Consider the following 72,089-nt stretch of genomic DNA (forward strand, 5'->3'; position numbering starts at 1 on the left):
TTCCTTCGGAGACTAAGGTAGCCCATATTCAAGGTCAGTAGGATTATATGCTGTGTGGATTCAATGATGAGGTACCATAATGGAGGATCTGCAATGCAAAGAGAGGGCTAAAGAAACTGTTCTGATGGAGCCCATTCCGGGAAATGATTTAGACTCTAACCTTCTTCCTAGTTTTTACCTGTTTGATCTGTCATTTTGTTGTTATTTCAGTGCTTGCATTACTGCCAAGGTTTAAATAACCACTTTTTGAATAAAACAACTTGAAATTACCTGTGTGAGCAACATTTTCTTTTCTATTTCTTCGCAAAATGTAATCAATTATCAGTGCCATTATTAGCGTTGACAGTGGGGTAAACATGTTTCCAGAGTATGACTGTGAAAGTGTTGTTCACTTACATGCCAACCCCACAAGATTAGCCAAACACAGCTCCACTTTAATTACCAGGTCAAAGGTTCCAGTACTGTAATTTCTGCAAGTTTCTCCACCACTGATATCAGCAGATTTCTGCAGTGCGGATCAGTCATACTTGAGATTGGTTAGCAGTGTTAGTCAGGACAGCTACATTTACATATGAATACATATCCACAGGAAATGCCCCAAGATTTAAGATATTTAAGTGAAAATACCTCTAACAGGAAATTAACATGTTTTAAGACAATAAGTCTGCCTTGCAATTACATAGTAGTTATCTGAGTTACATAGAACGATTGGTTAGGCAAGTTCACATAGAAACCTTGTCTTTGTTAGATATTCAGCTATTGTTTGGTATGCTAATAGTTTGGTGTGAAGTGATGACGAGTGATGACAATCATCTATTCTCAATTCTGACTGCTTTCTTTACTGTCTATCCAGACAGACTCACTAAATCTACAAATTATTGATTTGATTGATTTGTTAAGGATATCAATATACTTTCTTTACACCTACTCTGCATTCCATTCAGTTTCCTGGTAGTAAATCTTGCCTTGCATCAAAACAACCGTAGCACACCAAATACATTTAAAACACTTAATGACTCTATGCATGATGTAACGGTTAATTCCCGAGCGAACTATCACTGAGTTAAGAGTCTGCTGACCAAGGGTGTAGACTACTAGCCTAGGCTGTGAAATGTTTCTCATTCCAGCCGAGGGTTTGCATCTTTTCCAACATACACAATATCTTAGTCATTATTTCCTTCCATTGTTCTCTTGCCTTGTGTGCTTCAAATCCCTGAGCTAATTTGTATGTGCCAGTTCCTCTTATACTTATGCAGAAGTGTATGTGGGTGTATGTGTGTGGTGGAGGTGTGGGGGTGAAGGGATTCCCATAATGCTGGTGTCTATGTTTGGTGTCTTTGTGTTTGCACACTCCCAGCAAGTAGACAGACTCATCGCAGTGATAGGACTTAAGAAAGGCCACATTCCAGGGTGACACAGTGGACTTTCACTGCAACCACTGATATAAAAAATGTATTCATAGTGACAAGTCAGATATTACAAAATGAAAGAAAATGGAAAGTGCTGAACGGAGTTTAATAAACAAAGTCACACTGCGGAGGTGAAGGGAGTGTGTGTGTGTGTGTGTGGGGGGGGGGGTTAGATGTTAGACTGCCTGACATACTAATAACCTACTAAACCTAAAGGCAGCAGTGGAACCTTATCCAAGCCAAAATTTGCTGACTAATTCTCCATCTTACTTTCAGTGTTACTCCTGAGTAAGGACATTTAGTTGACTAGCAGAGACCCATGGGTGGTCCTTCTCTGGACGTCTATATTGGTGTGAGCTTGTAAATCAAGGGGTTCTAGGAACACTTCCTGTAAAAGCAAGACTATATTGTTGATGTCAGGAGTTGGAGGGTAGATGCACCAAGGCAATAAAACAATGTGTCAAACTGCCGAGATGGGGATAAGTAGATTTAGAGCAGAGGCATTTGAGAAGCTTATGCTGTGCCTTGTTTGTGCAAAGAGTATACTAGATAAGGATTGGTGCACAATAAATATGTCACCAAATAAAAAATAAAATAACTTGACTGCCCTGTATTTCAACCAGACCCAGCTCTCCTACAAAGCTGAACATATGTGTGTCATACCTCTGTGTGTTATAAAAGTACTATTTGAACTTCATAAACACTGCACAAACTGTAAGATTTGCACTTTTTGATCTTTTTTTAAAGTGGGTTTATTAAAAAAAAACAGTGTTATTACATGACTCGACTGCATTATTTAGTTTAGCCCTAAATTATCTTTTTTTTTTACAACAAGTACAAGTCTATACATCTGACCCAACTGACTGAAACTTTATTTTCCATGTGGGTCTTGAATAATTACAAAAGGTGTTCAAAAATAAAAAGTAGACAGTGATGATTAAACGTTAAATATATAAATACATAACCGATATGAAACAAAGAAAAGGCAATGCAGCCAATAAATAAATACAATAATAAATAACATTCAAAATATCTTTGGCCAAACTAGGGCCACTTAGCGTAACTGTACTCATAAAGTTGGGAGGGACGTGCCTCTGAGGTTCCGTGCACTCCATGGTCAGGTGACCACCTTTGTTTTTAAGTGTTCTGAGAGAGAGATTGTAAATTGGAATAGACTGGATATGTGCAGTGAAAAAAAAACAACTAAACAAATCTATTGAGGCACTTTTAAGGATGTTGAAGAAAACACTAGCATTTTCTTTGTTTCTGTCTTAATCCCCCAATCAGTAAAAAAAAAATCATAAAAAAATAAGACAAAGCAACATTCACTATAAAAAGGTACTATAATTGAAAGCCTGTCATTTATCAAACTACTCCCCTTTTGTACAATCTTGGGATAGCAAACAACAATATGGAAAATAAAATGAACAGCTACAAATCTTTTTTATAAACAATAAAAAAAAATAAAAAAAAGTTCTAAGCCAAAACAATGCCATTTCATGTCCATTTTGGAGTCTACCAGTAACAACATCAATGTGTGTTCTCTGTCATTACTGTCTCTGACTGTTCTCCAAATATCCCTGCCAGGGTTTTAAAGCGCGGCCCCCATTCATTGAGGTAATCATAGTCCTCGTCAACATCCGCGACCAAAGACTCAATGGAGCTCAGCGATTCGGCCACCGAGCCTTCACCCTCATAAGCGTACGTGGCCAGGGAGTCATAGGGAGGGGCTGAATTATCCACATCATTTTCTTTCAGACGCTGGGTGATGAAGTCGCGGATGTCAGCACTGTCCTGGGACACGGGGGCTTTAGCCCCAGGTTTGGCCTCGGGCTTCACGTCCCGCCGGCACAGGTTCTCCTTGATGACCTTGGGGTTACGGAGGGTGCCCATATCGAAGGCGTGTGTGTCCTCCTCGCCGCCACCCTCGTCGTCGTAGTGGATCACGTTGTCACGGATGTCCTCCTTGGAAGTCATCAAGGTCTCCTTCTTCTTCTGGCGCCTCAAGCCCACGTAGAGGACCACAATAACTGCAGATGGAATTTGGAGATTAGCCCCACATTAGAATCTGAAATCAGTGACACTTGCAACTGCCTATATTTCAGTCAAAAGTGATGGGATCTCAAAGAATGGCTCATTAGTCGCAAACTTACCGCATAATATTTACAGACTCACAGCCATATCAAATATGCTATTAGTTAGTGGCAGTGCAAATGCACACTCATGTTGGTCTATAAATCAGGGGTTACCCCTATTGAACACACTAGTCTAATACTATAATTGGAAAGGGAAAGTAAGATCCTTCTACATAGTTACATTTCTTTCATCCAATCAATATAGTGCAGGAAACAATGCCCACAAGAGTCTTTAGAGTAATATCCAGAAGGGAGAGCCATTTTTATACTGAAATGAGTAAATAAATATATTCTGAGTGTAAACAAAATCGACTTTATTATAACTGGCATACCATTTCCTCTCCATCGTCTATTCCAATCATCTTCTGGTTTGACAGACTTGATGCAGTGTGCTAGTGCCTCCCAGTGGTACCCGTCTGTATTTTACGCAAGTCAATATTATCTAAGTGCCTTCCTTCAGTGATGCTGCTACAGTTGTGCGGGTGTGGTTGGTGAGGAGAGAACAGCTTGTTCTTGTTGATGTAAGGCCCTTGTAGTCGACAGTTTGGTTCCCCCACCCCACCCCAAGAAAAACTGGGTCATCTTGAACAATCCACCGCAATAACGGGAATGATGTCCAGAAAGTATTCTTCCTGTGTTCTGATTATCTTTGGGTACAGTTTCTATCTTTAGGACAGCATGACATTATTGAAAATCAGTGGTGCCAGCCAGCCTAACCCTGAGGGCATGTTGGCCTGCACTAATCAATCAACCTTTTCTACATATTTCACCTTCACAAATCCACACGTGTACTGTATGCCTACTTTATTAACCTCCAGATCTCCTTTTTAGGAGTCTAAAGGCATTAACTGTCATTTAGATTCAGATCTTCGTGTCTTAACCAGTATACTGTGAGCAAACTCTCTTTTCGGAAAAGAAATGCTGGAGAGTTTAACGGCCACAGATTTAGCTTCTTTGTCCCCTCATCATGGTCAAGGCCACACTTCACCGAGACTATAAAAAATATATTGTTTTAACAACCTACCACCCCACACATAATACGGTGAAAACGAGGCCATAAAGACTTATTTACATCGTCTGTGCTATGCAGATGAGTTCCTCTATTTAAGTGCTGGAGTCCATTTTAAAACTCTGACCTTGGGCAGTAGGGTAAGTGTGTGTGTGTGTGTTTGGGAGGAGGTAGTGTTGGATCTGGCTGACATTTGAATGTACTTTCCATGATCAGATCAACCATGTTCACTTCAGGTAAAATGCAAAGTAATCTTTAAAAAAACACAGCCTAAAAAAATTACAAAAGGTAAATCAAAGGTAATTAATTCACCCAGTAGAATCACGATGCACAGAAGGATTGCGATCAGAGCTCCTGTACTGAGTCCCACAGGTAGAAAGATGGCCTCTGCACTGCAGGTGAGGAGGGAGCCATCCAAGTCACAGCCACACACACGGATGGTCAGTGTGCTCGTGCTGACCTGGACCGGGTAGCCTCGGTCCTCAATCTCCACCAGCAGGAAGTAGATTTCTTGAGAACGTCGCCTGAATCCACTCCTCCAGGTCACAACTCCAGCTGTATTGTCTGTAACACAAAAATATTATGCATGCATGCACACACGCACACACATACACACACACTTTAGAACTATGGATATGGCGTGATGGTATGATCCTTCTTTATACCGAATATACCCTTTACTAAGAACAACAAAAAATCACACATTGACAACATAAAGGCATGTGAAACTATCTACTTTTCTGAAGAGCAAAAGCCTGGAATAACTTCACATGGTGAAGTGCCTGCAGAAAACGTATTTTACCCCCACAGGACCAGGTTTATCCTGTCGCTGAGAGCCCAGGGGAGTGCTTGTGATTTTATGTGTTCATTCGTCCGACATAAACTCCGGAGAAACAGCGAGTCAAGCACTGCTAAATAATAAACAAACAATCCACCGAGGGGGTGTGTGGTGGGGAGTGCGGCTCTGGGTGTGATGTTGGTCTGAGGAATAGAACAGGACAGTGGACACGAGCCAGGGGAGAAGTTTCAGGCTGGACCTGCTCAGGCCGGTCCACCGGAGCTCCACTGTCTGACCCCTGCCAGGGCTGGTTCCACTGACGAGCCTTTGGACTCTCTGACATACAGGGGTCCGGCGCTTTTTAACACAACTAGCATGTTACGCTCAACCTCTTTTTTCCCCCCCTTCTTTTTCACCTGCCTTTGCCAGACCAGCCCCCGGAGCTTGCCTGTCCCTGCGTATCAGATCTTGTCCCTCTCTCTAGAGATTGCGTCTGGCAGCACCCTGGCATGCCCAGAGCCGTGAAGAGCCAGAGACGGTGTGTCCATGAGGGGAAAACTGGATCAGAGGGTCAACCCAGGACTCGTGGAGGTGGAAGAATGCATTTGTCTCTCCAACTCCTCCATGCCACGTCCTACTTTTTTTTTATGAGCCTCCCTGCCTGCAAGACTTCAAAGGGCCATATTTTATACCCACTGGAAGGTGTCATTAAGCTCTTCTCGAAGAATACATTTGACTTTCATACATTCTAGAGCTGTATCTCTGTTTATAAAAGATCCAAGCAACTTGTTCACAAATATTGGAGTCAGTAAGACTGAATAATTTCTTACAGTAATGATCATAGCCACATATCATATGATTTGTTTTTCATAGAAACCTGGGATTGATTTATGGGTTTGTCATACAAGCTAAAAGTGAAAACATTGAGTATGAGTAAGACTTACTTCCAAAGTCACGGATGGAAAAATTCTTGTTTTCATCTTCTGGTGATTTGAACGAGAACTTCTGACCAATGGGAGACAGATCTTGGTCCTTTGCACTAATTGTTTGAATAACCTGTGAAAATGCAAACATTTATAATTACAAAAAATACAAAGAATAGAAAGGAAATGTGTGGTCAACAAAAGATTGACTACATTTCCATAGATAAAACAACTGTAGAATACTGTATGACTATTTAATTTAAGTATTTCATTCTTTCCAAACTCCTGTTTACCATTTAATCACTTAAATTAAAAGCTTAGTTGCTTTGTATAACCCTTAAATGTGTTTCTGGTATTTTAAGAAAATATTGAATTTCCCTCAGCAAGAAAGAAACAGATGGTTCTCTGTCTGTTAATTAAATAATGCTGAGATAAATAAAGTTCTCTCTCTTTTGGGAAACCCTCTTTTTAGTAAATATATATATTTTTTTTTTGGACTCACTAAATTTTTCAAAAACATATTGAAATCTAGCTTCTTTAAACATTTTCTCCAAACTTATTCCAAGTGAATACATTCCCAGACCGACTCCTCTAAATACATAATCAAACTCTACCAAGCTTGCTTACAACTAATGCTTGCTCTCCTTCCTGCCTCACAATAAACTACAATAACTATCAGAGAAAGATTATCTATGGACCAATGACCATCCAAAATACCGTGCAAATATGGTACATATTGAAATATCAATAATAACAATTCAAGATCTTCTACAAGCATGGTTCTCAATACAATGATCCCCAAAGCAAAATGCTGGGTAGATTTAAAACACAGTCTGTATTTTGATAGCCATGGCAAACAATCATTTTCCTTGATGCTGTGGTGCTGATTCAGTAGGTGCTGTTCCATTCCAAGTAACTTAGAAACAAACTTTTCTCTCAGCAAACCCCTGGCATACTTCAGTTGAACATCTCAGTTTGAGGCCTCGCTTGTTTTTTTTCATGTATTTGTTCACTCCGCTTTCACATGGACATTTGAGTTGTTTCTCTCGCTTGGAACCATGCTGGTCATAGATTACTTTTCATGGGAAGTTGCGGCACAGCAAGACGTGCTTTTTACGTGTGGTTTTAAGCGTAGACCAGCAATTCTCCCAGCTGTGTGAAAAAAGTGCTGGATCCCACGCTGTGAAAACTACCAGTATGGAAGAAAATTGAAGTCAAAGACAGCCCCCTCCACGAAAGCATGGGTAAAGTGAGGGCTAAACAACAGCTATGATTGATGCCTGTATGGTAAGACAACAGTCCAGTTCAAAATTGAAAGTGGTCATACCATTGGGTCTCATATGAAGACAGGAAAACCACATCCGAGGATGAGCAGAGAATCCTCCATTTGTGATGGGAGAGTCTCTAGCTGTTTGATCAAGCGCCAACCTTGCTCTTGCTCCGAACGCTAACTGCATGTAGATATCGGCTAATGGGCTCATTTGTAGGCACAGGTGGTTTACAATGCGCACAAGCAATACTCTGCTGCATCCCAAATATAGTGTCCTCTGAACTCGCCCGCTCGTGTTTAAAGCACATCCTGCCTGGCATAAGCCACAAATGCAGATGTTTTGAGATATGTACTGACCTGGCCCACAGTGGCACATACGCATTGTGGTTGAAAATGGGTATTCCTTTCCTTTGTCAAATTTCTATCTTGTCTATTTGTTCACAATCAGAGCTATGTCAAAATCATCCCGCCGACAGCAACACGTGTTTGGACACACGTGCACTGCACACACACACACATCCAGCTATGCACATGTGCACACATAAACAAGTTCACACACAGAAACATATTGCCCCCCACATGCACACACTCCCTTCATTTTAGTCTTTCGTCTTTTGTTTTAGCTGACGCTCTTATCTAGAGCGACTTATAGTAAGTACAGGGACATTACCCCCAAGGCAAGTAGGGTGAAGTGCCTTGCCCAAGGACACAACGTCATTTTGTACAGCAAGGAATCAAACCAGCAACGTTTGGATTACTAGCCCAATTCCATAACCGCTCAGCCACCTGATTCCCTCAGTCTGTAAAAAAAAGTCCCCCAAAAAAGTCCCCCCTCCCAAAAAAAATAAAATAAATATTGGCCCCCACATGCACACACTCCCTTCATGACAACATACCTGGCCTACTTTGGCATTTTCACACACATAGGTGTCGTAGGGTGTGGACAGCTCAGGAGGAAACTCGTTAATGTCTAGGACATGCACAGTGACAGCCACTTTGCTTGTTAGAACAGGACTATCTGAGGAGCAAAACCAAAAATACAACACATTAGTATGTATATATATATATATACGTAAATACAGAAGTAAAACATGATAAAACAACAACAGCATAATTACACTGATGAATTGGATGAGTAATCTACAGTACAGAGTGGATTTACACTTTGTATCACCAAATAAAAAGAAGAGAGTGAAGAGAGAGAGAAAGAAATTGAAATAATTTGGAAATTGATGACACAGCCCTGACATCCGGTGGTTCTATTCTGTAACTGCAACCCTGGAATTTGAATACCGTTTAAGATTCAGTTAGCTGGCACATGCTTCAAACGTTTTAACAAAAAACTATAATTTTTTAATGGTCAGAAAACACTAACCAAAGACTGAATGTTCCAGCTATACAGCCAGCTGTATAGCCAGCTGTATACCTGTCCTTGGTTGTATCCATTTTACTGGTGGATATCCTTTTAAAAGCCAGCACAAGCTGGTTTTCATTTGGCTTTGCAACATATTTTTATCTTGGGAGTGCTGCAGAGATGCAAGGAACATATTAATTACTGAGGGAACGGTCTCTGGGGAAGGGCCAATAAGAACCTGTCTTACTTCTATGAGATTACAATATTGTTCGAGCTCTGGGGAAATATTCATTTAAATGCGAAAGTCAAAGTAAAGTAAACTTCATGGATTTAGTGTGAAAATGGGCTTTGCTCTCTAGTTGGGGCTTAGAGTCTGTGTGTGTGTGTGTGTGTGTGTGTGTGTGTGTGTGTGAGTGTACTTTGCATCTGTATCTATGATTGCACATGTGCTGGCTGTGTGTGGGTGTGTACATGTGTGTGTATGTGCGCGCAGTAAGAATATCTCCCCAACGGAAGGGCAGATACAGCTATGGCTCAGTTAGTAACCTGTCTGTGACCTTGATGGAAAAGCAATCTTCCCACCCAGGTAAAAATGACAGAGTATGGGATTTGCTGTGTGGCAGTGACCGAACCACAAACATTGATGCTCTGCCAGAAGAAACCCTGTGATCTCTTTCTATCAAGGTCCCCTACGGTTTCCTTTGGCCTCGAAAAAGTTTTGTGCAACAACTGCAAATTTGTGATGACAGAAGGAGGAAAAGTAGACCTTGATGAAAGGGTCAAAGTTGTACTGTAGGACTGTGCGATTGCTTACGACTCCATTCAGAAAAAAAGGTTGAATGGTACATTATCCCAGGGTCTATATAGAGTTGAAGGATAAAGGCATTAAAGTAACTGATTTACTGATTGTGTCAATGTTTGTATTCACCCACTAGATGGAGCAATGGTATAGTTGGATTACTTAAATCTATTAAACATCAGCATTTTACTTGGGTGTACATAATCTTGGAATAAACTTGTAATTGTAAGACATACTTGAATAGAATTAGCTATCACACATGTTGTCATCAAACAGCCTTTCTATATGTAAATTAGTCTATATCTAATTTCCACATATATTTGATGGATTAACTGATTACAAATGCAACACAAAAACATGATTGCCTGACTCATGAGTTTGTGCATGTTTACCAAGATGCACTTCAACACCTAGAAGGTATAAGAAAATAAATAACCAAACTGCAAACACGTAGACAAGTAGACAAAGACGACAAACATGCAAAGAAACATTGTCCCAGCAAATACAAGTGTCAAAGTGTGGATGAAAAGGTTTTTGTCTACTACTTTAGGAATGGTCAATGGATGTAAACTCCCACAGTGGCTTCTACCTTTGCAGCCCACACATTTACAACAACACCTTCTGCGTCAGTACTGTGAAATGTGTGCCTCATAGGAGCTGCAGACAGTGGTCTCATTTTGCTGCATGACTGCAGTGTCTGGCAGCAGTTATAAAGATCTGAGAGACTTCAGCCACTGCCGGCACCTTCTTTAAAAGAAGGTTAGATGTCCATGCAGGTAAAATACCTCACACAAGCATGGTAAATGTCACACAATTAACCCTAACCCTAAATATGTGGGATCCTTTAATCACCAAATTGTAAACGGACAAACAATAACAGATGGTGTGATAACTGAGAGTGAGAAGTGGACAGGGATCGACCGTGATGAATCACAGAGGATGTGGTAAAGGTTCACACAGAAATGCTGGGAAGATTTAGACTTAGATAATAATACACATTTTGAAAGCAGTGTAGTCTGGGGACAAACAGTGACATCTAATAGAGAGCTCTTGCTGTGTTGTGTGAGATTAATGTGAATGCCAGCAACTGTTTTTCCATAATTTCCTTCCCACATAGATTGAAATCAATGTCCCTACTGTATATCACGCAAGTTTTATTACATATTCTGCATCCTTATTTTCTGTCTTCACAGTAGCAATAATTGTATTCCATTTGTATTCCTTGGGGCAGTTAGGAGGCCTTGGCTGAATTGTCTTTTCTTTGTTGGCCCTTAGCGTGAGGAAATGTCAGTTCACACAGATATGATGGCAGCGAGATGTATCACTGATAACAGCCATCAAGGATCCATAATGTGCTGCTTTGCCAAGCTGCAAGGTCACAGAAAACTGATCTGAAGTTTCGGCTACGAAACTCTGATCCCAGAGGGAGTCCCAGATTTATGTATAATGGATGGCTTTCATTAAAGCTTTACTGTACTGTACCATCCAGGGGCTGTCAGCATCCGCATGCAGGCACCAGCCTGGACCTGAATGCAGTCCTCTCAGTGGGAAAGAGGACTTTCCAGGAAGATGGTCAGTGTGGGTGTGTGTGTGTGTATGTGGGGGGGTGGGAGGGGTGGGTGGGCGGGGTGGGGGGGCAGGGGGGGCAGGGGTGGGGTGGGGTGGGTTTGGCGGCTAGCAGAAGCCTGGACAGGTGCATGATGGGGAGCTGGTGCATGATGGGGAGCTGATGAGGTGGGGTACGGTCCCACGGGCCTCTACTAGTGCAGATCCACATGCCATGTCTGAAACGCACGCGCTGCCCCCCACCCCCCTTCCCTGACCCAGAGCCTTCACCACTGAGGGCCTTCACCAACCACCGACCCACATCTGAACTATATTAGCATTTTTTCCATGGTGACCTTGGGGGGGGGGGGTAGGGTTGCTAAGGGCAGGGGTGGTCGGCGGGGTGGAGGGAAGTGACTAATACCAGTTTCCAAAGCATAAAACACCCAACTTTTAACGGCCCTTATTTCACAGTCCATCCTAATGAATATACAGCGAGGGTAATTTTGATTGAGCACCAGCCTGCCTCAGAGATAATGACTTTGACGGCTCTTAGCCGATTTGATGACTTGATGACGATGGATTTGCTTATTTATCAAGAAAATTGCTCCACTTCCTTCATAAAAACATAATTAGCTTGATGACACGTTTTAAAGTCACAATTTACATCATCTTTTCCACACATGCCATGAGCTGTCCAGCTTTCACCAGGCCATTTGCATGCAAGTTCAAATCCATAAAAAAATGTAACGTTTTTCTTTATTGTTTTTTATACCACACTATACTCACTTTGAAGTCAGGGAGGGCACTAACATATTGTTGAAGAAACTAAGAAGAAGTGAGCTCAGCTAGAGGAGACAATGTCCTGACAGTACACGCTCTAGGGAAGTCATCGTGCTTTATGGTCGCCCGTAAACCAACAGAAATGGGATTGACTATTGGCTTGAGTAAAGCCGTGTTAAATCATTCACACTGATTACGACGGAAAGAAGAACAGTGGCACCTGCATGAATCACCATCACTATGGCACTTACTAAGTTTGGTGGCCACAATGAAGATGTTGTGCTGGGCGATGCTCTCTCTGTCCAGGAGTTCGTTGGTGGATAAAGTCCCTTCTACTGGATCGATGTCAAAGTAACTGTCCAGGTCACTCTTCCAATCAATGGAATACCTGAATACAAAGTAAAACATTGCCATATTCTCACCATGAATAACCTGGATGGATCCACACAGATTTTGCAAGTTGCCATTTGAAAAGGGTGATGTGTGACTAGACGGTGTTTAATAGTGATCCATTTCCCCAATAAGATAGCTGACACACAGCAGGTGGATAATGAAGAGACAGTTATGTTATGCTGACCAAATGTCTTTCAGAGCACCATAAATAGTTTAAAACATCCATTTACATATTCTTAAGAAAAGATATATCCAGGGCTAGTAAGTGTTTATTAAATAGTTGCAGGGATCCAAGAAGTTGGCACATTGTCCTGTTGGTGTGCCCTTACCCTGCTTCATCACTGTAAGCTGGCTCTGTGCACTTGCCCCATTTGAATGTGAAATGCTCTCATGGTGGTTCTGAATTTGAATGGCATGTAATGGGGCGTCATGAATATTCATAATATCTGTCTCTCCTAGTACTGTCTGATGTGTGTAGAGCTTGTGTCACTCATTTGTAGACAGAGGCGTAGCCACATCCTCCTGCTCTATCGTATTCATGATCATGTATACAAGAAACTTGTGGATGAGCTATGTACTTCATGTGTTTTGTCAGTATTTTTCTGTGAAATTAGCAATTATCCTGGACCTCTCTTTAACCCTGTTTTGTGAGGAGCCTTGATGTAGACCTGATCTTGCCAAAAACATTCAGCCTCATTCTTTTTGATGAATATTACACAAGAACTCTGATCACTTGTTCAAAGACTTCAAGGCTTCTAATCTATCCTTGGGGTACAGCTCCTAAGGTGTTTTTTACAGGTAAATCTCAACTACCATCAGTCAGCTTTGTGTTCAATGAGGCTTCCAATTTGAAAGTTGTCTGTTTGAATCTTGTAAAAATTGTGTCTTGAAGTCCTATGAGAATTCATCGTACCATTGATGTTTTTTGTTGTCTATACTCTTTCAGTGAGAAGATTTTTTTTTAAATAAAATGTATTATTGGACAGTGAAATTTGTACAGTGCTCTTTAAAGGACATCTTAAACCAACAGTTAAAACATGAATACTTCATGCATATTTGAATACATATATAGCATGACTCCATCTCAAATATTGTTTTTTTTTTTTCTCCATCATTGCATATCTCTTTTAAAAGTATGACAAAGTGGTAAAGCTTACGACCACATATATAAATCTCCCACATCTTCATGACCTTTCACGATGTCAGAAAGATATGAGCGAAATGCCTCAGAGTAATATAGACTTGAGGTCTCGTTCGTGAACATTTGAGTATAGGAGTGGCTGCAATATTTATGCCTTTTGTTTTTTTCCATGGAGAATGATTCAATGATCCGCACTCCAGAATCATGAAGAGTAGGTTGAGTCAAACTTTAAAAGCGCAATCTCCTATGCATGGAGTGGCATTGGACTGTTTTGAAGTAGAGTGTATGAATCACTTCCCTGATAGGATAAAACATGAACAATGTCAACCGATGAGCTGGTGAATAATTAAATCCCTCCAGATAAAGTAAAGTACTAAAACAAAGAGAGCCATCGCTTTTTGTACCATAAACTCTGCCTGGGCTTTTCCATTGTCTTTTATGGAATTAAATATTTATATTAAAACAAATATACCTCTTGATGTAACCGGAAGTTCTTTGCCATTTGTGGCCCACCCCTTGTTGTACATCTTGGAAGATCATGAGTAGAACAACTCAAAAGCAATCTGAGCAGAAAATAACTGATGAGACTAGAGGACAAAACATTTTTCATAAATGTTTTAACAAAGCACACTGCACGGGACACAGGTCCACCATGCAGTCCTCTGGTTGTATTTAACATACAAGTCTGTCTGTGTGCGCAGTATGCATTTGCATGTAGATGAAAAAGAAAAAGACAACATTAAATGGGTTGCATTGGTACTGTACAAGAACCCCACATTCAAGCCACCTACAATTTGTCTGTGGATCTTTTCCTAACACTTGAACTGTACCTTACAGGACTGCTGCTGGCGTCTAAGTCTTGAGCAGTCACAGCTCCGATGATGGTGCCCACTGGCGTGTCCTCATACACATCCATCATGTAGGAGGGCTTATTGAACACTGGGGGCTCATCCACATCTAGAACGTTAATCTTGACTGTAGCTGTATCCTTAAAGGCCCCAAAGCTGTGGAACCGTGGGTCCACATGGGCGTTGGAAGCGTCCACCTTGAAGGTGTAGGACTTCTTAGTCTCGTAGTCCAAAGGCTGGAAAAGAAGGAAACAGACGGGGAAGATTATATTTTCCACAAAGAACTTTTGAAGTTAAACAACTTTTGATGTTTTTGTTCTGGTGCAGATTTGTGTGCTTACACACTAAAAAGGTACACCAAATCCAGATTATGTTATCTTATTTTGAGAACCACAGCACACGACATAAATAGACATCAAGGCAGTGTGTGTGTCAATTGCTTTTGACAAATTCCAACCATTTGGTTTGGAATGTGTCAATTGCTTTTGACAAATTCCAACCATTTGGTTTGGAATGTGTCAATTGCTTTTGACAAATTCCAACCATTTGGTTTGGAATGTGTCAATTGCTTTTGACAAATTCCAACCATGTTAAAATTCCAACAATGTTATATCTATACATTTGGTTTCCCCACTCATGTGGCTGTAAATAGTAAAAGTGAATGAAATTCATTGTTCTTGAACAGACCCCATAAAAGTATAATTTAAAAATACCATTATAGCTTTTAAATCCTCTGTAGTCTCTTTAATAAAAAGTCATGAAGGAACATGGATCATCAAATAGGCCTAGACCTCCCAAAGCGAAAAAAAATGAGCGTGAGATAGTCAGGCTGACATGTTTTGCGGTTCAGTCACACTCTACTCTACGCAAAATCCAAAGACATGCAGGTTCTGACTTCCTTGTCTCTCACCATCTCAGCACAGGGTCAATTAGCTAGTGCTGAGAGTGCATGGCAAGCCGTGTCTGGGGCCGGGAGAGGTGTAAACATCCGACGGCAGTGACACCCGTGCTTGTGCTTCTGCCCGTCTCCTGCCTTCTCATGTGTGACCGGCCGTGCTCGCATGAGCCTGCCGTCACGCTCCCCTGGCCCTTAGTCACATGAGAGAAATTCCTTTTCTGTGTATTTGAAAATGACTAACACCACAGAGGCAAATGCTATCTCTCCACCCCAGACCCCAAGAAATCCTTTGGCATATTCAAGTTCCATATGACACCCATGTGAAAACAGTAAGTAATAGTGAAGGGAGAGTGAGGCTACTTAAAGAGAAGGCACAGAATGTACGAGGCCGAGTGTTGGCCGCAATGCTCTTTTATGTCAGTGAGCAAACACGGATGGCTATCTCATGGTCTCATGTTGATTCATGCGTTTATGCTATGACTTGTTGGTCTGTAATAGCTAGAGGTTGCGGCTATACAGGTCCGGCTAAGCATTTTAAACCATCAGAGGCATTGCAGAGATCTGACTGAAGGGTTGGCAGGAGGTTCCTGTCTCGGCTCCATATCCACGGTTCTGTAACTTCAGCTCTAGACCAGGTGTCTGACAAAAAAGAGGCTGTGTGAAGCAGAGCCAATCTTAGAGCAATCATTGGCCATCAGGCGCCATGATTGGTTTGATTACAGTGAGCCAGATGTAACTCACTGGGCGCAGCTATAGGATCTCTGGACAGGAAATACACTCTGTCGCTTTCAATCTCTCCCAGGGCTAGACAAGACAGCAAGAAAGATCACACTCTCCATGGTAACAACATTCAACACTTTTCTCTGTCGAGTTCCAACCAAAAGCCGGTTGCTTGATCAAAAAGGAAACCAATCTTATCTTATGGAGCCATTGTTAACATCTAGAACAAGTACATTTTGTGTTCAGCTGGTAAGGCAAATAACTGCTGATATAACTTTTTTGGGGGGGTTTTATTACAGTGAAAAAAAGGCACCAGTGCCCACACATGCAGAAGCATCAATGCAGAGCTCAGCTAAAATCTATGCGCAGGTGGGGTGTTACTGCTGGTGAGGGGGGTAGCAGGAGGTATACATGATGCCTCATTAGACACACTCTCACTGGAGACCTGGGGAGATATGACACGACACTCCAACTACACACACACAGGCACACACACATAAAGACCCACATATCGCAACTAGGATGTAGACCCAAACATTCTCTGCCATAACTCTGTCTAATCCTCACAAAAGCAGCTTCCTAAAGATGAAGACAGGTAGGGCCACTATGCCACTGCATTGGCAGGAATACACATGGGTAACAAAATATGTCAAACAAAACCCGAAAAACACAGATTTTCTAAATTATTAGAGGCAGAATTACTGACTCGTCTAGAACTAAAGTTATTGAATTGTAGTTTTACCAACTCTGTCCAACTAAAATATTCTCTACTGCTTTTAGTTTGCCTTCTGTTGATATTGTTACTCAGCCAAGGGACACTTTTATCAAGGCTCATCCTCAGCATTTTTCAAGGTCAGGAGCTTTTGCTTGTAAACACCATTGTACGGGTTCCTGGAAGTGAAAAAGCATCTAGTAACACCCCTGTCTGCAGAGGAGATGATGTCATCCAAACACCTACCATCGTAGCCTCAGAAGCAGGACACTGAGGGATGGAGGTGGAAGAGGTCATTTTAACAGCGTCGTCACAACAAAGAGACATCCACCATGATTAAATGTCAAGATGGAATCCGATAGATTAACATGGGTTATCTAGGTTAGGTGCGAAAAAATGTCAAGAGCTCTGTTGGCCTTTTAATGTGTCTGACTTCCATGATGGACCCAGTGTTGGCTGGTACTGTATCTTTCCTTAATAGCTTCTGCTTGTAAAAAAAAAGGAAAAGCAAGGGAACAGGAACAAAATGGGGTGAAGAGGGGTAATGAGAGAAAGTCTGAGTTAATAAGAAGCACTGCTAATGTGTCAACCCTTGAGTTGGAAAGAATCAAAAAGATCGAGGGGCCATGAGGGATTCTCATGCAGGAAAGAAAGGATGGCCCAATCACTGGTTCCTGTCAGAACGTATCCCTCCACCTTCTCTAATTCATGCCCTACTTAACGCTTGGACCAAAGTCTTATGGGTAAATATGGCCCAGTTCACCCCTTTGGACGTACCTTGTACTTTTCACTACTGTAAAGGACACCCGGAGGAAGAGAATGAGCTCAGCAGAGCGACATTTGTAAAAGGGGGACAGACAGACTGCCTCTCATGTCAGTGCTGGTGCTCTTCAACATCACAACAGAATATGCTTGAAATTCTAGACGCGATGCCGTGCCCTTTGATATGTAAATGTGCACCTTGGTTGCACTGGTGGTGCTACTGAATGGAGAAACCAAGGTTTTTGAATTGAGGGCGTTATGATCCTAGGGAATTTGTAATTTTTTTTATTCTAGAGATTAATCAGTGGCATAATCTCACGGGTACAGTGGAGTTGTACTCGGTTAAATGGGCTTTGAAATGTGTTTTTACCCTTTGTTTAATGTGTGTTAACACAACATTAAGGAAAACACAGTTCTTGCAGGCCATTCAAACCAGAACATAAGGTTCATTTGATAATGTCAAAAGCAATTCTTTTTCATCTGAGTTTTCTGGCTTTGATTTGAGGCTGTTGTTGCCCTATCCCTCAGATCTACCTCCCTTTGCGCGTTTGGAATGTTTTTTTCCCTCCCCCCTGTAACTCCCCTGTGCTTTATTTTGGAAACGGAAGACGAATGATTCATTTTTAATAGGTTCTTCATTTGTTAGTGTGCCGTTTAATACCACAGACTTCCCCTCCTGTCTGCAGCACCCCACGCCCTCTCTCTCTAACAAGGGGGATGGTCGAGTACTAACACCTTGTGGTGAAGATTTCTCGCTTCCTTTGAATGCCACAGTACTTCAGTAATCGTAGTGCTACAGATAAGCGCAGCTAGTTCTGGCAGGGCAATCGGGCAGCGTGCGTCAGTCCTTTATCGGGGACGTAAGGCGTCTTACTCGACTTTCCTTTACTCCACCCACTACCACACCCATGTTAGCAGCGCATATCCATTGGGCCACGTCCGATATGGCGTCTTTAAAAGACGCGCGGATACGTACACACTCACCCAGGTCGTTGTATGATCAGTGCTGCTGCCGCCCTCCACCGTCCCCTTCTCCCCCATGCTGTCTGTATGTCTATCCATCAGGGGGATTATATCTCTATTGCTCCCTGCCTTATATGTCATGTATGTATTCGTTGCATTGAGGAGGCAGGGAGTGCTTCCCTTAGATCATCAACTCCGCCAAAGCTAAATCTACATGTCCATGTCATGTAACAATAAATGCCCAAATCTAATACGTGATTGTCTTGATTGAACCAATTATTAGTGCCATAATTCACTTGTTAGCTTAAAACATACGTGTATTTACCTGAAGATGACGAGCTAAAGATGAAAGGCTGGTTAGAAATGGAACAATCCTGTTAAATCTTTAATACACTCCTGAGTCCTGGAAATCCTATTTGGTATTATGTATGTACAATGTCAGTCATGAATCTTTCACTTCTCCTCCCATTTAACTTCTCCTCCTTGGCAGTCAAATCAAATATGGGCAGTAAACACAACACAGCAGTGACACATTTTTAATTCAGCATGTTTACGGCCATGCAAGGCTGAAGAACAGGAAAAAGAAACAACAATGGAGAATACATAATGATAAAATGGTGAAACAGAGAATTCCTGACTCCGCCAACAAAGATCCCTAATTTGTTGCTGTGGACTTAGTGGTTTTGGCTTGCCTTGTCTCAGTTCTTGTCTCTCAGTAAGAGAGCAGCTTCCATGTGCCAGCCATACTTGACTGACAAAAAAGCTTGACAATGTTTCACTAATCATTGTCTTGGTTTATTGCTTTTGTCCACCACGCCTAGTAACTGAGATGCAGTTACATTGCAATGTGTCAACTAAATACAAATTGTTCCTTGCCTCTGACCATTAAAACGCTGTAGATCTAAGCACTTCTAATCCTTGATTCTAGTTTACTTCCTATGTGCAGCATTTTGCACCTTGCTTTCGGATTTAAGCATCTGCTAAATGAAATAAACCAAATGTAAATGTAAATCCCCCTTTCCCATTCAATTGAGCACACAGAGCAGAAAGAGCATATCATGAGTGCCTGCCGGGGTTTCTGGGAGGGCCATTAAATGTCCCATTGAATTCTGCGGTCTGTGTGGAGAGGGGAGGCTCAGTTTATTGTGTTTCCATCAGTCACATTGGTCCTTGTCCTTGCAGCTCTATCCCCACCACTTCCACCCCTCGAGCCTGTGGCAATGATGTGGCATCTGAGGGGAACCCGCCGGTGCTCCTGTCCACACTGCGATGGAGAGGAGTGAGGGTGAGAGACTGGACCTGCCACTCTAATAGGCTGGGGGTTAGCCAGGAGATAGGCCCCCAGACACTGGTCTAATCTATTACACCCACACAGCCCCGGGCCACCGAGAGTGTCTCTCATCGCCTCACCCTTTTTTTTCTTACTCACTCTCAGTTTGTATTACTCTGTCTGTCTCTCTCTCTTTCTTTGTAGCGTTTTCTCTGCAGTTTTCTCTGTTTTCTCTCTCTGTAGACATGCACACAGACACAAGCTCGACCCATAACAAAAGTCCCCTGCCCCTGGCTCTCTCTCTCTGTTCCTCTCTCTCTGCCTCACCCACCCCCTTTTGGATCTAGGTGGAGGTGTTATTTGTCAATGTTGGGTTCCCTATACTGCATCTCCTGCTGTTCAGCTGCATCGCTGCCTCCACCTACTCCTCCCTTCCTCTGTGGGCAGCTTCCACACAATAGCCTAAAATAACTAATGTCAACTCTTGTTTCTGCTGGTTCCAAACCACACTCCCCCCCAGCTGTCTTAAAACATTGAGAAATATGATGCTGTACAGTATCACAAGTAAACAAGGTCACACAAGTCTTTTTATACTGCACCCCTAGTGTTTTTGTCAAGCCTCTGTCAATATTAGTTTACAGCATGATCTATGACTGTAACCATCTCAGGTGATTATAAACAATGATGGACATGTTGTTTGAAGTTAAACTCTTCCTTCCTTGAGTACTTTCATGCGACTGCAACCTTGTGTGATGTATTTGCCAGACACTTTCTGCCAGTTCCTAGATGAAACACAACATAACTTTTGAAGTGCCCTATGGGGGGCACTGTGTCCTCCAGTATTTGAACTTGCCCTTCTTTGGTTTTAATGAGAGCGAACTCCCTACTAGCCCTCATCTCATTGAAGATGTAGAGCAATTTGCTCAGCTATGGCGTCATTTGTCCATTACCTTTTTAGAGCGTAGTAGTAACTCATCTAGACCAATAGGCTTTAATGGTTTGGAGTTTCTCAAATGATTTAGTGTTCAAACAGCCTCCTAATGACATTTCTGATAGTAGAATTAAAATGCTGACAGTGTCTGGCTTTGACAAAAAATAATTAAAAGCTTAATTGATGGTGCAGGGGATGAAAAAGACTATTGGCGGGACATTGTCAGTGGTATGACTTTGAAAAATTCAAATTGGGGCAGAGTTTGAGAAAATGCAATTGCGCAAAAGTGTACTCCTTAGATGCTGACCACACCTAGTACCAAGCGTTTTAGCTCATCAAATCCTTAATGTTACCCTAACAGAAATGTTGGGAGAGCTACACATTGAATCATGACTACTGAAACTGACACTAGTGCCTTCTTTGTGGTTGGATTAGGATATACAGGCTTTATAGAGAACAGACATCAGACTCCTGTGTTTAAATAGATGTTCTGGATTCAAGCCAACGAGGCTTATGCCACACATGTTGCCGTTAAACAATGCTGTTCCTTTTGGCTCAGCGCATTTCAATTATGTATATCCGCGGCCCAGCCAACTCGTCTATGCTCAAAGAAAGATGGATGGAAACGCAAGCAGACAAATGCACATAAACAAATTAAATCTGACAACAAGCCTCTTACTAGCACTACCCCAGGATATGTCATTTATGCAGCCTTTTTTTTCCCCCACTCCTGTCGCTCATTTTGTCTTTGGTATTCTTGTGTGCCAGTGTGCGTGTGTTTGTGTGTGTGTGTGTGTGTGTGTTTGTGCATCCTTTCTGAGGTTTTGTGTACTGTATGCACACAAGGCTTTGTGTGTGTGTATGTGTATCCCTCACTGGGATTCCTGCGGTGGATTTGTCTATTGTCTCTCATAATCTTGTATTTTACAGAGTGGAATCCCCCCACCACCCTCTTCTACTCTTGTTCTGGCAGACCAGGGAACAGACGTTCATCCCCTGAACCCATTACCAACGCTGATCCTCTTATCATATACCAAACCTTGCTGAGTCCCTGGTTTGGGGTCTGCCAAACTTGGCATGGTGGTTAAGGCCCATCTCTCAATCTCTCTCAGGGGAGGTACTGCCACCCCTGTGGACTGGTCCCTATTGCAGTTCAGTGTGGTCAGGAGGCGAGGGAGAGGAAAAGAGAGAAATGGAAACACTAGGTCCATTTACACCCAACTCTCTGGTGAGACATGCCGTGGGCAGGACTTGTCTTGAGTGGTCAGGAACTCCATAAAGACCATCTCCACCCTCCTCCACCTTATGTTTCCTTCACACTGTCACTCTCTCTCCCTTTCCCTACCCCAATAGTTGGCTCTCTTTCTCCCTCTTTCCCTCTTTCTCTCTCTGGTTGCCCCTCAGACATGGGTCGAAGAACATGTCGTTTAACAAATTACACTGTGTGTGTTTGGGGAGGGGGTAGTGGACCCAGCTGGAGTGGTTCCTTATAACAATGTGTCCTCTTCACTGTGGCTTTGTGCTGTACAGCCTCCCAGTGAGGCGATACATCACAATGGTTCATTGTTTCTGAGGCGGTGGATCAAATGCTGAGGTAAAACAATGGAGGGGACAGGCTTCCTGGGCCATCCATCTAGAGTATTTACGATAAACAAATAAATGTCCTCATTTACATGATAATCTGTCCCTGTCACGTTTTTCTAATCCCATTATTTACAATAAGAAGGTCAGTGTTGAGGATGATCTATGGCAATGCTACTGTCATCATCAGTGCCTGTGTACAAACTCATGCACACACACACACACACACTGTCTGAAGGCACATATCCACACACACGTGCGCACACACACACACACACACACACACACACACATGGAAAGCACATACACACACACTGAAGACACAAAATCAAACATTTACTCTGCAGCGTATTTGGAGATCAAAGGAGCACATACCTTTGTATTATTCTACAGCTGGGGCATGTGCTAAAAATGTACCAGTTAGAGAGACACAATTTGATAAAGCAGACAACCAGATGAGAGATTCCATTTCCCCTAGTGCTGTATTCAGTTATTGCCATCAAACCGACCTGAGAGACATAGGGAGCACAAGAAAAACGAACCCATATCCCAAATTCTACTTTGCCTTTGAATTTGATCCAATAAAAGGTATTTCTCATGTAACTGGAACAAATTCAAAAGAAACCAACAACTTTTCAAATGGAAAGCTATGCCACTAAGGTGCATTTTTACATGAAAACATTTTTTTTCATAAAATGAAGCTGGTGCATTGCACCACTTGAGATCCTCAAATGTTCATCGCTCTCCAAATCTTCAGGAAGAATTTCAGCATCAATAGCAGTTTAGTTCTTGGAAACTAGTTGGGTGGCAAACCAAGGAGATATTTATCCCTGACACAAAGGTATGAGATAGGACTGGGCTAATTCCACTTGTTTTTACTCATCCATGTGTCATAGATCTCTTTTTAATCAAGGTTGGGAAGCCATTCTTCCATGGGGGATTATACAATCCATCTAACCCAATAGAAACCTCATATGTGTGCAGTAAAAGGCAAATCTATTGCTTTGACATTTATCTTTTGCTCTTAAAAATTTTGAGAAACAATACCAGATGTTGTTGCTGTTATATTATGCAAACTTTGCTGTAACATTTTATTCTTACTGTCATACTTCATAGCACCAATATAGCATTCAGACATACTCAGAACACAACAGTACAGTGTGTCAGGGAATGAATGGCTATGATCACATGAGTCTACATATTAGTTGGGCCGTGGGGTGAGTAGATGGGTGTTTGAGTTCTGCTGAGTTTAAGAGGTCAAAGTACTGACAAAACATAACATTTTAAAAAGCAAAAGTCATGAACTGCAATCGAGTCCTAATGTGAAATATCAACACATGACACATCATTGCGGCATTTTATGATGCTCCCTTCAAATATCTGCTAATAGTGGGAGAGAGATTAAATGGATCTGCCCAGAGGATGAAGGGAAGCATATGTTGTGACCATGTACCAGTAGGACTACTCTGACAGGTCAAACAAGCCCTGGGCATATTTATCCATTTTGCTAAGTGACCATATGGCCTTTAAAATGAAACCTCAGGCTTGGTGAGAGTATTCAGTACAGTGTGTAGCCAAGGCACTTAGGAAAGTTTTTATACAGCACTCCACTCCATAATGGATCACACCCATGCTGAAAACTAATATTAGACAATATAAATAATAATCTCTGAGCAGGACTGCTGGATCATGGAGCACACACACTGCAGAAGCTAAAACTGGGAAATCTAGCGATTTCGGCTGAATCTGGAATTCAAGTCATGAATATGCTGTTCTCTCCAATTACTGTCTAAAGCTAGTTGATGTACACCCCTGTCTGCATCCTGGAGGCATGCCAGTCACCCACTGTCCCTCTAAACTCACTCACAGTTACAGTCACCCACTGTCCCTCTAAACTCACTCACAGTTACAGTCACCCACTGTCCCTCTAAAGTCACTCACAGTTACAGTCACCCACTGTCCCTCTAAACTCACTCACAGTTACAGTCACCCACTGTCCCTCTAAACTCACTCACAGTTACAGTCACCCACTGTCCCTCTAAACTCACTCACAGTTACAGTCACCCACTGTCCCTCTAAACTCACTCACAGTTACAGTCACCCACTGTCCCTCTAAACTCACTCACAGTTACAGTCACCCACTGTCCCTCTAAACTCACTCACAGTTACAGTCACCCACTGTCCCTCTAAACTCACTCACAGTTACAGTCACCCACTGTCCCTCTAAACTCACTCACAGTTACAGTCACCCACTGTCCCTCTAAACTCACTCACAGTTACAGTCACCCACTGTCCCTCTAAACTCACTCACAGTTACAGTCACCCACTGTCCCTCTAAACTCACTCACAGTTACAGTCACCCACTGTCCCTCTAAACTCACTCACAGTTACAGTCACCCACTGTCCCTCTAAACTCACTCACAGTTACAGTCACCCACTGTCCCTCTAAAGTCACTCACAGTTACAATCACCCACATTCCCTTGTATTCGAAGACAGTTGTTCCCTTTACACATTTCAGGTGTCAAACAACATGATGAATTTTCCACCAGCCCAAAATGACCTCTAATCTTTTTGCTGTTGCTAATTCACCTATCTAGACACTGCACTGATAACGACCTGCAGTGCACCACTCGGAGCTAGGATTAATTACTTAGGAGATCCTACCTTCTTGAGAATTATGATCCCTTCCTGGTTGTGTTCATTAGTGGTGATGTCAAACATGGCTCCACCGTCGCCAGGTACGATGTTGTACTCCACTTCTGCATTTTTGCCGATGTCCAAGTCATGAGCTTTTATTCTTCCGACAGTCGAGCTGACCGATGACGACTCTGGAACTTTCAGGTGATAGAAACCTTGCAAAAAACCACACACACTTAGTTCATCGTCAAAGTATGTCTATTTTTTCTAGAGGGCATTGGATGCTTGGTATCACAGAATACTGTACATTAATCACAGAACCGTTCATTAGTTTGAACACACAAAGGGAAAGGGGAGAATGCATATGTGCGTGGGAGTGATAGACAGAGAGCTGAGGGAGAGTTGCAAAGAGTGTAGGGAACCTGAATGGTAGAGGGCGGACATTTGAAGCGACAGGGAAAAGACACCATCCTTGGCCTAGACCCCTGTGCTGTGACAGCATTATGGAAATATCATTTCTCGCTGCTTGACTGCCTGTATTTACATTCTAAGCAGGGATCCCTCAATGGCATCCCAATAGCTTATAAGAGAACGAGCAATGATCTAGAACTATTGCTTTTGCTACTGCTGTTGAATAACTTGAATATATTTTCCCTCTTGAATGTCATGTCACTGTGGAAAAGTCTCTCATTCTCAAGGAATGTCCTAACATATTGATAAAGATATTTGCAGTAGTGAAATAACATATTGAGGTCTAATAATGCTAACACAGGGGAATTCCATGAATCAATAAAATACTACTCACTTTCTTCTGTGGCATTAACACATAAATAATAGACTGTACTGCACATACTACTTCTGTTGGGTCAGCCCCAACTACCAATCCAGAAAAGCTAGCTACATCATTGCATCCATTTCAATGGGGCAGAACATTGCACAATTGACCTCCCACAGTTTGGAATGGCTTGTTTACATTTGTTTGTTTACTTGAAGCAAATAACTATCATTCACATAAACAGGTCTGTGCACATAACAATGGATAATGCAAGTATTCAGAGCCAATTATATTCTGGCCATGATGAATCCGTCCTGCCCTCCTCTAATTGTGTAACGGTTGTTTGCTAACATAAAACTGCACAATGCACTCATTTATTTCACAAGGGTACCATGCGGTGCCATCGAAAGCAATAATCTCTCAACATCTTCCCTACACACAATCATGGTCTGTTGGCGAGAAGTATAAACAAAAAAAACTATGCAATGAGGTCTTACTTTTGGAAAACCGTGGCGGGTTGTCGTTGACGTCGCTGAGGGTAATGTTGATGGTGGCGGTCCCAGCCAGACCCCCCAGTTGCCCCCCCATGTCCTTGGCTTGAATGAGAACCTGGTACTGCTCCTTCACCTCTCGGTCCATGTTGGGCAAGGCTGTCCTTATTACTCCTATAGGTGGCCCAGTTCAACCAGGTATGGGAGAACAAGATAATAGACCAGGTAAAAGGTGAGCGTTAATGTCCTGCTCGATTTGCCACTTCCTGCTAGGGAGTTCAAATGTACAGATTACCTGCCTGTGAGAAGCCCACTTAGAAAGACCCTGCTCTAAGACGCACATTAATGGAACTCAAGCCGAGTCTGAAATAGGGGTCATTTCACAAACTGGAAACACTTGACATTCAATACCTAACTTTAGTGCAGGCTGTGTAATGATTCACCTGAGGATGATCTGAGACCTTGAGATCCGAGTCAAGATAGAGGGGAGTAATAGTAGGGTCAATGAGGAGCTTGGCGATTTTATAAAAAGGGCCCAGAGTTTCAGTACATTCACTCCTAGCTTGTACACTTGTAACTTGTATTTGTAAAGAATGTCATATTTGATCCCTGCCACCCAGAATGCTCACATCTGTGAGTATGCAATCAAACATGTTATTTTGCAGTGTCTCATCTTGCCTTATGTTGCGTTCCTAACGGATACAATGCTGTGAAGAGCAGGTTGGTTAAGACTCGCATTCCCCAATCTCATTCGCCCCCTTCTTATCTCCCCAAAGTGTTTGTTTACCTCGATGATGTGGTGGAGTGATGTGGAGTGCCAGGCACCAGCAGGGCAAACATTTGTTTTAACAGTTTGATTTTTCCTCTCATCAGTCTGAAATACAGTCTCAGTGTGTGTTTGGTGATTCTCTGGGTGGTGGAGCATAATCTGTGATTGATTCTTCTGTTTGTCTCTGTGTGACAGAGAGGAACCTATTTTTACACCCTTTGAACTGTGTTATCATCGTACGCGTTGAGCCCCCTGGGTGTGAGGGCATCTAACCTATCTGTGGTCCACTCTCTTTGACCGTCTAAGAGAACCTTCAGAGTTTTTATCATCTTAAGAAACACATCTACTGGATTTGAACCACAGTAGTGATTCTGTCCTCCCATTATGCAGCAGCCAGATACCAGGACTGCACAAAGTCAGCATAAATGGCTTATGATTTACAATTTACATTTTCACAGTTGACAAAGCAATGTGTACTACTGCACCCATATTGGATTTGATTAGACTACTACATAAGCAATATCATTACGCACTGCTGTGCAGAAACCGACCTTGGCCCAATTACATGCAGCAATTTGATATTCCTTATCCCAGTCTTTGGAAAATGGAGCCTTCCGTTATCTGTTGCATTCACTCGTTTATTTTGGGCCAGTCTATGATGTAGTTTGTTTTCACAAAAATGTACCTGATTTGAATCCATTGCCCTAGGTGCCTGTGATCACTTCAAGATATATCTCCATTGTTGCAGGATTGACAGTATTAAACAATTGAGGTTTGTCATGTTAATAAGTTGGGATGCAACACAAACAGTACAAAATATATCTTATGGGATTCTCTACAGCACATGTGATACTCATCTGAAGGTCTAAAAACACTGTTGTGAATGTTTATTCATATGAAACCTTCAATCATTATGACAATATAACAATGTGTAGACATGGAGGGATCTCTGTTACCTGACTTGGGGTCTACAGAGAAGTATGGCTGGCCATGGAGGATGCTGTACACAACTCTTGCGCTGTTCCCATAGGTGGGGTCGTCTGCGTCCGTGGCTGTCACTTGTGTCACATAGGACCCTGTAGAACAGAAACAGGGCTCATGACTTGAATTTAGGATTCATAACATCAGTCAGCTTGATTTGGTGGTCTGTGCATGAGAGGATGGGAGGAGTGAGAGAGCGAGGGAGAGAGAGGACGAGGGATGTGTTTGGACCGGGGAGGTGTTTGGAATTATATTGAGCTGCTACAAAATGTGAAGTACACATTGGTAGTTTTACTAAGTGGATGTTTAGGGGAAACATAAATCAAAGGTGAAACGCCTCCGTGGGTAGTAATTCAGAGAATTCTGCTACCATTAGACAAATAATAACCCACAGTAGGAATGGAAACAAGATGGCACACTTCCAGAATTTCTATAACAGGAACTTTGTAATTACTGGGCTTGTTGGAAGAAAGGCTCATCCTCCTTAAAGTAGCTTGAATCTAAGAAGACCTTAGTCTTAATCCCCCCCCCATGAAACATCTATGGTGTAGTCCAATTTAGCAAGCAAACTTCTTATGCTTTAGTTAAGTAAAAGCCATTTGAGCCAGATTACAAAAGGTTAACCCATTCATTACACTGTGTATGCGCTGGCAATATGAATACAGTGGGACAAGGAAAACCTACTGTACAGTACAAGCTAATTGCCAGTGCAGAATCATGATAATCCCCTTGTTGACTCTAACAATGTGGGCAGATGGTAACAATTGTATTAAAACGGTAGGTGAGAGAGATTACAGAGTTAATCCTGTTTAACAAAACACAAGCCCCAGTTGGGTATAACCAAGCTCATTTGACCAACCCGGTCCTTTGGTTATTACTGTGGTTTCATTAAATAAATCTTATTTGAACAAAGATGGCTTGTTGAATAGTTGTAAATAATGTATGTGGGTGATTTTGATTCTGTAACAAAATTATTCAAAATGACTAATCAGTTCCTAGGTATAGACTTCTGAACCATATTTCAAGTTGTATGAATTTGTTTTATATTGAAGGGACAGCTCATCCCCCATTGCTTTGGTGTGAGTTGCCAAGTTTTGGTGATCAGTTGTAGAGATGTCTGCTTTCTCTTGAATATAATGGAACGAGATGAATGAACGGTCCGTTAGACTAATGAATTAATCTGAGTATCTGGTCAAGTTTTGTGCTTATTTCTGGGAAGGAAGTGTTTAACTTGTATTAATTTTATAACTGTAATTAGCTGAGATTCTTCATTTTTAATCACATCTTCTATCAGAGCACCACTGAACCATTTATCAACACAAAACACTCCTCTATGGAGTAATGAATCATAAGGCACAAAATCTCAATCTCTCTTTTGCAGGAGTCAGTTTTTCTATTTCAAATTATGCTGTAGCTGTACACCCATCAATCTCTATTTGAAACATAAAGATGGAGACACAGCTCTTTTGTCAGTTCAGGAACCCAATTCAGACTATAGACTGTCATGTTTAAATTCCGACATAAAGGGACCGTGCAGATGGTTAAAACCCAGAGTCGTGGACTGCAGTGCCCATGCAGCTTACCAGGTTTTGTTCATGTTTTTTATCATTCTTTTGTACTAGCTCGCTGAGGAGCTCTGATTTGCTCTCCACTATGCAGGGGTTTCTCTGCCATTGAGATCAAGGGGAGCCAATCTCCCACTGAATTACCTTGATCTGTTATCCCTGGGGGAGTTCGCATAAAGACAAGCTGCTGCAATGCATTCTGGCACACAAGGTACAACCGGCTAGCTCCAATGTCAAAATCTCCTTGTTTTACCTAGGGTAGCTGGGACTGCATTTTTCTACCGTCTTGTTTTATTCTACCTTAACAAGTACCCCCCCCCACACACACACACACAAACACTCGCCCACAGAAGTAGGGGAGACGTACATTGATTTCCTTAAGCGCGCACATGCAAACAAAACCTTGGACTGTACAATATCTTCCTCACCAACTGGTGACATCTCCGGGACGCTTGCCGTGTATGGACCCTCCAGGAACTTTGGCTCATTGTCGTTGATGTCTTGGACCTTGATTACGAACTCCGACTCAGGCTCCAGGGGCCTGTTTGTGTCTATATCGACAGCTTGGGCGCGGAGGGTGTAGTAAGGCTTCTCCTCCCTGTCAAGACTCCTTAAGGCATGGATGTCCCCAGTTGTTTGGTCAATGGAGAAAATTGAGCCAGCCCCATCTCCCGAGAGAGTGTACTTCACCACGCTTTCACCCTTATCCAGGTCAGTGTGTAGCTATGAGACAGGAAAGAGAAGAGACAGGCTCAGTCTAAACAATGACACATCTAATGATTCAATGAGCACACCAGTAAAGATCTCTTCAACAGCACTTCATCAGGAGAGCAGATGGTACTGAATGATAAGCAACTACACAGAAAACCAGAATAGCTAGGGTCAAGGACAAAATCTCTTCTCTTTATTAATCATGCTACATATTGGTCAGAATAATCAGTTTGTCATTTAACAGACCTTGTTTAATCATATATATTCTACTGACAAAAGACCAACCATATTCCTCACAGACTGTATTCAAACGCCCCAAACCCTCAAAGACACTTCAGTGCTACAGTGTCTATTTTCTAAGCCACACTTTTCTAACACCTTCTTCAGCCAGAGAAAACGCTTCCTTGATCAAGTTCTATCTCTATCAACCCTTCGCCTTTTAGAAACATTTTCTACAGGAACACTTCGTCATCAGGCAAAACACCTGTTGACATGGAAGCAACGTTCTCAGAGAAAATCCGCCAAATAGCCACTGTTCAGGTTCAAATATGCAACAGACTTAATGAAGCTTGATAGTGTTCAGGGAGGAGATGTCTTATGCTGTCTCAAGAGCTTTTGGACTGACAGACAGACCAACCAAGAGGTGTACACATTCAAGCTGTCAATGGATATATAGTTGAAGTGCCCCTTAAGTAAAAATAAACAAGATAGCTGCGGTTTTCAAATTGAATGTGTTGTTACGCAGTGTCTCTTTATAATTAAAGATACCTCAAGGACATGTCATAGTGTAAAACATCCATGATATCTATTACAAAGGAATGTAAAAGGCTTGCCACATAAAACCCTTGTCAACTGTGTGGAGTTCACTCAAACCCAGAAAGACACATTGATTCATCCACTGTACACCATTGATCAGTGTTTCATTGAATGAAGCATGGCTGCCGCAGTTCAATATGTCCTTTTCAACAGAACACTATAAAGTTGTTATGACACAGTTTATCACTGAATGAAAAGTAGAGGAGGGAAATGGAATGAGAAAAAATACAGTTGGAGATGATTTTTTCAGTACACACCAACTATTTTGTTGCAATTCCAGATACACTGGGCTCCTTATCTGCCAGAAATCGATTCACAACATTACTGCACAATTAAAGATGAAAAAGAAAAACAAACCAAGAAAGAATAGGCACATTACCTCATTAATTAGAAGTGAAAAGTTGTGTGATGCTAATTAAAAATTCCATTAGGTTAACAATGGTAATCAATTATACAAAGAGATTCATTAATGGGAAGGGCAGACGAATACCTTTTCTTAAACTGTGCCACATAACCCGCTGGGCCCTGTAGACTAGAGGCAAAATTACTTCATGTACATGTATTCCAAGCCTTTTTCTGGTACGGTGTTTAAGATGAAAATAATACAATTTTCTTTTTGGGGAAGACTCATTCAGAACAAAGCTACCAGAGGCTTGCCTCAAACCATTTGTTACTAGCTTTAAACATTAATCAACCAAACTAAGACTCTGCATGCTGCATCCAAATGACAGCATTAGCGTTATCATTATGTAAATATAAAATAGCAAACAGAAATGTGGTTTGCAGAATAAAAGACACAAAGAGTTGCAAGACAGGAGAGAGACAGATGTCACAAATTGCATATGCTCATGGGCTGAATTTAAAATACTCAGGTTCAGGTTTCAGAGTTCAGGTTTCTGAAAAGCCTAAACAAAGGAAAGTACATTCCTTTGTTTAGGCTAAATACACAATCCTAGCATCACGGATGCATGAACAAGGTCCAACACACCTGTTCAATTACTGTTGGGATGGATGAGCACTGTGAACTGATATTTTGTAATAAACCTGATCTCAAACCCTAAACTACAGCTTGACCACAGATTGATTGTGATGATGTATAAAGCAAAACATCTTAAAAAAATAGAAAACTAAAAGACGAAGCGCAGTGTAAAAGACAAGCATCTCTCGATCAATCCCATTTTACTTTTGTGTTAGCTTACATAGAATGTTAGCACTCTGTGCTAACACTCTGTGTGGCCACATCAAAGGAATACGAGTCTCTTCTCCTCTGTGGAGCTGTTCACAGGTGGACTAAAAGCCAATAGGATTTCCAGGGGCTGATCTCTCATTGGTCATGCAGTAGACCCGTCTATTGATTAATTTGAGTGATTAAAGAGGTAAATGTAACCAACCTCTGTAGAAAACGCTATAATTGGAATCCTGAAACTTGGATTAAAGGGGGTTTCATGTGGATATTGCATTTGGGACAGCCTGTCATGTGACAGATCTTGGTGGAGGAATGGGAGCGCAGCTAAAGATTTATACACAGAAGAATAGCTACTAAAATAAATGCAACTGTTGAAAATAAAATATGTGTAAATAACAGGATGTGCGATATGTCCATTATGTGAGTGCATGCACGTTTCGGATGGTGATGGTTTGTGTTTTGCAAGGGAGTCAAAATATGTGTCTGCGTGCAGCTGGCTGTGCAGGAGAAAACGTGTTTTGTGGTAGAACTGGTGTGCTTGAGGAAATGAGAGATATTTATATAGTGGGAGTGAATGCATCATGATAGGTTTTATGACATCAAATTGGACATCGTATTGTTTTCTGACAACTATTATATGCTACCCATTCATTAACTTGCAGACCACACAATGAGAGAAGTGCAAAACAAATGTTCATGTAGGTCTTATTTTGGGAATGGTTACTGCAGTTAAAGTAAGTAGTATATTGTGTATTTAATTGCATTCCATTATCAACAGATTGTCATTTGCAGTAGGTTTTAAGGTAATTTTGTGTAATTTGCCTATTATTAAGTTTTCAGTGTTATTGGTAGTTCACTCAGTTGTGGTTTCCTACCTTGAATAAGGGCTATTGATCTCATATGCTGGTGCAATAACAAAATCCACTTTTCTCATATCACAGTTGATTAAACAGTATGGTTAAAACTACACAGTTTTTACAGCATGTAATTATCTGCCCTGGATCCAAGTTATAATGTCCATCATAGGGGGACAAAATCTAAAATGTGGAGTCACTCAGTAAGTGATACTGATGTGGACATTAACAATGTGGAAATATGTTTCGGGGCCAACTCAAGTGAAAACTCCATTATAAAGGTAGACAAAAAATATTTAAACATATGAAAAAGTATTACAATGGCAGGGCAGATAAATGACATCATTATCTTTCATTTCATCTCCCATTTTCACAGCATTGTGCCATATTCATCATCAACATACATTACAATTGTAAATCCCTCCAGCTCCTTAAAACACACTAATGAGCGAAGGAATTACTGGCAAACCGATGCATAATTTTAGGTACAGTAATCCATTTAAATTATTTCACATCTGCAACCATGACTTACTTTGGCATGGGATTTGTTTGCCAATAACTGGAATGATATGAAATACTTTTTTTGACGACTGTTAAATGAATATACTATTATACAATTTGGACTCTAATCAACATTATTATGGCAACTCAGCCTGCCTCCAAACATATTTCTATGATTCAGAACCTAGCACCCGTTGTTAAATGGAATTAACACTCATGGTTTAAAATAACATGTAAATTAGCTGTATACTGAAATGTATAAAGACATGATGATCATACTGTCCATACATGCATCTGGCATGCATGGTAATGTGTTGTCTGTTCACAACAGCCATTACAGTGTGCTGCATTGTACCATCATACTCTGTTAGGTATGCTTCACTGGTAGATCAACAGGATAATTGTCAGACACTTTGCTGAGAGTCTACATGTGGTAACCTTGATTAGCCTGTAGGTCAGTGGCCAGTACTCTCCATGGAACTGACATGGGCAGTTTAAAGCTATGGAGCCTGTGATTCTGCAGAAACTGCCGACAATCAAGAGCTCTGATGAGGTGTTTTACTAGGATGACCATTACTATAGTGGCTAAAGGGTAGGCAGAAGATTCAACCAAACACAGTATGAGAGGTTGCTCACTATAGCTATTGCTATTCTGCTACACCAATGCCATGGACATTGTGGGTGAGTGTGGCTAGATAACCCAAGTAAGGCCTGAGTTCACTCGGGTCAAGCATTGAGATTTCTCTTTGTTGGGGCGTGGTGATCAATCAGGACATAAGTCTTGCTGAAAATCTTTTTACGATCTAATGAAAGGTTCTCACCCAGAGATTAAATTGCAGACCCGACGCTGGTAATAAATCTGGACCCAATGTTGGAGGGAACTCTGTGGAGGAGCCATCAATAAAAAGAGGAATGGTCGTCGCCTGTCAGCCACAGGAAGCAGCTGGGTAAACAAGTTGTTCCAGAAACAAGGCTGCCCTTTCCCACAAAATACTTTTATTGACTTTTATTCAAATGAGCAACCTTTTCTATAGACGTTGGGGGATGGTGGTAGAGTTGGACTGCAGTGTTACTTAAAATCACAGGTATTGTACACGGCACATTCCTTCTCGTGGAAGCTAATGATTTACTGCAACATCCTCACTCCACATCACACTAGGTCTGTGTAAGTACACTGTCCTCTGGAGAATGTCCTCTGGCCAAGATATGTATGCAGAATAATTGGTGTTTAGTGAATAATGTTACAACAATATTATTGTTGCTCAAACACAGAAGATAGTTTAGCATTTGTAATAGACTGTATTTTTATTAGAATATAGAGTACTTCTTTTTGTAAGTGATCACATTTGCATTCCATCCATATTAGAAACTAAAAACCCTTTTTGCACCAGTGGCATTTGAACAAATACTTTTACTGTTTGGGTTTTAATGGACACCACTTTTCAGTGGAGATAAACAACACCTCATAGATGCTCCTCAAACAACTGATAAGGAACACATAGAGGACATGACCGTCTGTGTTGTTGACACAAGCAACTGAAGAACACTTAACTGTCTTCCTGTTTCCTCCCCCCATAATGCATTACATTTAGTCATTTAGCAGACGCTCTTATCCAGAGCGACTTACAGTAAGTACAGGGACATTCTCCCTCAGGAAAGTAGGGTGAAGTGCCTTGCCCAAGGACACAACATCATGTGCAGCAGCCGGGAATCAAACTGGCAACCTTCAGATTACTAGCCCGATGCTCTACCCACTCAGCCACCTGTCCTCCCTACTCACCCACACATGCAAAAACAAATATTTTTTATTTAAAAGAGAGGGAATATTTTATTCTGTGTGTACATTTAAGCTACATTGTTCAAACTACATGAGTATACCCTCATTGAAAGACAGCATATTGAAAATATAGTGTGCTCTGCATTGCAGCTCACGGTGTATAGTTTATCTACCACACCAAGATGGTTAAAATGATTAAGATGATTAAGATGATTTACTGAAATATGTTTTCATGAGGGCTGTTTTGAGAATATCCAAGCCAGCAGCAGATGTATTTAGTAACAAATTTTTTTTAATCCCGTCCAAGGACACTGCCACTTTTACCACAAAACAGCCACATTGATACCAACAGTAGGAACCAAATACTTCCTGATCAGCTTCAGGCAAGCTTCATTACCTGGAGTGGGTCAAAATGTTAGTTTCAAAGCAATTCTCAACTTTTGTCTCAGACAGTCATTTATCATTAGTATTATTATTATTATTAGTAGTATTATTCTTATTATCTGCAGTGCATTCCATGATGGAACAGGCAGAGAACACTGGTGGAGAGTAAATGCTGAACTCCGCTGGGATTTAATAGTGATTGAGAGGAAGGAGCTAGGTTTTATTTATTGGTGCACAAACTGATAGCAGTTTTTCTTGCAGATAACCCTCGCTCGGCAAGGGAACCAGTAGGACATTTGTGTGGTGGCAAGTTACACTCTCACCCAAATGTTCCTTGAACTTTAATTTCCTTGTAATAAATGGTAAATGGCGGATTTTCTGTAGTGCATTTCTTTTGTTATTGAAGCCTTTGGGAAGGGTTTTTGCGAGAGGTTTGTACCTAGTGTAAAGCGAAGGTGTTGAAGACAGTTATTTTTGAATCATTAAACATTCATGATTGAACACTTTCTGTGCCGAGTGCATACATACAGCATCATGGAGTCTTTATAAGGTGCGGTAAAGGACACTGTTCTCAAACTTTTATTTGAGTAAAAAAACTTTTTTCTATAATTTACAATTCAGCAATAAATGAAACATTAACATGTTGGTGTTATTTTGCACAATGTAAAAACAATGTCATGCCCCAAATGGTATGTATTTATACCTACCAAAGACTAAATGAAATATTTTTCTTGTGTGTTTATTCCTATGACACTGTGATAAGCAAAAATGCAGACAACGCCTTTTCCTCCTCTGGTGAGTCACAGAACAAAACAAACACTGCTTTGCTTGCATTCATTAAGCCACAAGCAGACAAGCAGTCCATGAGGGAGCCTGAAGAAGTGCTTCTAAACTCACATTTTTCCTTTCAGCATGCCTCTGTATTTTTAACATGTTGTCATTGATAAACATACAATTTTGATGCAGCAAATCTAACCATTTTAGTCAAAAAGGGGACCCCACATTATCTATGTTCTGGACAAGATTTGATATGGATACTGAAATTATGGCTAATATAGTTCATGATTTTAGATTATCATGCTTGTAAAAGGGCTATTTCCTGTCATTTGTGGGCATCTTAGAGTATTCCTTCGCCCATTCTTTTAAAGAGCATGCTCACAGCATGCAATCATTGCTAACACAGCAGGGATCTAAGCTAGAGGCCTTTAAAAATACTAAACTGATTTGACCCAACAAACTTCTAATCATTAACATGAAGCAGCTTTTTCAGACTGTTTGTTGACCCTGTCAACTGCTGGTAGACAGAGTAGAAAGCACAGTGAAGACCTGGTCGATAGTTCTCACTACTCTGGATACAGTAATGTACCATCTCCTAGCATTCCTCTTTAAACTGCTCACTAATGAGGGGAAACGATTATTATCCATTGTGTGATTTTCAGTCTAAGAATGTGAGGGCTATATGGGGTTGTATTTTTTGTAGGTTACAGTGTACTGTCTGGAGAGCAACTGAGAATAAAATGTGCCCTATTTACTATTTGCATTTATAAAAGACCCCCATTGTCTGTCACACACAACACTATTCTCCAATTAATGAAGGATAATTATGTTGATGCTCTGTTGTGAATGAATTGCTGCTATTACATGTTGATGTATTGAAGGCATTCATTCCACGAAACAGCTCCTCATTACAGTTTCTTCCAGTACATTGGAAACCAAACTGCTATCATTTACAGATGTCCATGACTGAGCCTGATTGGAGTAGCTGGATTAACATAGAGCCATTCCATAACAGTCCAACTATTACTGTAGCTGTTTAACTTTTGTTGTGTCAGACTGCATTTATTTTAAGCATCAGTATACTGTACCCTTCAGTGTCTCAAATAAGGACCATGGATATTATCTTCAAATGCCTTTTATATGGTCGAGAATCAGTCAATTACTCTGAAGCAGTAGAGCAGCCTGGGGATTAAGTGACTTTGCAGTAATGCAGACTGTACCTCACTGTCTATGTGCTTTTAGCCTTTGAAGCTTCTGCAAACAGTTGCATCGTGTCAGGGCTGATTGCAGTGGAGCTGGGGCAGTAAATCAGACTAACTACATTATCCTATGTAATCCAAGAGTGCCAAATTACAATTTAAGCCCCAAAACCCTACAGTATTGTCAACAATATCTTCAACCCAGACCAGAAGTAATGTGGGGTTAGTGTAAATAAAATACAGGTGCTCTGATGGCTCACTAGTTAACAGTGAGTATCACATATTCTAAGGTCTTACTATAGGGGCCAGTTTTTTTATTTAATTCCGAGGAATTTTCTGCATGTCCTCCCCTATACATTACCTGTCATTATATTATACACGTTCTCTATATCCCAATTAATCAGAAATGCCCAAAATAATTATATATAAGAGAAACAAGAAAAAAAAAAAAATTCTTTGATGGGACGTGTTAGCATGTTTCATTCAAAATGATGTCATTCGTGATATTGTTGTCAGCATTCCGTCGCTCTCATAAATGTGTTGTCCTGACAGGTTTACAAGAGACATTTTAAATGTATTCCGACCAGGTCATTGATCCTTTTACCACACCACTAGAAAGTTATGCGTGGTTGCCAATGAATATGTAAGTTTAACATCCACACGATGGCAATGGTCCAAAAAATATATTGATCCTTTATTCCTCTTACGACTCCAACCACTAATATCCCAGTGATAACAGTGATGAAGTGCAGTATTTAACAATCCCGGACCATTAAGAGATTAAAATGGCAAGACCTACCTTGAGGGGTAAAATTGATTATATAGCTGCATGTTGATTTAAACACACTGCTCCTTCTATCACTAACCCTCCTTTTTCTTTCCTCCCCTCCACACTCTCTCTTTCTCACTACACGTGCTAGCTGGTCATTTTCCTCCATGTTTACAATGTGATTTATAACCCCCCACTGCACTATAAACAATCAAGAGCTGTTTGACTCCTCACCTTGCCCACGTACTGTGGGTCCGACCCCATGTACTCCTCCAGCACGAAGAACTGGTTCCACACCCAGCCCCTCTTGACGCGTTGAAACCCAGCAGCCCCATTCCTCATGGGGGGGCCCAGCAGGCTCCGGGGATGCTCCCTCCCCAGCCTGCTCCTGGTCAGAGGTGGGGTAGGCGGGCGCACCGGAGACAGGGACCCTTTGTCGATGAGAAACCAGAGGAACAGCAGCAGGCAGTTCCTTGTAAGCATTGGCGGTCTGTGGGGTGGAGGTCTCCAAGTTAAAGTCCCAAAGACACAAGCCAAGCCACACTGGAAGGCCAAAGGGAGGTGGATGCGTGCCAGGGGACAGGAGGAGGCAGGATATGATGATACGGAACAGAGATGCCAATGCCACTTGGGTCTATTGTCGTTTTCTCTCAATGATTAACGGCACACATCACCTGCAGGGTAGAATCATAGAAGTAAATCATCAGTTAAAACTGCATAGTACTTTGCCCTTTAAATAAATATTTAAAAGTTCAAAACAACTGGAACTGTTACAAACATGCCGAAATGAGGACCCCAAAAATCCCCATGGATCACTGTTGGAGATTTACCAAGGCTCTGTCTGGAAACTAAAACTGGGTCATGCCAACAATTGTGGCACACGTGGTTTTGGTAAAGAATGATTAGTCTTCTCAAAATGAATGTTCTTCAATTAAAGGATGGATTGTAAAAATAGATTCCATGTGTAATGTAGCTTATGTACCAAAAGGTGAATTTTGTATAACCTTTTTTAATGTTCTTTACCATGGGTGCCAATAATTGTGGAGGGCACCGTACACAGTGGAATGATGATGTACATGAGTTTGACATGCTGAAAGCAACAGTCCTCTTGTTATTGTATCTTTGTTTGTGTGTGTGTGTGTTTGTGCGCTGTAGTGCATATGTCCCCTCGTGTAACTTCGAATAAAGAGTACCTGACATATTATTTTGTAATGTAAGACAGAATTATCTGCTTTATGTTTCCAAGACGTAGCACCTCATTTTCAACAATGGATTGTTGAAGTTTGAGTCAAAAATCCAATCCAAGAACACAACAGAGGTATATTAAACCTGAGAAAGGTATGTCAATAAAAGCATTTTGAATCAAATGATCCTTCCACTCCACTCATTCAGAGTTATCTCACCAAAGCAGCACCTGAGCGTTGACAGCAAGCTGCCAGAGTAGATAGGTAGTTACCCTCACTCAAAATGTTGTCATGTTGACAGCAGTAGATTCCTTCAAACTAGAACTGCAGATTAGACTCCCAACTCAAACTACACAATAATTCAAATATTTATTTTGAACTTCTTTTCTAATGTGTTTTTTTTCTCCGACATACTTTTACTTACTAGTATTACTAGTTACTAGTATTGTGAAGGTGAGGAACACAGAATATATTAACCCCATTTCATGAACTTGGTTTGAAGTTTAGTTTCACTTGCTGCTTCTCGCTGGTGCTTGTGCGCCTGTCGGATTTGCTTTGCACGTAGTCTTCTGGTCCATACCTACCATTAAAGATGGTTCACTGGACAAAAACACATTTGAACATAGCCCTGCCCATAGTCCGTCTTAGTTTATTCAGCAAAAACAACAGCAGCATACTGCAAAGTACAATTAACTGCCAAACTGAATTATGTTTGTCTCTGCCTAGCTTCCAATCCAAAAAGAATAAATCATAATTAAGCATATTTTATTTAAAGCAGGGGAAGGAGTGACAGTGCTCTTAAAAACACAACACTTGTTAGACAGTTTGGAGTGTACAATTTGCCACTTATTGGTGCATTAGATTGGTGAGAAATTAACCATTGCCTTAATTCTAATCCGAACCATGCCAGTGGCTTGACCAACCCTAACCTGACCAACAAATGTATTGTGCATGGTTTTAATGCTTTCATAAAACGGGTTGTAGTATATGGCTTGGCTTTGGAAAAACGTAGTGGCAAATCGTCCAGTTCTAACACGTAATAATGATACAGTGTTGCTTGTAATGGGCCTGTCTATCAGGTACTGACAGATCCTGTCTGTTGGTTGGTACTTGACAGGGGTTAATACTAGCTGAATGCTCATTCCATCTTTTGTATACACATTTTTCAAAATGTTCTTCACTTTTTAAGACAAGACATAGCAGGTGGCAATCACCTGATATTGTATAGAAATTCTGGCTTTCATATCACAATTGAAGGGTGAGATAATATAATGATTCTGTCAAACCTAATGGTGGCAGGTGACAGTTGAAAAGGATGAGGCTTGTAGAGTACGGTAGTTAGTCTTAAATCCTTTGTGTGAACATAATATCTTAATGATTTAACAAAGGCTAATGCAGAGGGTTTTACTTGTCCCATTACCATTACACTCCAATGTAGTATGAGTCGGAATGAAATAGTTGGATTGAATTGAATCGTCTAACCTCAATAAAACACTTTTGAATTTAAGGACCAAGCCATTTTGACTAATGGGGTTAAACTGCAACCATTAATGTAAAGAAGGACATGTATTTTGTTATACACATATTTGGTGCACGATTGAGTCAAGAGTTAGGCCAGCTCTCTCTGTGTAATCCCTAAATATAGCAATTAGTTATTTCAAATACCAGTTGCTATGTTTCATTTGCAAGTCTATTAAATCACCAATGTAAATTGAACCATGACCATGTCACAAGAGATGCGATTAAACTGGTATGCCATTGCACTATTATGGGACAATTACACTTAACTTCAATGGATTTGAATATTTGAGACACTTTCTACTTTTCAAGATGTGCATGCAAAAGCAAACAGAGAACATAGAAAAGGATAGGAGAGAAATGAATTGTCCAAATGAATGTATGCAATTGTATAAGCCAGAATTACTCCAATTTGAGAACCAGGCTCTCTTTGACATCATGATCTTGGATTAATTATATAGACCTCCAGATCCAGCAACTGAGAGACCCGGCAACTTCACCAAGGTTAGACCATCCAAACGGTTCATTTATACCTACTGTCGCTACAGTATCTTAAAAAAGTCAAAACCCATCTGCCAAGTTCTCCCTCTAGAAGCGAGGGGAACTATCTTGACACGGGGTCGGCTGCCCGCTCCCGCAGGTCACCGATCATTTTGCGTATACATAATAGAAAATGACTGTTCCCATAATTCCTGAAAATTTCGCCTCCGCATCTGCGTGCTCCAGGAGGGGCTTGATGCATATTTTATGAGATAAGTTCATTAGCATGTGTCGGCTCTCAGTAGCAAGCCTTGACCTGCGTGTCTGCTTCAGATAACAGGACGCAGTGGGCTGACAGCATTCTCACACATCACCTCCAATAATTAAAGAACATATGGCTGACCGAGCTGCCGGTGTAAATTACGGTAACAGACTCCCTCTGAAAGTTATTAGATGTCAAGGCTGTCGTAAACATGACAAACAGATAAACGGCACTGACTCTGGGAATATGGGAGAGGGAAAACATCATCTGGATTTGTTCTTCTTTTGCATATATTTTAGTTTTAATGATAGATATGTGGAGGGGGATATTTTCATTGTGTCACGATCACAGGTGTTTCTTGTTGTGACAGATATGTCACTTGAGGTCCAAATAAGTCAAAGTAGTATTAATGAGAACCAGTTTGGACCCAATTCAATGTGATGAAACACTGATGTCTTTTCAGATAAAGTTGTATCACTCTATACTTTACTATAATACCATGAAGTTGTATAATATAGGATCATTACATACATTCCCACATCATTTATGTACTGGAAGAATAGACTATTATTGAGGAAATCAAAACACAATTTTGTTGATGCTGTAATGCAAATGTAGCTTGTTTTTGTCTCACTGTAGAATTAAAATGCCAATTATATTAGAAAACAATACATTTTTGTATATGTACTTTCCAAGTAAGGTGACTTGAAACATCAATGTCAACATCAACCCATTTTGTTTGTTTTTTGTCTGAGCACTTTATGTTTGACATGCATTATCTTATTGGTGCAGAACACAATGTTATGTGAGGGTCGATTTAAAGGCTTCGTCTGCAGTCTGTGAAAACTCATCTCATAATGACAGCAGATGTTCTGAGGATCGTCACTCAGCCTGGCGCCCGCTTTCCTCTAGTTCCCTATTCCCTGACGGGGAAGTGGTAGGGAAACTGTGCCACTCCGCACTGAGTAAATATGTACTCTGCAGATACAGAGAAAATATCTAAGGAGCGGCGTAGAGTAAGCTCCAAACGAGATCTCGCTGTTAGCTTGTTTTGTTGTTGGCTAGACCAAAGCAGGCCTAATATGCCCACAAGCCTTAAGAAGAACAGTAGTGGGAGTAGAAGTGAATGGAGGGACATAAGAAGGTAGCCAGAGAGAGGAGAGACCTGAGAAGGTAGTCAGAGAGAGGAGACACCTGACAAGATAGTCAGAGAAAGGAGAGACCTGAGAAGATAGTCAGAGAGAGGAGAGACCTGACAAGATAGTCAGAGAAAGGAGAGACCTGAGAAGATAGTCAGAGAGGAGAGACCTGAGAAGATAGTCAGAGAGAGGAGAGACCTGAGAAGATAGTCAGAGAGGAGAGACCTGAGAAGATAGTCAGAGAGAGGAGAGACCTGAGAAGATAGTCAGAGAGGAGAGACCTGAGAAGATAGTCAGAGAGGAGAGACCTGAGAAGATAGTCAGAGAGGAGAGACCTGAGAAGATAGTCAGAGAGGAGAGACCTGAGAAGGTCGTCAGAGAGAGGAGAAGAGTGTCAGAAGAGGACAAACTAGCTGGAGGGCTGGAGGAGGAATAAGGTAATAAAAAGGGAAAAACATGCCTGGCCAGGATAAATAAATAATCTGAGAGCAGCTAATGAATAAGTGATAGTAAATCTAAAGTTGCTGATATCACTATAGCCATAGAGGACTCCAGCAAGCAAGCGTAGCACATTGACAACTCTCAGCTCATTGCAAGGCCCTGACCATGCAGATATTCTCTTCTCCCCCTGATACAAACCAGTTATTTTTTCATATTTATTTGGCCTGCTCATTAAAGGATATAGACAAAGCTCAGTGCAAGCTTGTCTTGCTTTGATCGTAGAACACAAGTGCAAATATATTTTTCTGTCTAGGTCCAGATGTTGAAAAACAGAAAAAGGGCTTTACCTCATATGTGGCTGAGTGATTTAGTTTATTATTTAAAAAAAATTGTTTATGTGAAAACTGAAATGGAATATTTATACGTATTTTAATATACAGAAGCAGCAAGTGCCACCATTAAAAGTAGCGCTATTAATAGTGCAAAATGGCAGTTTTTACATTGCAGCAGCTATTTTTGTGATAATTGCTATTTGATGTGCATCAAATGCTACGTCTGCAGAACAGAGTGCTTACAACTGGTTTAAAAAGCGCTTGGTTGAGTCTGTTGGGTATTGATTCATAGCTACGCAATTAAACAGCAATCAAATTACTATGTCGACTCCTGGTTGCAGAACACCAATCACAAAACCGAAGGAGGAAAACAGAATTGCGAGATCCTGAGCTGTCTGGATCATGCCACTGTGTCATGTTCACCTATCTTTTATCATGTTTCTGACATCTTAAATCGTGACAGATACAGCTATGTTGTGAGCCTGTAGACATGGCTGATCTCATTCTGATGCAGTGCTAGACAGACAGCATCAGATATTCTGCGAGTCAGCTTCTTTGCCCCAGGGAAGCCGAAAGCCATGAGTGAGCATTGCATGCAACTGTTGTCGTCCAGACGGGGAGATCCGGGAGCGTATGGAGCGGCATCTCGTATTTGACCCTGAACCAAGAACTGGACCATATGGGACAGTAGACTGAGGCAGCGAGCTGGTGGCCCCTTTCTGGATGAGAGATTTCCCTGCTAAAGCTGTCTTAACAGAGGGAGGAGTGTGGCAGGCTGAGCCCATGAATGGCTCTTAAACCCTGGGGCCATGAGTTGACAGGATTAAATGCCAATCATGTTGGTTATTGCTGGGACCAGTTAATCTCTGAATTTTCCTTTGGGCTCTGTCCCATAGCTGTGTCCCAACTCTTTTTTGTCTTCTTTTTCATTTCTTCAGTCATTTGGCAGTACCTGGAATGAAGGTAAAAGATGGTCCATTTCCTAAATTCCTCCATCTTCTCCAGTCAACAAACTGACTAAAACATTTTCCTAAGACGGTATCTGAACCAAAGGCTTATCAAGCAAAAGACGGAGACTAAATGAGATGCGTGTCCTACTGAACGAAGGTTGCCTCTTCGCGAGGGAGACTAAACTTCTACCCCCTGCGGATATTCAAGGCTCGTCTGCTCAGACAGATATGGCCAGAGGCGAAAGAAAGGAACACACTGACTCAGCTCTCCCCGGTGTGATCGTGTCTGGATGCCGTGCCAACCAGGTCTATGATGCAACAGATACAGTTCTAATGAAAGCTTGTGATTAAAAGGGAAGGCTCTATGACAAGTCATAGGGCTCTGGGGTTCCTCTGAATTATGTATTTGGTTCCAATCTCTCAGATATCAACCCTACAGTGACATACTGTACATAGACTATAAAAAGACTTACTTGATCACATCAGGGATATCCTGTATCTTTCAGATGTGTCTCAGGCAGTGCAAGTACGGGTCAGACATGCTGTTAAGACTTAGATCTGATGGACAGGATCTATTTGGACACAAAATGCCTGAGATGGTGAGGGATGTCAGGACACTGCTGGACTGTGAAATACAGGCTGAACTGACAGTAAAGAAAAGCTTGACTATGCACCACTAAGACTTGAATTTCACTTGAGGCTTTGACTGTTTCTTAAGTTTCTTCTTGTTTTAAAGCAGACAGATGAACAAAAACAATTTTAGGTCTCACCCTTGAATCTTTGACTGCTTTGCATGCATCATTAAATTACGCTGTCGGGGATGCTAAGCATAGACAGAGAAGGGGTATGGCAGAGCATTCAGATTATAATAGACATTGCAGTGTGTCGATACTCATGCACCATTCATGTAGGTATGCATGATAGATGAGCCGAACGAGAGTGTTGAGCCACACCAAACCTGAAATGACCAAAAAATAAGAAAATTATTATATGACCAATATCATAATAATTCAACCTTCCTGAAATTATAGTACTGGGAAGATCTGAACCTGCAACAGCTTGATCTGTAGTCAAAGGCTGTACCACTGACCTATACCCACCCATTTGTGAACAAATGCAAGAAAATTACATGGTGATTCTGACAATCATAGTTTGATTCTGACCAAATACCTGACCAAAATGTAAGCACAATGCATCCTTGACTAAAAATTTCACTGGCAAAATAATTGTTAATAAAGACTGGTCTATTTTTAACCCATAACGTGTGAACTATGTGAATTATCACAACCTCACAACCACATCACAATATGCAGAAACTAAATGTCCTGTACTAGGAATTCAGTCCGAACTCATTACTTTAACATTATAGACTGACGCCATTCATTGCTGCAAATAACTTCACTACAGTTTTAATGAATTGGTAGCATATCTAATTCTTTCAATAGCAACAAATGCTCCTTCAGAAATAAAATGCTTGAATAATCAGTTTGAAAACCAAAGTTCGCATGAACTTTCTCAGATGAATTTTTGCATCCTTAATGAATATTGCTCTTATATGCATTGGTTTGTTTTATGAGGGCGCAGTCCAGTACATGGCTCATGTTCCACAGCTTCAAGAACAAACAAAGACCAGGCAGTTATTCAGAGGAAATGTTTTTCAAGACATACACTAAAGACCAGTCGACTTATTTTCTGGTCTCAGGTCTTAGTTAAGGTCAGGGAATGGGTTAAGCATCTGCTTCTGAGTAGTGGTTGGTTGGTAAGCATTTTTTTTGTCCACCTTTGGAAGTATATGTGATATATACGAGTTTGTAGTATATGAGTTTCATGGTTAAGGTCAGTGTTATTTGCCCTATCCCCAATCTGTCATATCTTTTTATATGTTTTAACTTATTATTTATGTCCTACAGTATAATCTGATATGACCACAATTTCCAGATGTCTGTATTAGACCAGAACGCAGACATATTTAATAACCATGTCTGTCATAGAGTTATTTATTAGGATTCATTTATTTGACCTTCCTTGTCCTCTACACCCCTCTTTTCTGAGGAACTTTAGAGCAAGACAATGATCCCTATTTAATCACGGCTGAATAGCTTTGGCCATTACAGCTGTTGTCTTTCACTAATTACCCTGATCTAATAAGTTCATTTGCATAGTGTGACAGACACACATCCCAAAATATTATGACTGTCATTAACAGAATGCTGTATTTTTTCCAGCCAATTCATCCCAGTTTTCACATAATTAGACATTGCCAAATGTTAACACAGAAAGCTTGGGTGAGCAAGTCAGTCCACGTTCAGATTTACACTCCAGCACAGCAGATGGCAATGAATTAAATAGCAGAGGGGAGTGGAAGAGCCACAACAATGAAAGCAGAGTCAGTGGTCCAGACACAATTCCCCTTTCAATGGTGGCCACAAAAGGGCCCTGCCATGTTCGCTTTGGGTGTTGTTTTTGAAGATGCCAGTCTTCGTTCTAATCAACAGTGGGTCGAATGGATTTCTGGAAGATATCCTGTTGGCAATGTTTTTACACAGCAGTTTATTTATCAGGTAAACCTGATTATTTATAAATGCAGTCCCTTTAAGGATACAGATTTAAACAACGTTGCTTATTTATAGGCCTTATATCCTCAAGGACTGATACAATATCCAAACTGTCCCTCTGTACTTGCCTTGTTTATTCAACAATTTGATAAATAGCTAATCTCCCCCGACAGTAATGTCTCACTGTGTCTCCTCTATGAAATAGATTGAATTTTTACCTAACATGCTCCGGGTGAAAAGAGTTGCCCATGCTTTCATTCTGAACAGTTAGAGACTCTCAAATATGAATGGTGAGTATCTCAGTGTTGTTCTCCTCTGAAGCTTAAGTAGGGGCAACATCTTCATCCCCGCAGTCAACTGAATACTGATGGCGTGTGGCAGTTCAGTGATTGCCATTTACAGGCTCTCTGTAGCGCAACAGGTCTGCCTTCCATGTCCCGCAGAGAAATTAATCACTCCATCGCCCTGATTCTCTTTGCAAACACCCGCAAACAGGCGAAGCCGCGCTGCTTAGTGTTAGCTCAGTGCAACTCGGCAGGCAGAGAACAACAGTTCTCATCAGTGATGGATGTCCCTCCAACTTCTCAGCACTGGTATTCCCCATTTTTCTTTTTGTTTTTGTTTTCTTGTCATTTGTTTAGTGACTAAAGCCTTGGACAATTAAAAGCTTTATCAGCCAAGGGTTCTTTTAAAATTTGATTTAACAAGATCTCAACATGGTTGGTGTGTGTGTAGAGACTTAATGAAGTACCTCTGATGCTGAGGAGCTAGCACTTGGGGACTGCAGATTGGGGAAGAGGGAAGAATTAAAACAAAGTAGGGCCTCCTAGTATGAGCATACTGTAGACAAACAATTGAGCACTCATAAATATGAAAATTAGCACTTGTACACTGTGGCACATTGACAATGTTTATTTCATGAGGCTAGATTGATTTGGTTTGATTTCTTCATGTTAGAATGTAAGGAAAGGTTAAACATGGTATCCAGTAAGGGGCATCTTCAGAGAAATAAGTTCCATAGCCATTCAATTCTGAAACGTTTTTTTTTTTTGTGAATCCTAAATGAGCTCAGTGCATCCCCAAGTCATCCCTCAACCTATTCAATTATATGATATGTTAGTTGAAAAGAGACAACATAAAATACACTGTAGCTGCACCTGTGTCTTTGGTAAAACGTCATTCAGTGTTTGTTTCCTCGCAGTATTGCACATAATCATGTTTCGAAGGACCCTATTGCTAAAACTGCTGTGTCCATGTTTTCTAATACATAGCCTCTTTGCCTAGTTATGAACTGATTTGATAGATTGATTATGATGACTCTATTTCTAAATCCATTCATAAGGATTCTCCTTAAGTGTTTAACTTGAACATTTTCATTCGGAATACAAGCGCATTAGTCACTTTTCCAGAGCAAGATTCATCGCCATGGTTTTTCTATTACCACAGTAATCTAAATGCAAATTCTAACTGTCCTTTTTTTCTGTCAGGATGATGCTCCTGGCATCGGATATGCACCAGAATTGAGATGTGTTTTCGCCTCCCATTCTCTGTGTTTCATGGGAATTTAATCAAGAATGAGGAGGGGCCTATTGAGTTAACGTGATGTAAGAAGATGCGTTAAGAAATGTCAGGATTTTCTGTCGGCTACCATGTCTCAGTGAAAAAACATATCGGATTAACCAAAACTAACCAAGATGACTAAAAAGTAGTGTTTAGTCAGGGTCCTGGTACGCTTTGTTGTTTCTCATACAGGGATAACTTGACATCATAAGGAACCATTCATTTCAAAGAGTCTAAGAGTATATTGTGTAAAATATATTCTACTACTACACCGACAGTCAATTGAGAAGTCATGGTTCATGGCTCCAATAACCTGAAAGGCTTGGTCTTAAAAAGTTTATCTCAAAAGCAAACTAAAGCAATTCTTTCTCAGATCTTAATAATTTGTGAAAGCCTACACAGTCTATGTAAACTGCGTTGGATTTACAGCAGTAGTCGCCTGGACATTAAAAAGGGTCTTTGGCCGGTCATTCCCTTTGAAGAGTCAGGCTGGTTAGTTTCTGCTCTGCAGAGGAAAGGGAAATATGCCTTAGATGCTGTAGCTATCCTGGATCCACCTATATGGATTGGTAACAGTGAAAGGCTCCATCATTTCTGCCTTCCCTCCTGCTCCAGTCATCAGTCTCCCCTTGCAAGGATCTAGCCCTGAGTGACACAGGCCTGAGTTGCTTCCCCCTATCTCCCTCTCCTGTTGACTGTAAACACATCCATAACACAGCATGGGCATACCTGTCTGTCCATAGCTGAATCTTTTACGGTGGGCTGATACCAATAATCTTCCTCAACACATTGTCGCTTCTGCTTTGCCGCACAATTTCACTGCAGGTATCACTGCAGTGAATGATTACAAGAATGTGAACCCGGGGACACCTTCTATAGTCTCCTATCACCTCACATTCATTGAAGTGCTGTGACCTGTACAACTGGATCCATGTTAGTTGTTGTGTTGGTCAGTAAGCTACTTCTTGTGTTGACAAGGAAGACAAAGACCAGATGCAAGAGGCAATTTTCTGTGCTCTCCAGCCTCAAATTCGGTCAATATCGTTTTTTGCTGTGACTTTGTTTAATTGTTCCTAAAACAAAGGGCAGCTTGATGTAAAAATGCTGTTTGCTCAGTCTGATCAAGTGATTACATTAAACATCCCCTGCTCTTCAAATAGTGTCTCTAGTGTTTGTTTGGAGTATACGTGTGATATGGTTTGTCTGACAATGATAACATCAGTTGTTAGTCTGGTAACAGCTCCTCCAACTTCTCAGCACTGGTATTCCCCTTCTTTTTTTTTGTCAGTCTGGTAACAGCTTAGTGTTAGTACTGTAACTTCAATGCTTCAATCTTATATACTGTGGCCTACTACTGTCTGTATGGCTCTTGACTGAAAACCTCCTGTAGATCAATGTTAGGATATTTTATTTCGAAATATACTCAAATACAGGCAACATTGATTTGTTACTATTGCAAAAGTGCTGCTTTACCTAGGGTTACAAAAATTGTGGATGGGGGCTGATCTGATATGGTCCAATAAGCATTTTGAATAAATAATTACAGCACCTTAATTTGGAGAAATGTCTTCTTAAACTATTAAATCCCACAAATGGGTTGAACATTTTACCTCAAATGCACAATTGCCTAACGTTTGGGAGGATGAGAAAATGAGAAGGCCATAAAGGGAAACAACACAAGTTGAATTTTCAAGTACAATATATGGTTAAATACACCAGTATATTGACTCATACCCTTCATGAAATGTGATTTTACCTAACATGCTGCACCTAAATGTAAAAGAAAATAGCTTTCATTTCAAATTCAATAATGAACAATGTTCAGATCCATAATCAATTTTGTATTGAATGCTTAACCGCCCCTCCATGACTGAGTGCTTCCCTCTCATGTGTGATTGCATTTTTTGTTACTGAGACTCAACCAGCCACTTATCTCAAAAGACTAGCATCACATGCAAGCACACATTGCCAATCATTTTACTGTGAATAATGAATTACAGTGAGTGCATGTTTTGTTTTTTTCCAATATGTACACTATAATGGTGAGTGTAATGAAAATGTGTTCTAAGGAAAAAAAGCCATGCTAAGGAGAAAATGTCATGTAAACCTCGACTAACTGTAGTTTGCTTACAAGAGCAACTTCAGTATTTACAGGATAGCCAAAGGTTTGTGAATAGCAACACACATGGAACATGGAAATCACAGAGAACCATCAAACGGGTTGTCCCAACACAAGGTTCAGTGGTATTGAATTTGAAACAGCGCCAAGACTTCCACTTTTCTGACCTGCTCTGGAGCTTTGACAAGATAAATCATCGTCACCAAGGATGAACACGGACAGAGTAGAAAAACAAGCTGGCCGACATGTCACCCTATGATAAGGAGACTCTCTTGAACTATCATTTGCCTGTTCACAATGGCATGTCACTTGTGATTTGTGGCAAAAGCTAATGTAACATGGAGGACAGTCGAGGGTGGCTGAGATATCGTATGATTAATTGGTCACTGAGAATTCTTATCTCGGTGGCCTCTAGAAATGGTCATTTTAACGTATGCTGATACATAATGTGACCTACGTTTTATTATGTATAGTGGAAATTACACTGATTTGAGATTATGTCCCAAAGGGACATGCAGAGTGGTTAAATGACTCTTGACTGTATTACTGTAATCAACAAACCAGTGGCTTGGATGATCAAACTGTCAACTCTGCATTCAGTAGATGTCCTACTGTAGGTACTGTATAGCATGCAAAGTATATACAGTAGGATTGGTCATATCTGTTAATATTAAATTGACACATTCATACCACCTGCATATAATTCACATATTAATAACCTGAAATACAACCACAAAGAATGTGCAAAAAAATTAAATAATGTACCCGGTAATGTTAGCTTTGGAATTAAATGCAAAATGTCAGTATCGGCCAAATTAATTATGCCCAACACTACCCTATCTCTATGATGGTTACTGTTTCAGCAGACTGACTTCTGGGAAAGAGTCGCTGTGAAGCAACATATTATGAGATTTGATTTCAATGGTAGCTACATGCTTGTAAAAAAGCAGCTCAGTGCCTATTGAGTTGAGTAATAAAGAAGATCATGATAGATGGTCCCTTCCTTTTTGTTTTGTTTCCTCCCTCTCCACACTTAATCTTATCCTTATTAAACATCTTATCTACAATTCTAATGAGACCAAAAGGTCTGCTTAAGTAACATAATCTACCCTTGTTTACGTATTCATTGGTTGGGAGTTTTATCTGTAATCTAGAAGGCCCAGGTAATTCCCTTTATTATTTATTTATGGACCTTTCTGCAGACGTGATAGTGTCGTATACGAGGGCAATAACGACAGTATTGCTCTAGACTGCATGGCACACATTGCATACTAGAGGTAGGAAAAATAGGAGGAGTTTCCAGTTTTCCACAAGTTTGAGCTTCAAAGTGACTACGCCCTTGAAATAGAATCACCCGAGGAAGCAACTCAGCACCTAATTTCTTTAAACAGTGGATTTTGCCAAGTCAGTGAACCTAAAATGATGTAGTTGACCTTGGTGTCTGTGGGGGGTTCAGAAAGGGTGAATCAGCCCTTTTCACTGTATCAGGAACTGATACAAACGAACCGTTGCTTCTTTTTAGTCACAAACCGGAGGGAATGCACCTGACATGGATTACTAGACTTTGTCTGCTTCAGCTTTCTCAGCCCTCTCTTTCCTCAACTCCAACTCTTATTTTCTGTGGCAGAATTTTCATCTTTACTTTTGTTTTTAGGTGCAAAAGCTAATATTTGTTTGTCACGTCACGCGTCATTAGTCACACTGAGCCTCATTATGAGGGGTGAGACGGAGAGGAGCCGCTGTGTGATCCTACTGTTTATGCTAATGAATCACAGTTGCGTTTGCACATTTGTGTGGACGTGTGTGTGAGCATGTGAAGTCTTGAATCTGCAACTTCCATGATGAGAGCATCTCAGCGTGTTTACAACCTAGAGTGACAGGCTAAGCTGTTAACACTCTGTTATAGCTGATCACTGACTCAGTTGAAGTTGGAGGCTCGGTCATCCGATCTCAACACCATGAGCTAATGGGGCCTTGCACACAATACATGCATAGGACATCCTCCTGATAATGATCTAATTGAATTAATGGAAGAAAATCTAAGGAATGCGAGCTGAGGTTAATGTGGTTGGGGAAGTTGGCCACGTTGAGTGTTTTAAAGCACGTCTCACTTCATGCCCTTTCCAGAATATCTCAGTACAAGGGTCATAAACTCCTCTGTTGTGCTCGCAAACTTGTGCAGAGGGCTGTATTTCATCAGGGTTCCATGGCTGGTGACATACTTTTTAAAAGTGTCCTCCTGCTTGACCTCTTCCACACCTAAGTCTAAAGTCTGTAACAGGGTAGAGGTGATCTTTTACTAGGTCTACATTTGAAATGGAGAAGGTCTGTGTTTGTGAACGGCTGCTACAGTTGGCATCTGGCTTTGAATACAAAACACAATGGTTAAAACAGAGGTGACAGATATCATTAGGCCTGCAGAAGATGATGTGCCTTCAATTTAAGTGGACGTCTTTTTATGTTCCGCACGTTAAAGCTACCCCCCTCAGAGTGACTTGCTGGAAGGGTCTAGAACCCTTAATATTCAGTTGGAATCAAAAAAGGATTCCATAAGAAAGAAAATATGTAAATGCTTTGCTACCACAGACCTCCTTATAGCACCGATAGTCCCTTTGAGAATTTCCCAGTGCTTGCCTTGCACATACTCACAACTGCAGCTTTTCCCTCTCTAAATTGTCCTCTTAAGTTGTGAAGTCCCAGTCTCAATTCGCCGATAACCTAATGAACACTCAACTGGGCTTCTCTATTACATCAGAGAGGCCTGGCCCCCGAAGGCATTTGTAAAGACATTTAAACACGTGCGCATTTAACACTTACACAAAATGGCATGTTGTACTCTCATAATTTCATGGAAGTATTCTTGAAAAGCAGACTATTTTTAAAGATGACACACCCTTGTAATATTCCTACATATGTTAAGCCTGTTTGCTTTAAATTGGCAATAGCAGCAGATGAATGTACAAGGGGAATGGTACATAGGCAGCTGCCACAATGACTGTTTTAATGAGTCACAGTGCTGCTTTCTACAGACTGCTTTTGTATTCAACAGACATAGTTCAAACACAGTCAGTGACTAATGTTTAGAAGGTCTTGGACACTAGACATATTGTGAGGTATTTGGGTTAATTAATTTTCAGCCTTTATTGAATAAATAACTTTGGGATCTCAGAGGTCCTCTTTGCCACTGAGAGCCCCTTAGCATTAATAATCAAGCATCACAGTTCAACAAATTAGCCTTCTGCTAGCTATGCCAGCTAAGTCACCCTCCCAGATATTAAAGGTAGACCATTTTGGGCACTCAAGTTATGTCTTAATCACAGCATTATTATATGGGGGCTTTGTAAAGGTAAATACAGTATTATCCTGGATGGAAATCTATGATGAAACTACTGTTATACCAGCCCAGAGGTTTTAGATAAAAGCTACCACCCATTGTTGATCAATGATTACATTGCCGATGTTGATGGTGAGGGTGATATACAGGTGTATACACATGTTGGTGCATATTGATATGACATATGATAACTCATCCCCGTTATTATGCGCAAATCTAGGTCAAGCTTTTCTCCTCTTTAATATAAATAACCTGCTTCCATTACTGCAACACAAATACCCTTATTTTGGCTTGTCTGTACTGTCTACGGCATCAATGTAATATCGATGCTTATATAAAGACATTTAATCGAGTTAAAAAGAGTTGAGCTGTTAGCAGATAACATTTCTTATTATGATATGAATGAAAGGACAAAAATGTGTTGTGGCATGATACAACTGTGATATGTCTATGGGTGAGACAGAATTGTTCTGGGATGCAATGACTGTCTCAGGGATGTCTGGGCCCAATATTGGCCTTAAAAGCCCCCAAAGGGAGGAACATTTTTCATTTTCTCACCCTACTACATTTTCTATCTCACTCTCAAGTCCTTTTGAAATATTGAATAGGTAGAGTCTAATGCTGACAATAGCCATAAAAGGCTGATGAATAACTTTATATAGAACATTTTCCTCCCTTTCTCAACTGTATTTTCTATCCACTATATATTTCAGATTCAGTCCCAGGATCAGCTCTTGGTTCTTATCAAGATTTTTTTTCCCCAAGTTTTTGAAAGGGGTCTGCACTACAGGTCAATGTGAATTCCTATAAAACAAGGTGATGACAAATGTATTTAATTAGGATATTGCAAAGTTGGATCAGTAAGGATTCCTTCATAGCAATATTGTAACATAATAATTGATTACATCTGATTCAAGTATGGAAACTTAATCTGACTGCGCAGGTAATGTAACATGATAACCCTTCATATTTAAAAATCTAACATTATTTATCATGGAATAAGAATTGATTACTATTCATACACTGTGAAAGAACACAGAGCGTAATCAATCAGGTGACACACATTTAGGAGTTACATGCATGAGTCACTTACTTGGTCAGTACGACCAAGTGAAGAAATTAATCTCCAGGCTCAGATTAAAATGAGAAAGTATTGATTTCTGGGTGATGAGGTGATGAGGAGCCAAAGTGAAGCATTGCTTCTCTAATCTGAAGGTACCAAGACACAAGACGCACACACATGCACACCCAACACACACTCAAGCTTCAGGGCTCAACCATGATTTCCCTGGTGTAATTATTAATTATGTCAAATATGCTACTTAAAAGATAGCATTCCCATCCATGTTACTTCAGTGAGTCAAATGTTCCAGATTTTGTCTGTTGGGATTCATGCATCCTAATGCTGTAATAATATATTTCCAGGTTTCTCTTTGTAGTGCCATCTTACTGAATATAAAGAATGGTGGACTATAATGAACTTTTTATGACTTCATAATGTTTAATAGTTTTTCATTTAGGTCATGGATTTGCATCTATGTCATCCCACAACTACAAGTAATGTTTTACAAATTTGGAATTGTGCCAAAGTTGAATTTTGTTCTCTTGAAAAAACTGTGGTGGCGTAGTTATGCATAATGAAATGCAAGACTCAAACACAATCTGAGACATTGACAACAGAGAACCAAACAAGAAATGCAGTTCAATGCTAACTGGGCATTTTCAATCTAGTACCTTGAATATCTCTACACGTTCTAAAATTGACCTTCTCATAAAGTCCCACCTTATATATCAAAATCTAAATCATTAGGTCAATCAATTAGGTAGACAACAGTAAGGGCATCAAATATACATATTTTAACATGTCATACAAAGCCTTCCATCGTTTATCTGGCAGATATCTACAAATGAGCAGTTCCTTAGTTTCTGTGTCTAGCACAACAATATAAACATGTCATTTAAGTACACTTACTTGAGTATCATTATGCAAATATACTATATGAACTGATTAATTAATGTTGAATATTCAACAGACTGATTACGCGGTCAGACTGACAACGACTGTGTATCCCAAGTGTTCATCATATTCGAGGTAGCCTCATTCTCTGCTGAAAACACAATAAAACCGGCAGACCTCTCCCTAGGTACGTATGTCAACTATTTGCTGGACAGAATATTATCAAAAGTCTGTGTTTGTTTGTACATGACCCAAATGATTTATGGGTCCATACAAGAAAGATGAAAGGTTTGTGGGGGGACTTGACTGTGTGGGTATATACCAAGCCAGCCCTGGCAGGGCCATACTGCCAGCTGGGTGAACCGGCTATCTGATTTCTTTCACTTTCCCTCAACAATGAGGTCGAAGGACCCCTGCTTGTCAAGTAAACTCTACAGACTGGGCAGTTACTGTCAGAACGAAACCTTTTGTTTTGAACCTGGCCGATTTTATTTTGTATGTTTTTCCACCATCCGTCCTTCAGTCTTGGCCGAACAAACAGTGAAAACTCCACATGTGGGAGCTGGCTATAGGTAATCACACTACTGTAGCTACTCCTGCTATTATCCAGAAGTCAGTTTTCCGCATTCAGCCGTGACAATGTAAAACCTTTAAATGTGTGTGTGTGTGTGTGTGTGTGGATGGATGGGTGGGGGATGCAATATGACACACAGTTCGCTCCCACACAGCTGAGGCTACTCCAGAGCTGTTTATTTGCTGGTTCTGTTTCATGAGCACAAGCAATGTCACTCATTAGATTTCCCAACACAGGATTATCTGTTTCATTTTTCTGTTGAACGGAGTGTGATAAAGAATTAGCAGGCCTCCCTCTCTCGCTGGCTCTTTAATCTCTCTCACAGCTGTGATGCAGCAACTCTGTACTAGCCTCCACTTACAGATGAACACAATGCATTAACCTCCACGGATCTTCTCTCCCCAGTCCTGACTGCTACCCAAACCCACTTCACCCAACCACCCCTCATTCCCCAATTCATCACAGTGTACGCTGAAGAAAGTATGACCAGTATTGTGACCTTGAGGAAGTCTCGTTCGCAAGAAGACACTCTCGGGCCAAGATGTAGGGTCTGTCAAGATGATTTCTTATTCCATTTAATGGAAGAACTGCAATGCTTTATCACTCCAGGGGTTCATGGTTTATAGAAAGAATAGGGGCCAACCCTTTTTGAAATGGTAAGCTGTTTAGTCAAAGCACTGTACACCAAAAGATGTCCTTCCCAGTCAGAGTGATTTAGGGGCAGGAGGGGTAGGATGGGTAATTTTATGTTAAACCGACACTCTTCTGAATGGTAAAGTAAGAAACAGATGACAATAGCTTTATCTTCTCAATGACATTTTTCTACTAAGACTTGTGCCGTAGATAAGAGTGAGTGGAAGTAAAGAGAAAACAATACTCTTGTCCTCATGTTCTCAGATTTCAGCCATGGAGTCACATCATTTTGCTCTGCAGCTTAATTATACTTAATTGTACGATTGCAGTACACTTGGGGATAGTTAGAAAATCACTTTCAATGAGTAACAATGAATCTTTCAAGGAGTTATGATACTGCAGGCATTAGGGTTATGATCAACTTTGAAAGCCCAATACAGACATGCCATGCCATTTGTGAATATTTATGCGTTTTAATACAATAATAATGGCACTAAGGAGGACTGACATTTGTTACTTACTGTAAGTCGCTCTGGATAAGAGCGTCTGCTAAATGACTAAATGTTGCTGTGTCATGGACCTCTTCTAGGTCATCTTTATCCTAACCTAACATCACAGTACTGTTTTACTCCATTACTGAAGTATTGCTTGCTTAGGGATACTGCCTCTGTGCTTCTCTTCTTTTATAGTTTGGTTTCATTCAACAGAAACTATGATAAAATGATAAAATATTAGAGGAAGATACATAATTTACAGCCAGAAACCAGCACATCCTCACAGACTACACCTTTAATGCCAACACCTAAACATAAAGTTTTGTTGTCATGACATAACTTTAATAGGTCCAGCCAAATGTGAGTTATATTGATTACTACGGTGGCCCACGGGTGCACACCACAGCAACATAAGCGAAGCAAACAAAAGTTGAAAACATAACAACATTAACACACAACACAACGACATTAACAAAAACGAAACATTTATAAAACCGCTACATTTATAAAACAATCTACTACTTACAACACAACAGCATTGGTTCACACCACCAACATCAGCCGAGAACCCCGCAGCATTAGCCGAGAACACAACAGCATTAGCCGAGAACACCGCAGCATTAGCACAAAACACAACGACATTTGCAGAAACGCTGCATTTCAAATTCACACCAAATCGTTTTCCAGACCACTAGGGGCAGTGCATGCAAAGTGGGGTGTTATACCTGTTGTTGTAAAATCAAGTGGAGTAAATTAACTCAACGGGCCCACGCTTAAGTACCTCTCAGAGGTTTGCTAGCGAACATAACAGTACAAAATCATTGAAACTAAGAGAGGGCGTGCATTTTGTAAAACATGAAATGAAATAAAATTAAACATTATAATTAAAATATAATAAAACCAACTTTCATTGGTGAATTTAAGTTGTGTTCTTGTTTGATGTTCTTGATTTGAATGATTTCAAATTGACCGGCTGTCAAAAAGTTCGTTTTTATTCTGGTGAGAACCCAACTAATTCCACTTTGCACTGCCCCTAGTGGTCTGGATAACAATTTGGTGTGAACTTCAAATGTAGCGTTTCTGCATATGTTGTTGTGTTTTGTGCTAATGCTGCGGTGTTCTCGGCTAATGCTGCGGTGTTCTCGGCTAATGCTGTTGTGTTCTCGGCTAATGCTGCGGTGTTCTCGGCTAATGCTGCTGTGTTCTCGCCTGATGTTGGTGGTGTGAACCAATGCTGTTGTGTTGTAAGTAGTAGATTGTTTTTGAAATGTAGCGTTTTTATAAATGTTTCCTTTTTGTTAATGTTGTTGTGTTGTGTGTTAATGTTGTTGTGTTTTCAACTTTTGTTTGCTTCGCTCATGTTGCTGTGTTGTGCACCCGTGGGCTACCGTAGATTACCACCCATATTACAAATGCAATCTCTAGACAAAGCTCCTTGTTTAAAACAACATTCATATATATCAAGAAGGTTATTGTTGCAGGAGTCGTATTTAGATTATCCTACAATTCTTTGAGTGATCCAAATATGCAATATCCAATTAAAGATTTAGATAAAAAACAATATGCATTATTGTCTATCACAAAGGATGAAAATGTGTCTTAGTTTAGGGGCTCGCATACAATATAGAACACACACCCATGAAAGACTCACAAAAAACGACATTAACAAAACAAGCAATCCATTTAAATTACTAAGAGCAGGTGTTTAAAACGCCATTAAAACGGTCTATTTGGCGGTCTATTTGGCGGTCTATTTGGCCTTGTTTAAAATGGATACTGCAGTTGCATTAAAATAGTTTTTACAAGTTCTCTTTTTGGGCAAAGGTGGTCTGTACCAGCTGCCTGATGGGAGGAGTTGAAAGGAGTGGTGAAACTGATGTGAAGGGTCATTAGTGATGGATTAGCGATGGAGTCTACCTTCCTTATTATTGTGTGACTGCAAAAGTTTGAGAGGTCAGTGGTGCAGGTGATTTTGGTTGCATTCTTTAGTTTTTTTTCTTCCTTTTACACAATTGCCAGATAAGAGCAACCAGAGTGGAGAGTGTCCAGTAAAGGAGTAATAGTTTTACCTTTTCCAAGGCAAACTATGACATTTCCCAGTGTGTGAGGTAGTTTTCAGGAAATTGGTGTCCAGAGCACTGGGAAATAATGAATTTAGAGGGAACATGTTCCTTTTTAATGAAATGAAGATGAATTTTGGCATGGATGAATACAAATCCAAATTCTATGTGACATACGGTTGGGGATGAAATATTAATTGCTGAGAAGTGAGGCAGGGATTGGGAAGAAAAGCTGTCTTGGACAGAAATAGGTTGAGATTTTTCACATATGGCTGACACAAAATTGTACTCAAGCTCTTATCTTTCTCCCATTAGATAGCCCTGCCACTTTGCAAAGTCGACTTTCTCAATAAAAAGCAATGGATTTGCATGGATTTTTTTTCATGTGGAAGTAATGGAATACATATTTTCATACTGCCCTGTCATGTAAAGCATAACTACGGTACTCATTTAGGTGTGCTATCATAAAACACCTAGAGACCCCCCCCCCCAAAAAAAAAATAAACTTAAAAAAAACTAATTTGTTTATGAATTCAAGTCAGTGGGAGAGATTATATAAATTAACCAGAATGAGGGTGCATTCAACTTCAGTTTTTGCCTCCCGTCTATCTTCCTTTAGCAGTTGTTTAGCAGAGCAATACAGACCCCAATAAATGAAACCCCTGCAGCGCCTTCTCCAGAAATCATTACAATCTCCCAATACCTCTAGGGTCAGTAAACTAATAGTCATTCACCTGTGTGACAGCCAGTGAGGGTTATGCAGTCTGGGCTGGAGATCAGACACACACTCAATTTCTTTCTTCTCCATCAATTCTCAAACACAAGTCAGGCATGTGAAGCAAGGGCACTTATGTAACTGAATAATGATACACACATACCATACCTGTCTATCTAAATAATGATTGCTGTGAATATGTTGAACCTGCCATGAAATGAACCCACTCAAATCCGAAGATGCAGGACTCTCGCTGACAGTACTGACGCAGCATTGATCATAAACCATTTTCACCCATCTAGTTTTTTCCTTTGGTGAGTTTCTAGTCAACACCACTTCTGCTTACAGATAACTGTGATTGTGTGGCGAACTTCTTGGTGGCATGGCACAACTGTATCCAAAGACACACAAGGCCTTGGGGTTTTTACTGTGCCTACTATTCTAAGTTGTTGCTTTGCAGTATTCCAAAGCATATGCTCATTCAAGTATATAATTTAATATAATTAAAGATACAAACATGTATTTTGTTAATGACCTGTAGTTTCCTCTCCTTTTAAACTTTTGTCATATCTGAAGGTTGTGTCTTTCTTTTAGAAACAGGTTCACACGTGATTAAATGGAACCAGATTTAATTGAAGCTATTAAAAATGGATATCCAAAATAATTTAAATATTCGTCCCAGAATTTTGACTGTGTTGAGGGTGTCATATTATATGGAAATAGTCTGAATCCAGGAATTACAGTCTTGGTGTAAGCCTAACTTCGACCACATGAGCTCAAAATACTAAACCTTAATCCTGGCCATGCCCAGACAAGTGTAATCCATCCCATACTATGTGTAATTTAATCTAAATAAGGAACAAATGTGTATAGCAGATGGATCTTCGTATGACAACTGTTTGGTGCATGGTTAGGGTTAGGTTTATAAAACAGGAAAACCATACAAGTTACCCTAAATGTGGTCACGTGGTGCTTTATGGGAAACACAATCCAATTAAGGTAAAAAACGTTATACTGTATGTGACATGCCCTCCTTGACATGCCATTTGTTGTATACCATACTCTACATTAGCTACAAACACATTAAGTGCCAATTCTATCATCATTGAGTAACATTAAACATTTGCCATACTCCGTTTTTTCCGCCCATTGACCGCTTTTTGAGATCAACATTAAATATATTAATTGGCATATGTACCATGCACTGTGCCTGTTCCCCTGTTGGTTCATCTCTCTAGACTCTAGCCACACACCTCCCTTCTGTCACGCCCAGGAGCATTGACTGTGTTCGCTTATCTGCTCATTAAAAAGCAAAATGAAGATTGTGCCAACCCAAAGTCAGCTGCTAGTCATACTGTTTGTGAATGCAAAAATAGCTCCCCAACCCTCCCGCCCCTCTACCCAAAGCGTCCTACTTGCCGAAGATGTACCACCTCCAAAAACCTGCCAAAGTAATGGAGACAAATCTATATAAATAATTGCAAAGTGCACTGGAGAGGAGTACCCATCATTCAGGGAAGAGAAACGGGTGCAATATCTCCTGGAGATAGAGACTCATCCATCACAAGAGGACTTTAATTTCAGATGTTTAGGACTCCTGCTGTTGATTGTCGGAGAGGTGGATAGAGTCTTGTCTTAAATGTCTGTGGGGGTCTTGGCAGAGTTTAGTCAGCCTAAGGCTCTAACTGTTTTATGCTACTGTAAATCTGAATAGAATAGCAGAGAGACAAAACAGGCTCTCAAAGGGACAATCCATTATCCCTCACAACTACAGCAGTGGCCTTAAGTTTTGTGGGTGAATGTACTCAAAAGTAGATTCCTGCTTTTTTCATTAACACATGGATACCAAAAACTAAAGAACTGTTAAATGAATATTGTGAGAATCTCAGTGGAAAGTCATAGGTAATTTATGTATAAACAACTGTACTCTTGTCTCTCTTTTTCTCACACACAGACACACACAAATGCTTCATTTCGGAACAATGTCATGATGAGTCCATCGTATAGGGTAGGAGATTGAAGAGCCCAAGGTAAGGAGAGTCAAGAGACTCCAAATAATCTCAAGTATCGATCCTATTTAAAGCCCCCAGGCTCCTGATGGACACATTCCGCAGATGGCGGTGATAGGTGCCATATCCGGATGAGTGATCGCCGGCGCTCTGCTTACGATAATGGATGCACAGACATCCATAAATACCCCCTATCCCCTTGCCCGGTCAGACCGGACTGCAGATAAGTTGATATGGCGAATGTCATTGCGATGAACGTGCTCTTGTTGTGAACCACTCAATCTTGACATTAAAATTACATGGGGCACAGAGAGGGAAAAGGGAGATATGGAGAGAGGGAGATACGGAGAGAGTGAGAGCAAGAGAGAAAGAGAGAGGGAGCGAGAGAGAGAGATGGGGGAGCATGGGTGTAAGTCAAGAAGTGTGGTTGACTTTGCGTTAAGGGTTCATATTGGATGTCATAACTGGGCTAAATGTCTTTCTGCTGTTGTGCCAGACGTCTGACTGTTAGGCAGCTAGTAGCCCATGGAAAGGGGATGTCAAATTGACATTATATATATATGGGTGTACTGTTGACTACATGGGAAAAAATAACATACGTCCCATCACAAAACTTGAAAGCTCTCATCTCCTGATTTAGATATCAAACGTTGGCTTATTAAAGGATTGTCTCATGGCCAGATACGGTGGTAGCATCACTATCATCAGTTATTATTTGCTTGCATGTCTCTATTATTGTCCTCTAACATGGTTATGATACCTGGCTGGCTGCATGCCTTGAATGCTTAGTCTCTATCCATAGCCATACATTGAACTACTCAAAAGGGGCCATCGCCTTTTTGCTCTGGGAGTGGACTCCTTCCAGCATAATTTGATTATTCCAAAGCAGGTGTTCCTAGTTGAATGCTGATAAGAAAACCCTCTGAATATGAAGAGAGTTTTGCTTTAGCTTGCAGCTTCTTGGAGCTGTGCATGCAAGGGTTTTTTACAAACACAACCTGAAGGTGTATAACATTGGAAGGAAATGTGTTTGCATACACGTGTGATTTAGCAGGATAGATAAACATCACCTTGGTCACACAGAGATAATGCAGACGAGTGTTACTGAGCAGGTCGAGCGAATGTGCATAATTATGGACAATGTAATACTGTTGATATTGGCTGTCTGTGTACAAGCCTATATGAGCTCCACTGTGTTAAGACTGTTCACTCTGTACGTGCTAGTCCCAGAACTGGGTATAATGTTTCTTTGAAAATTACAACCATAACAGTATTTGCTTTCCCTGGGCTTTCTGTCCTGTCCCTTCAGTTTGATCTGCATGCATATACCACATAAGAACCTCCTTCAGAATACCAACAATCATATTACACAACTCACTGCAGTGTATACCAAACAAAAAAAAGAGTACTAGAACTTCAAATAATTGTTCTCTAAAGCCCACAGTATGTGGACCCTTAACTCCTCTCCAGCTCATCTGAATAAGCATATGCTACTGTTGTGCAGGGGCAAGGGGTGCCGGTGGAATCCCATAGTCCCCCTGCAAATCAGATTGTGACTGTTTCTTTGATATCCTCTCACACACTCACACACACACACGCACATACCCCAACCCGAAATCGCAGTACAAGAATTGTATGATCCACTGTACTTTCAGCAAACAAAATATCTTTGTTTTTTCCTCTTTGTAAACTTATATTTTCCAGCCAGCGTTACTTGTACGCATTTGCAATAAATACTATTATTAATTAATGTTGGTTGTTTAGTTTTCGGTTTCCCTCAGGCAGGCTCAGTAGCTGCAATCAGCTCATTGATGTTTCTCAAACCACTTGACACGCGCCAAGGTTTGATAACCAGTGTTTGAACACTTTCCAACGACAAGTTGAAAAGCAGTATTCCCTTTCAAATGCAAATGAACTGATTTCGCCCAGTTTGACCTATAAACAGGGTCAAACAAACACTCTCCAAAAGGGGAGTTATGTATCAGGAGTCATAACACAAATACTTGTTGTATCCTTAACCTGTATCTGTGACTTCATTATTTTACTACAATATCCTGTACGCTACACACCTGCATGGCAAATTAAATTGTTTATATCTTTCTTCGTTATGCCAAAATCTTTCATGTGGAGCCAAAGCATCTGATAAAAGATATAGCTGTTGTCAAAATAACTCAGTTTGTTCAGTATTGATATAGACAAAATATTTTGGCATACATTTGAGCACTTCTGTAAACTGCTCACAAGTTAAAAGAGAGACTTACCTTGAAGATAGTGCATTTACAGAAGACAGCGTTCAATATGATTTAATCCAAACATTGATGGATTCAAACAATCCTCAAAGCTTCTTCCAGCGTAGGATACAAGGGGAGCCTCTCTTCTCTCCTCCTTTTCCTCCTCTTTAATTCCCTCTTTTCTCATTTACCCTCTCGTTCTCTTTGGTGCCTTTCTTACATTATCCTTTTACTGCTTAAAGAGGGAGCCCACCTCGGAGACAGTACCAAGACGCGTGCCGCGAAAGGTACAAAAACAATACAATAGGGCGAGCGAGAGACTGTGAGCGGTAAAGTCTCCCAGTGCTGTTCGGATGACGAGCAAGGGAGCGAAAGATATTGTGAGCAGCAGAATGAAAGGAAGCGAGAGTCTATGTGTGTGTGCATAAAAAAGAGTGTGTGAGAGAGAGGGAGAGAGAGCGAGAGAGAGAGAGGGAGAGGGAGAGAGAGAAGGGATGAGAGCAGGGGGGAGAATGAGAGAGAAGGTTTGTTAGCCCCAGCTCACTGACTGGTTCCGTGGCGGGAGGCTTGTGTGTGCGCCAGGCGCTGGGGAAGTTGTGATTGGTGTGAGGCAGCCCCTTGTCAGGTCCCTTGAGCACTGGGGATCTTCATCAAGCAGATTAGAGGGAGTCAGAGAGCCCTCCCCTCCTGCCCAGAGCCAGTGATGTAGGCTGTGGTCACCAGAGGGATATTCTAATCGGAGAGACAGTGCCACTTGGGAATAGTGAGTCTCCCTCAAGCTAATGTGTTCGCAAATTCTTAAGTGTGGGAGTAGTGGTGAGTAAAGAGTGTGTGTGCTTAATGTCAATGTTCATGTTTATATGCGTGAGCTAGTGTTCTGGACCAGGCGATAATGTGCATGGGGTGGGGGGCTTGAACACTAATAGGAGTCCGGGGTGTCAGCTGGGCTCTACTAATGCGTATAGCCCCACATACAAAAACAACTAATAAAGAACCCCCTCCCCCACCATCTGCCTTACCCCTCAGAAACCACAGAGCATGTTGCCACATCAAAAACATCCAAACTTTCTCCTCTGATGTCTTTCAGTCGTAGTGGAAAGTGACCTAAATTTGTGTATTTCCATGTCTTGCATGATTAAACACATTGCTAGTTGCTTCTGCTTTGCATTGCAGAACATACAATATTATCTGGACTCATCCGGGCAGATTGAAGACGGAACAAGAGATTTAACCTTTGAAAGTAAGCCTGAAATATAGTAGACGAAGTTGATCTGACACACATCACTCCTGGGAAAAGGTTACAGAGCTATTAGCATTTTATCATATCCCAGTATGATTGTCTTGAAGATAAGCAATATTCAAGTGTATACTGTAAGACATTTTCTGAGACACACACTGCAGCCTTCTAATAGATTGAATGCTTTTTTCCTTCTTTTTTTACTGAACATTCAGTTGAGTAACTTCTTCTAGTCTACTAATCAAAGAAAAATCCCTCAACAGAATTATTTACTTTTTAAAATCTTCTTGGAAACAGAGTGCTTTGTATATTAAGATATTTACTGTAAACAAGTAACACCACAAATAAAAAGTAATACCACTTAATCTGTTTTAGGTTCTGACACTGTAACATCACTCGCTAGTTATTTGTTGTATAGTTATCAGTGTTGTATGTAGCAATTGATTGTAGACAGTTTTGTTAGACAGCTATTTTACCTGCTTGCTTCAGTCAATAGTTTTAACCTTTGATTGTAACCCTTAAAATTTAAGCCTGACCTTCATGGCGAAACCTAGCTCTCAGATACATGGAGTGATCCAAACAAAAACATAGGATATGAGTCATATGGCATTCTCTAATATTAAAGCCTCATAGGACTGTAGTTCCGAAGTACTGTATTTAGAACACTCAACTGCCATGGCCTCTCCACCCCTCTCTGCTTCTACCCCTGTCCAGATGGCATGTCATGGCCCTGGAGAACTCCAGATTTAATCCTCTTGGCACATGCTCCTCTTAGCTAGAGGTGGAACGTAGGCAGGGCAGATTTCCACGGGGCTATTTCAGAGCAGTTGGTTGCTTTAACAGAAGGAACAAGTGAAGTTGTCAGTTTAAGTTTTACCATGCAACAAACTTGACCTTGTGCAAACGTGACATTCAGAGAATGTGTCAGATTGTAGTTTTCTCTGAGGCAGGCATCTGGTCTCACTCCCCATCCCACTGAAGTTGTACAGGATACCTTGCAGCAGAATCGTAACACAGTCATATTGATCAGTCCTTTAAAAATATATACTTTAAGATATACTCATGATGACTCACCCTCTTTTCAAATAGTTAAAAGCAACACAATAGGTAACTTGTAATCACTTTGGACCAAACATTGAGGCTTTAGGCTTTAGTTTGAACTAGTTTGGAACTTAGTTCCAGGCTACAAAAGTGACATGTTCTAATACTTATTACTGAATGCTTGATTTTATTATTATTATTTTTTTTTCATAATCTGTGTTTTTCTTCAAAAAAGAAAATGAATGTGTGGAATAGAACTTTCAAATTTAAGCACGTGGGAGGCTAGTTGTAAATCACTTTTTAATGTTGTTCATGAAAACAGCTATTTTTATATTGCTAACTACACGCAATACATTTGACGTTCGCATTAACAGTGATGGTACGAATACTGCACTCTAACTGTGACAATATGATTAATCCACATTTCTTGTAGTAAGAATGAAAACCACTTTTGGATCTTAGATATGATCTTTTAATAGTGAGACTACTTTTCAAATAAAGCTCAGGAAATGAGAAGAAGGTATCCATATGCATTACAATTTATTTAACATCAAGCTATTCTGCAATATTTCTTTTTGAAGTCACTAATCTTGATTTGTGATGTGTATCCAAAAGGTGATACTTTTTTTCATACTTTATCTTATTTTGTTGGTGAGAGTAAGATGACATGACAGACTTTAATATTCATATAAGAAGCCTCAGTTTGCCTAAATTAAAGAAACTCAACTGACCCGAATGATCGAGAGTCTTTCACAAAGAAAACCGTCTGCTTTCCGGGCCTGAACTTGTTTTTCCATTTCTCATGCGACTTCTGTCCTTGTGTTTTTTTCGGTTTGTATCCTCTGTTTCCCAGAGAGGCTGAGGGCGCTTGCAGGACAATGAGGACCCAGGTGTGCCTCTCATTAGTGGCTGGGCTAATCGAATGCCCTGTCGGCCTCTCTCCAGACCAGGGAGCTGGAGACAACAAGACCAGGCTGTCCTGGGGGAGGCAGGTCCAGCTGAGATGTCTGGGACTCTGTAACAGCAAACTCTAGGAAGGAAGTGTCAGGTATTAATTGCCAACACATCAGCCAAATGTGAGGATCAAATGTCTTGGGTCTAACACCGTTTGGATCAAGGGCACATGGAGTTGATATATATGTGGTTCTTGTGTGTGATTTTGATTGGGCTCAAGGGGATAACCATTGTCCAAGGTATTGTAATGAGAGGAACACACTCAAACTGTTACACAATTTATAATCCTGCTGTTTCACTAGCTTGATCTCAGGATTGTAGTGACAACAAACCCATGCGTTTTATTGTGAATTCATTTCATTTGTAATTGGAAACCAAGATAAAATATTTTGCACCAAAAATTCATATTATCATTGGCAATGTATTCCCATAATTTGCTATTCACATTTGTTTCACTATGCCAGACATTTGCTGATAACTAAATGTAAGTCCTTACAGTTGACTGTACACTACATTGTCATAATAGTCAATTAATTGCATGTTAAACAGAAATTGCAGTTACACTTACTGATACTGTGTTACGGTATTAGTCATTAGTATAGTATTATGTATTATAGCTGTGTTTGTTTGGGTTAGGTAGGACAGGGTTAGGCTTGGTTGTTGAAGTCTGGCCCATTTAGAAGCACGGCACTTTCCTGCTCCTCCCTCTCCCCCACCTCCTCCCGCCAAAGCAGTTCCGATGAAACAAACAACAATATCTTTACTGTACGTATTGTTATCTAGTGTACTAATGTAATCTTAATAGGAATTACATTTTCCTGTCCAATTTACGTGCATATCAACCAATTTTTAACCACGCAACAACATAATAACATGTGACCTTGTTCCGGAGAAAACAGAACCCACGCCTACATTTGATAGATGGGTAACAGTGGTTGACAAAGCACCCCATACTCGTCCTGACAGGTTTCGAAACCAAGTAACAGGACTATATTTGTCTAGGCCGCACTGATGCTGTGCAGCCTGCTGAATGTTTTACTAGGGGAATATAGTCCACTTTGGTACTCAGACCTCATTGATGTAGACATTATTATAGCCACGGCTGAAGAATCTCTGATTAAACCTCCTCACATAATCAAGTCTCTCACAATCAGGACCCGAGGAACCCAGGGAGAGGGGATGGGGGTTGGTCACAACACAAATAGGCATACTGATCAGTGAACACTCAGCATCGACTGAGGTGGAACTGTAATTAAAACAGGCGTGTGGTCTACTGTGCCACTAGTGCAGATGGACTCCGGGTACTAAGCCTTGACTATAGCCCAGCAATACAGGTTGCCATTAACGACAATCACTGAAGGCACTTGGAATGAGGCTTCTCGTCAGTTGGTCAGAGCTATAATGCAGACCTAATGAAAGGGATTAAATATGCTTGCTAGAGTGAGACTGGCCAGAGAGGCCTTCCCGTATCCATCGTGATGTTTTTCTTTCCCTTTCAGAAGGATATAAAACCTAGGTACTATTGAAAGAGCCGACCGGTAGGTGGGTTCAACAACACTGATGTCATACAGGTGAATGAAGTAAAAATACATCTTAATTTATGATCTCTTTAAAAACAAAAAGAAGAACAGAAAATTTGACAATCAGCTGTTGTGTTTCTTAATGGGGTAAATGCGATTATTTGATGGGAAGGTGTGATAAAATCTCTCAAAGTCTGATATGATACTCGTTTCCTTATGTTACACTGATCTGTTCAGACAGCTACCGGCCCACTCTTTTTGGCACATCGGCCTTCTACAAAATGAGTCCATAGATTGGTCGGCTGTGCTGTGAGGGTTTGGACCAGGGAGGGGGGGGGGGGTATCTTAAATGATATTGGGCAAAGAGTGAGTGGGAGCTGGGGAGGGAGGGAGGCATTTAGACACTGGTGAGATGAAGTTACTGGTGTGAGCTCCAGCCTGTAAAGGAGGAGTACTGTATTGTTGAATGGACAGCTCCCAGTCGGAGCAGCAGTCGGGAGGACTGTGACACGGTGGCGGTCTTATCTCTTGACAGGTGCTGAAATGTCCTCTGCAACTGCAGCATTTTTTATACAGTTCACCTGCAAAGCAACCATATACATTCGCCATTCTTTCTGTTTCTTTTGCTCTCAGTGTTGTTTTATTTCATTTTTCTTGCCTGGGGCTGGTAATATAACATCATTTACAACTATCTGCTGTTGGTAATAAAGAACTGTTAATTCATCCGATTCAAAGATATCACTGTTATAAATCATATTTGGCTTCCTGCAGTGTTTCCTTGTGCCCTCAGGACTCTGGAAACAGAGGACCACTGTGTATTTTGACACTGCAGGCATGCTACTGGAAAAGTATCATGATTTGTCCTATCTGTGGTGCGCATGGCCAGCTTGGATGTGTTGTAGCTGCTGAGTATAGGAACATGTAATCTCAGAGCCGGGGGCATGCCAAGGAAACAGCTTTCCCATTTGTCCCTGGGACGGATTTAGCCCCTTCTGTCCCTGTGATTGGCTGCTGGCATCACAGGGTTATTATTCTGTGATTTCCCATGTTGTGGTCAATCAACAAATGCATTAAAACAGCATTTGCCCTGCCTCCCAACAAGCCTTTCTCACAGAAAAAAAATGAAATATTGAAGGTAACTGTCACGTTGAACATGATTGCTTATGTATTTTAAGCACATTTGCTTCACAACTGATTGACATAGTGAATGTGTGTCCTTGTTGTGTAAAATAATCTGAATGATAAGTGTTGGCTGGATAAAATAATGTCCAGTTAATAGCACAGTGTATTAAACACTTGCATCCCAAAAATGTTTTATCTTAAAAATAAGTTATCATTTATACCTCGTATCACCAGTCTGGAATGAATGATTTAGCTTACTGAGTTTGAAATGGTAATTATTATACCATGTTCTACAACATGTCCTGCCTGTTCTGTGTCGACAGGGAAGGGTTCTTCCTATTAATGTGGTTTTGTATTGCTCAAAGATAGTAATGCACCTAACCAGGAGTCCGTACAGGGGGTACAGGGTAACTGTAATGAGTGTCTTTCAGAACATATCTAGCAAATAGCAGGATAGCAGGATTTCAGCAATCTTCCTTTAAAATGTGATCAATGATTTGGCATTAATTTGGCATTGTGTCAGTAAAGCCATATAATATGCTGCCATACTTCATGAGTGTATTTTGGCAAGTATGTTCTAAATTAAGATTAGTCTCTGTACACACATCCACAATTTCCAAACGTTGCAATAATACAGATGAGTACCTTCAGCTGGTGGTGCCACCATGCAGTACATAGATTCAGAACATCTCCCAGCAATTCTTTAACCTCATTAATGTCTCTTTACAGAAGTACCGCCATTTTATTGATGTAATCTACTAGTACAAATTTATTTTGACACAGATATATTTTCTTAATCGTAAAACCAAAGTTGGGTTCACTCTAAAGAGCATTTTTTAATACACTATATATGCATTTACATTTACATGTATTCATTTAGCAGACACTTTTTCCAAAGCGACTTCCAAGAGAGAGCTTTACAAAAGTGCATAGGTCACTGATCATAACATATGCAAGGGAATATTGACACACATATTTTGATTTTGGAAGATATGTGGAGTGGGGATTGAGATCAACTCGTGTTATGTTCAGCAAAACCCTGCAGGGAAAAACAAATAATTAATTATTGTTTAATTAGCCAAATGTTTAGTTTATAAAAAGGCTGTCTATAATCTAGGCCCAAGTGCAATTGGGATTGGTTAAACTTTGACGTGTAAACTAATGGTGCAATGCTTTTCAATGGACTAATTTGCATATAATTCATTATCACTTTTGTAACAAGTATATGCTCTTTTGTGGCTGCAAAAGGGG

At 40.7% G+C, this 72,089-nt stretch overlaps 1 protein-coding gene across 1 annotated transcript; it reads right to left on the reverse strand.

The window, feature by feature from the left end:
* Positions 1-2,219: 2,219 nt before the first annotated feature.
* On the reverse strand, positions 2,220-38,900 carry LOC146274996 (cadherin-12-like). The gene is made up of 11 exons (XM_084702689.1): positions 38,652-38,900; positions 29,872-30,166; positions 27,854-27,973; positions 26,135-26,302; positions 24,890-25,077; positions 14,370-14,623; positions 12,257-12,393; positions 8,421-8,542; positions 6,276-6,387; positions 4,866-5,117; positions 2,220-3,439 (listed from the first exon to the last, which is right to left on the reverse strand). The coding sequence occupies exons 1-11, from the start codon at positions 38,898-38,900 to the stop codon at positions 2,940-2,942; spliced, it is 2,397 nt and encodes a 798-aa protein (XP_084558815.1). The 3' UTR covers positions 2,220-2,939.
* Between the last annotated feature and the right edge of the window lie 33,189 nt (positions 38,901-72,089).

Source organism: Hypomesus nipponensis, chromosome 8, assembly GCF_054491055.1.
Source record: "Hypomesus nipponensis isolate SF chromosome 8, ASM5449105v1, whole genome shotgun sequence".
NCBI lineage: Eukaryota > Metazoa > Chordata > Actinopteri > Osmeriformes > Osmeridae > Hypomesus > Hypomesus nipponensis.

What these genes read in the sequence shown, in the direction of transcription:
- LOC146274996 (XM_084702689.1), bottom strand. Translation starts at nt 38,900, where the DNA reads ATGCTTACAAGGAACTGCCTGCTGCTGTTCCTCTGGTTTCTCATCGAC. An exon ending in ACCCACAGTACGTGGGCAAG is followed by an intron (nt 30,167 to 38,651) that starts GTGAGGAGTCAA and finishes CCTGTCTCATAG; the next exon opens with CTACACACTGACCTGGATAA. An exon ending in GGATCATAATTCTCAAGAAG is followed by an intron (nt 14,624 to 24,889) that starts GTAGGATCTCCT and finishes CTTCTTTTCCAG; the next exon opens with CCTTTGGACTACGAGACTAA.